At 53.7% G+C, this 70,025-nt stretch overlaps 2 protein-coding genes across 2 annotated transcripts; one reads left to right on the plus strand and one right to left on the minus strand.

The window, feature by feature from the left end:
- Window positions 1-16,054: 16,054 nt before the first annotated feature.
- Window positions 16,055-48,436, minus strand: HS1BP3 (HCLS1 binding protein 3). Its single transcript, XM_039220194.1, has 7 exons — window positions 48,352-48,436; window positions 43,261-43,426; window positions 39,243-39,450; window positions 36,460-36,679; window positions 23,799-23,959; window positions 22,846-22,960; window positions 16,055-18,266 (listed from the first exon to the last, which is right to left on the minus strand). Exons 1-7 carry the CDS (start codon window positions 48,381-48,383, stop codon window positions 17,996-17,998), a joined length of 1,173 nt encoding a protein of 390 aa, XP_039076125.1. The 5' UTR covers window positions 48,384-48,436; the 3' UTR covers window positions 16,055-17,995.
- Window positions 48,437-63,280: 14,844 nt separating this feature from the next.
- On the plus strand, window positions 63,281-67,432 carry GDF7 (growth differentiation factor 7). The gene is made up of 2 exons (XM_039220183.1): window positions 63,281-63,674; window positions 66,471-67,432. The coding sequence occupies exons 1-2, from the start codon at window positions 63,281-63,283 to the stop codon at window positions 67,430-67,432; spliced, it is 1,356 nt and encodes a 451-aa protein (XP_039076114.1).
- The last annotated feature ends 2,593 nt before the right edge of the window (window positions 67,433-70,025 follow it).

Genomic DNA, 70,025 nt, shown 5'->3' on the forward strand with positions numbered 1-70,025 from the left:
TCAGGGAAATGCAAATCAAAACCACAGAGAGATATCACTGCATATTCATGAAGATGGCTATAATGAAAAGACAGATATTTACAAGTGTTGGGGAAGATATAGAAAAATTGGAACTTTCATCCAGCACTGCTGGGAATGTAAAGTGTTGCATTTACTTTACAGTCTGGTAGTTCCTCAAAAAGCTAAACATAGGATTATCGTATAATTAGGCAATTCTACTATAGGTATATACCCAGGAGAAATGAAAACATGTCTACACAAAAACTTGTATGTGAATATTCATAGCAGCATTATTCATAGTAGTCAAAAGGTAGAAACAATGCAAATGTCCATCAACTAATAAATGGATGAACTACTGATACGTGCTACAACAAGAAAAGGTCTTGAATATATTGTGCTAGGTGTAAGAAGCAGGTAACAGGAAGCCATATCTTTGATCATTTCAATTAACATGAAATGTCTGGAATGGGCAATTAGATAGAAAACAGGAAATTGATTGCTCGAAGTTAGTGGGAGTTGGGGAGATTGGTACATGACAGCTGAAAAGTGTGGGGTTTCTTAGGTGATAAATATGGTTGTTTTTTTTTGTTTTTTGTTCTTTTGGTGATTAAAATGTTCTGCAATTGATTGTGGTGGTGGTTGTGTAGCTCTGTGAATAAATAATAAGAACCACTGAATTGTATATTTTCAATGCGAGAATTGTATGGTATGTGAATTACATCTCAACAAAGCTTGTTTTAAAAAACCTGGGAACTCGCCACGCTTGGCCTGCTCCGTAGACTGAGTGTTCTTGGCAAGCCAGGTCTACACAGCAGCAGAGATGGATTTCAAAACCAGTTCATCCACTTCCCAGCTGGGTAACCTTCTCCCACAAGGAACTTCACCTTCCTAAAAAGGAGACAGTGTTATCTGATGCAGGAACTAAGAATGCCAGCACCCAGTAGGGACAGAGCAAGCTGCTTTCCAGAGGACCCTCCAAAGCCGCCCCCTCTCCCCACCTTCCTAAATGATTGGAACTCACAGATTCTTCCTATGGGAATTGACTGTCATTGGCCTTGTTAATATTTAAATATCTAAGTAACAATTCACCAGACTTTACAGGTCTGAAAAACTCAGAGAAGGTGCTAGAAGGCAGGGGTATAGCGGAGGCCACCTTTTCCATCCATTCCTGTTTCCCAGGAAGCCTGGTCCAGGGTGGGACTGGGATGGTCTGTGGGACGGCTGTCTGCCCTTCAGTGGTCATTTAATTGCTTGACCCTTAGCTGAGGAATGAAGAGGTTTTCAGTCTACACCTTGTGTCTCTCAGGCCCTATATAAGCTGCACTACTTTTTTTTTTTTTAAAGTTTGTTTGTTTATTTATTTAGAGGGAGGAGCAGAGAGAGAGAGAGAGAGAGGGAGAGAGAATCTTAAGCAAGCTCTACACTGTCAACGCAGAGCCCGATGCAAGGCTCAAACCCATGAACCATGGAATAGCCTGGGCATAGAGTTCTGAGTCATAAAATTACAGAAAGTGGGAGGTCCCCTGGTGTTCCAGATGAGGAGACTGAGGCACAAGAAACAGAAATGGGCAGGCCCGGCCACAGGGGACTCCCCAGCCCAGTTCTCTGGAGGATTCGTATGTATTCAGTGACCCCCCTCTATGTGCTAAATTTGGCTCACAGTTCAAGTGCATTCCCACACTTAGTCCTACCAACAAATGTAGGAGGTAGATATTATTTCCCCTTCCAGAGACCAGAGCACAGAGACCTGCCCAAGGTTACTCAGAGAGTAAGCAAGCTCCAATTCAAATCCTGCCTTTTTCTTTTTTTTAAAATATTTTTTAAATGTTTTTTTAAATTTATTTCTAGGAGAGAGAAACAGCGTGAGCAGGGGAGGGTCAGAGAGAGAGGGAGTCACAGACTCTGAAACAGGCTCCAGGCTCCGAGCTGGCAGTCAGCACAAAGCCCGACGCGGGGCTTGAACCCACGAACCGCGAGATTGTGACCTAAGCGAAAGTCGGACGCTTAACCAACTAAGCCACCCAGGCGCCCCAAATCCTGCCTTTTTTGATGCCAAACGATGCCAAAACCCATGCTTTTTCTCCTAGACTGGTCCCCCAGCTTTTCCTTTTTAGAAGTCAAGCAGATCACGGGGGAGAGGGGTCTCCTCTGCCCCCAACCACAAGAGGACTTTGCTCCAGACCCAGCATTTCCAGAGTTTGCTTGGGCCTCTCCTGGTTGTTCTTGCTATCCTCCCGTCTTCCTCCCTCCCCACCTCGCTCACTTCTTCTCCCAGGTGCTCCATTCTCCCAGCCCAGTTCTGGCCCTTTCTCAACCTGGGAGCCTCGGTTTAGATTCTCATGGGAGAGAGAAGAAAGCATTGTGAACATCTCCAATCTAAGCTCAAGTCTGTCTCTCAGGATGCCTTTTGTTGCCAAGAAAAATGAAACAGATGTCTGGCAATAACTTCACAAGTTTCTTGCCAAACCAGAGGAGAGCTTGTCTTTGGTTTGGAAGCAGCCAAGAAAGACAAGTCCCAGCCCATATCATTCCCAGGAAACACGCACACACAGACGGACTTCTCAAACCCGGGAGGCCTGCATTCCAACGCATTCTCTGGGCAAGACTTCTCTATCAGCTGTAGAAACAGGCTGCCCCCTTCCTCCACCTGCCTCACACCATCCAGCCTCCACGCGCCCCCCACCGAGTTTCCCCACCACCCCCTGTTCCTCACTGTCTAGGGACTCTGTGGCCTCCTGGCCTGGCAGGCAAGGCTAGCTTCCTTGCTGGGCTTGTTTCCCGGCATGCCCTAGGCACATTTTTGTGTGTGTGAAAACACACTATATGTAAAATTGACCATTTTAACCATTTTAAAGTACACAACCCAGTGGTTTAGTACACTTACAATGTTGTACGCTCATCACAACTATCTGCCTCTGAACATTTCATGACCCCAAAAGGAAAGCCCATAGTCCTTAAAGAGTCACTCCTCATTTCCCCAGCCCCCAGCCCCTGGCAGCCACTAATCTGCTTTCTGTCTCTGTGGATTTCCTATTCTGGACATTTCATATAAACGGCATAACGTGTTTTTTTTTTTTTGTTTTTTTGTTTTTTTTTGCCCAGCTTGATGTTTTTTCAAGGTTCATACATGTTGGAGCACAGATCAGTACTTCCTGTGTGGACGCTTTCTGGCTCAATGATATTCCACATTTTGTTTATTCATTCATCAGTTGATGGACATTTCAGTTGTTTCTGTCTGTGAGCTATTTTATGAATGGTGCTACCATGAATATTCCTGTGCAAGTTTCGTGTGGACACCTGTTTTGAATTCTTTGGGGCATAAGCCTACAACTGGAATTGCTGGATCATATGATAATTTTTTAACTTTTAGAGGAACCACCAATTTTTTTCATTTTACATTTCCAGCAGCAGTGTGAGAGTTCCAATTTCTCCATATCTTCACACACTTGTTATTTTTCCAGTTTAAAAAAAATAATAAAGCCATCCCAGTGAGGGTGAAGTGGCATCTCATTGTGGAATGGATTTGCATTTTCCTAATGACTACTGGTGTTGAGCACATTTTCATGTTCCTTTGGCCATTTGTGTATCTTCTCTGGAGAAAACCTGTTAATGTCTTCTGGGCATTTTAAAATTATTTGTTTTATTTCATTGTTAAGTTGTTAAGAGCTCATTATGTATTCTGGATACTAGCCCATTATCAGATACATGTTTGGCAAATACTTTCTCCCATTTTCCAAGTTGACGTTACAGTCTCTTGATGGTGTCCTTTGAAGCATGAATGCTTTGGGGTGCCTGAGTGGCTCAGTTAGTTAAGTGCCCAACTTCGGCTCACGTCATGATCTCACGGTTTGTGGGTTCGAGCCCCGCGTTGGGCTCTGTGCTGACAGCTAGCTCAGAGCCTGGAGCCTGCTTCAGATTCTGTATCTCCCTCTCTCTCTGACCCTTCCCTGCTCATGCTGTCTCTTTCTCTCTCAGAAATAAATAAAAACATTAAAATTAAAAAAAATTGAAGCACAAATGCCTTTAGTTTTGATAAAATTCAATTTATTTTTTCTTTTGCTATTTGTGCTTTTGGGGGCACATCTAAGAATCCGTTGGCAAATACAAGGTCATGAAAATCTACCCCTATGGTTTTTTTCTAAGGGTTTTACATATTTAGCTTCTATATTTATTTAGGTCTTTGGTCCATTTTGAGATGATTTGTGTACTTGATGTGAGGTAGGGTCCAGGTGCGTTCATTCACGTGTGTATAACCCCTTTGACACCATTTGTTGAAGAGACTATTCTTTCTGTATTAAATGCTCCTGACACCTATGTCAAAAATTAATTGACCATAGATGAATGGGTTTATTTCTGGATTCTCAGTCCATTCATTGATCTACGGGTCTATCCTTGTATTAGCACCACACTATTTTGATAACTGTAGCTTTGTAGAAAGTTTTTAAATCAACAACTGTGAGAAGGACGCCTGGGCGGCTCAGTCAGTTAAGTGTCCAATGCCGGCTCAGGTCATGATCTCACAGTTCACGGGTTTGAGCCCCGCGATAGGCTCTGTGCTGACAGCTCAGAGCCTGGGGCCTGCTTCAGATTCTGTGTCTCCCTCGCTCTCTGCCCCTCCTCCACTCACACTGTCTCTGTCTCTCAAAAATGAATAAATCCTCAAAAAAAAAAAAAAAAAAAAGGAAGTGTGAGTCTTCCAATGTTGCTCTTCTTTTGCAAAATTGTTTTAGCTTTTCAGGATTCCTTGCAATTTGATATGAATTTTATGGTTAGTTTTTTCACGTCTGTAAAAAAGACCATTGGGATTTTGATAAGAATTATACTGAATCAGTTGATCAATTTGGGGAATATTGCCATCTTAACATTGTTAAGTCTTCTGGTCGATAAACATGGAATTTTTTCCATTTATTATTTTCCTCTTTTTTGTCTCTTTCAGCAATGTTTTATAATTTTCAGTGTACAGGTTTTTCACTTTCTTGATTTAGTCCATTCCTAGGTATCTTATTGTTTTTGATGGCATTATTTATGGAATTGTTTTTAATTCCCTTTTTTAGATTGTGTATGGAAATAACACTGATTTTATGTGTTCACCTTGTATCCTTCAACTTTGCTGAATTCATTTATTAGCTGTATTTTTTTTTTTTTTTTTGGTGTGTGAATTCTTTAGGATTTCTTATATGTAAGATCATGTCATCCAGAAATAGATAGTTTTACTGCTTTTTTTCCCCAGCTTGGATGCCCTTAGTTTTTCTTGCCTAATTGTTCTGGCTAGAACTTCCAATACAAGTGTGAATAGAAGTAGTAAAGCAGGTATCCTGTTTGCTCCCGATCTCTGGGAAATGCTCTTGATTCTTGTTGGCTTATCTCCTCACTCTCTCCAGGGTGTCTGGTTGCTGGCTCTGCTGCCCCAAGGAAACCCACTCTCCGGCCTTTGCCATATCCTCTGGTCCCCACCTCTGCCACCTTGCTCCCTGTTGAGTTCCCTGTCCTTCAAACTAAGTTTTTGGATGAGCTCCCCATGCCTCAGTCATGTGGCCCCCACTAGTCAGGTAGCATCTTCCTGGCCCTCTCCCTCAGTCCTGAACATGAAGGGGATAGGGACACACCTCATAAACATTGAGGTTTGGAAAAAACACCTGTTTTTCAGGAGCCTGAGGGGTCAGGCTTGCTGCAAAGAGCTATGTTTGGGCCTGCGGGGCCAGAAGGAAAACAAATCACCAATTCCTGCTGGTCTGATTGGCAGGTGCCCAGAGAGACCTGAGGGCCATCCATGAGATGCAGGTGTTCTCGGGCACCTGGCTCTGTGGTAGACAGAGCCAGCTGACTTGGCATGGAAATCTGTGTTGGGGGGCAGGAACTATTGCCACCTTCCCTCTTAGCCAGAAGGGAGTCCTGTAAGTGCCCACAGTGATGCCTATGCCCCTGAGGCTAGGCACCTCTGTCAAGACAATGGCTTAAGCCACAAAAAAGACGGGCTTGGAGCCTAAGTCCAGAAACAGAAGCCAGATACATCCAAAACCGTGCGTTCCTTTGGCCTTTCTCACAGGGGCCCTCAGCCCCTCTCTGAGACCAAGCCGGAGTCTGGTGGGGACCCTCAGCCAGGACTGGCACCAGACAGCTCGCAGGAGAATTGCACAGAACCGTCATGACAGTGGTATGCCCCTTCAGAAATGATGGGTCAAGCGGACCCAGAGTAAATAAGAATATAGAATTCTGAGAAACATAATTAATAATTTAAAAATTATGTATATTCTATAAGCAGAATGAATATTTTAAAACATCCATTGAATATTTATAAAAGTTGGGTATGTGCTAGGCTGTAAAGAAAGATTTTTAAATTACACAAAGGGAAATCATACAGATTCCCATTCTCAGACATAATGCAGTAAGATTAGAAATGAATCACAGAGGGATATTAATAATAATAGTGATAAAACCTTGGAAGCAAAAGCACCAACATATCAACACTATCAGTATTTAGAATAGCTCTTCACTTTTAAACAGGAAATAAAAACTATGAATTTAGACTTCTAAAAAATTACTGAAAATGAGAACATTTTGAAATCTGTGGGAGGTGACCCAAACTGTGCCAGAGAAAATTCTGTGGCCTTACGTGTTTTTAAAAGTAACAACAAAAAAGGGAAAGTAAATTAAAAATGTAATAAAAAAAGAAGAACTTAAAAAGAAAAGGAGAAATGGATACAGTTAAAGTGGAAGTTAATGAATTAGGTGGAAAAGAAGTAGGGAAGCCTGGTTAGTTGGGCATCCAACTCTTGATTTTGGCTCAAGTCATTGATCCTAGGGTTGTGGTGGGATCAAGTCCCGTGTCGGGCTCCATGTTGAGCCTGGAGCCTGTTTGGGATTCTCTCTCTCCTTCTCTCTCTGCCCTTCTCCTCACTCCCCTGCTCTCTCTCTCACACACACACAAAGATGAAAAATAAGTAAAATAGATCTTTAAAACCAAAAACTGGTTCTTCATAACGATGAATAGAATAAATTTCTGACAAAGATAACCAATTAAGAAAAGAGAATTTAAAAAGCCCTAGAAGTGAAAATTGCACTATTAACCACCAATATGAAGACAGATTTTAAAGTAATAAAAGAACATGATATGTATCTGACATCTGGACCATTTTCTATAAAAATACGCATGACCAAAATTAACTTGAAAAGAATTAGAAAAACACGAGCAAATTCATGTTCGTAGAAGAATCAAAATAGTTATGACGAGCTAAGCCCCTCCGGAGAGCAGGCCCAGGACTTTTCACAGGTGAATGACAGGTGGGGATGGGGGCACACCACACCCCTCGAGGAAGGGGAGGGGCAGGCCTGGGGGGCTGGCTGGAGAGCTTGCCCAGGTACTTTGTCATTTTTAAGGTAGGTCTGTCCTGTCTCAGCGTGAGCCTGGGGACCCAGTTCTTGGATTGGGGCTCTGAGCTCCTTCCTCTCCTCTCTCTAAACTTGGGGCCCTGGAGCCTCAGGCTAGGGGCATCTTCCTCAAGCTGACCCCAAAGGCACAAATGCCAAGAGAAAAATTACCTCAGAACAGGCAGGGGCCTCTCACTAATTAGCACTACTAACACCTTAGGCTGACATCAGGGGAAGTGAGGTGCCCTGTGTAAAGCTCCTCGCAGGAGCCGTGTAGTGTGTCCACCTTTAGGTGATCATGGGACAAAACAAAACACCCCTCTGACCAATGCCTGAAGCAGGATGAGACTATCCCAGGAGGCAGAGGCCTGGCCCTGCCCCTGACCAGCACCCTGACCCTCTGTTCTAACAGGGCCTTATGAGCAGTCCTTGGCTCTCTGCCTCTTGAAAGCCACATAACAGGGCTTCCTTGATTTCAGCAAGCAAAGGTCCATGCACTCTCCGACCCAAAGGGAGAGCTGGTGGAGGCCTTCGGTGGGACTGAGACTCCAAAGCCCACTCCCGGGGTCCGGGTGGGCTACCAAGTCTCCCTCCAGGAAGGATCATTCTCTTAAAGGCCAATGGAGCCCGAGCCCCTGGAGCTTGATGAGGCCTTTGGGAGAGTCCCTGGCATGACTTCCTGGTACTGAGCCCCCTCAGCCTCATCCTTTGAGAAGACAGAAGAACAGACAGTGCAGTTCCATAGAGTTGCTCAGGGGATCTCACCCACCTCTGAAAGGGACTGTGCCATCTTGCAATAAATCCTCTCCATCTGCCTGCCCAGGACAACTACGGGGAGGAAGAAGCAAATCATACAGAAAAGAGATAAGCCTTCCAGGAACCAAGGCCAGTCAGTGCTCCAGGCTGATGGGAATTTGACCCGTCATCTTCCCCAGGGAATGCTGGGACAGGTCCCTTCCCTTCACAGGAGGTCTCTAGCTATTTTCCTCAGATTTGTCCATCTGGTGGACCAGGAACCCCTACTGCTATCAACCAAATGTTTGTGAGCCTTGGCTGGAACCCAGGGCTCTCTTGAGGCTGTAGATGACATCACTGAAGATGGGGTGTGGTCTGGGGTAGCAGGCCTGACCTCTTGGAGCAGGAGACATCTTCTGGGTCAGGAGCCTCAACCTGTGGTTCCTCTTTTTTTTTTTTTAAATAGACTTTATATTTTAGAGCAATTTTTAGTTCACAGCAAAATTAAATAGGAAGTACAGAGAGTTCCCATATACCCTCTGCCCACACACACCTCTCCCATTATTAACACCCCCCACCAGAGTGGTACGTTTGCTATAAATGATGAGCCTGCATGGATACATCACATCTCCAAAGCCCGTGGTTTATGTTAGGGCTCACTCTTGGTGTTGAGCATCCTATGGGTTTGGACAAACATATAATGACATGTATCCATCATTATAGTATTACACAGAGTAGTCTTACAGCCCTAAACATCCCTCTACCTATCCATCCGTCTGCCCCCTCAGTCCCTGGTAATCATGGATCCTTTTACTGTTTCCACAGTTTTGCCTGTTGAAGAATGGCAAATAGTTGCAATCATACAGCACATAACCTTTTTTGATTGACTTCTTTTGTGTGCATTTTAGATTCCTCCATGTCTTTTCATACCTTGATAGTTCATTTTTTTAAAATTTCTTATTTTTTTGAGAGTGAGAGACAGAGTGTGAACAGGGAAGGGGGAGAGAGAGAGGGAGACACAGAATCTGAAGCAGGCTCCAGGCTCTGAGCTGTCAGCACAGAGCCCGATGTGGGGTTTGAACCCACGAACCGTGAGATCATGACCTGAGGTGAAGTCAGATGCTTAACCAATTGAGCCCACTCAGGCTCCCCGATAGTTCATTTCTTTTTAGTGCTGAATAATATTCCATTGTCTGGGTAGATCGCTGCTTATTTATCTATTCACCTCTTGAAGGACATCTTGGTTACTTCCAAGCTTTGGAAAATATGAATAAAGCTGCTATACACATTAGCATGCAGGTTTTGGTGTGGATATGTTTTCAACTCATTTGGGTAAATCCCAAGGAACATGATCGCTGGATTAAATGGCAAGACTATGTTTGGTTTTGTACTATGGTTCTGCTTTCAACAGCTTTATGGAAGTATAATTTACGTACAATGAAAATTCCCCTATTTTAAGTACACAGTTTAATGAGTTTTGTTTATAGTCATGCTCAAATTGTAGAATATTTCTGTCACCTCAGAAAGTTTCCTCATGCCCCCTTGTCCAGCCCCAGCCCCTGGCAACCACAGATCTGCTTTCTGTCACCATAGTGTTGCCTTTCCTAGAATTTCATGTAGAGGGAACCACACAGTATGCTGTTTTGGGGGTCTTGTTTTTTTCACTTGGCCTGTTTCTCAGAGATCCACCATGTCGTCATATCTATGAGTATTTTCCTTTTCTTTGCTGAGCAGTATTGCACTGTAGGTATGTACTTGTTGGTTTATCTGTTGACAAGCTCACAGATACTTGGGTTCTTCCCTTCGGTTGGGTCTCTTATGAATAATAGCACTATGAACATTTGCATGTATCTTTGTGGTTGTGGCTTCTTTCCAAAAGAGAATGCAGGAGCCCCACCCCCATTCCTGCCCAGAGCAAGCAGGGAGATGAGGAGGTTGGAGGAGGCCCGAGGCAGCCAGAGGAAGGGGACTCACATCCAGGCCCCCCTCACAGGCCAGTGGGCCACGCTGCCAGAATTGCCAGAAAACGTCTCTCCACTGGACTTTCCCTTCCCAGCCCCACCTACCCAGTTGCTCTGAACAAAAGGTCAGGGGCCGGGAGGGGGAAGTGATGTGTTTATTTCCTTGTCTCCATGGTGCTGGGGAAGCTGTACTTGGTCTGGGGTGCAGGGTGCACTGGGATGAGGTCTCTGCTGCCACAGCCCTGCAGATGTTATTAGTAATCCTCAGCAGAATGACGTCTTCTCCAGAGGCTTATTTTCAGCATGTTCTATCTACCCTCCCTGTGGTTGCTCTCCATGGTGCATCCAGATCTAGGACCTGGTCACATCCCCAAACCCCCATCCACCAGGCCCCTTTGTGGATCTCAGAGAGCACATCTGCCACATAGGCCATCTCCCATGGCCCCCACTCCACGTGACGTGGCAGAGCAGGCTGCCCACATGGGAGAGGGGCAGACCATGGCTCAGATAAGCCAAGAGGCTGGCATAAAACGACACAGCCTCTCACCTACGGCCACCTTCCTACAGCAAGCCCCATGGCTTCCCTTTACCCGAAGGTCTGTCTCTCACTCTCAGATGAAGAGAAGGAGCCCTTGAACCCCAGAATTACTTGTAGTGCAATAAAAACTGAGTGACAGTGCAATGGAATTTTAATTATTCACATAGAATGTGCATCAGACACTGATCAAAGAACTTCACAAATAGTAACTCATCTTCTTATAACTACCCTAAGGAAGCAGGTGTGATTATTATCCCCATTTTACAGGTGAGGAAACTGAGGCCCAGAGGGAGTAGGTAATTGGCCCAGGGCCACACAGCCAGTAGGCCGGAGAGCAAAGAGTTGACCCACACTTTCAGCCACTGCACTCTGCTGCCCGTAGGGTGGTTTGCTTGTTTCATGTGCCAGTCATAAATTTCTAAAACCGTTTTATTGAGGTATAATTTAATATAAATTCATCCTTTTTATGTGTGCCATAAAATAATTTCAGTGGATTTATAGACCAGTGCACTCATTACAACAAACCAATTTTAGAACATTTCCATCACCCCCCAGAAAGATCCTTTGTGTCTGTTTGCAGTCTGTATTTGTTTTGACCTCCAGCCTGAGGCAAATACTAATCTACTTTCTGTTTCTGGGGGTTGATTTGCTTCTTCTGGAAATTTCTTAGAGATAGAATCATACACTTTGTGATTTTTTTTTAATTTAAAAAAAATGTTTATTTATTTTTGAGAGAGTGCAATCAGGGGAGGGGCAGAGAGAGAGGGAGACACAGAATCCAAAGCAGGCTCCAGGCTCTGAGCTGTCAGCACAGAGCCTCGTGTGGGGTTTGAACCCATGAACCGCGTTATCATGACCTGAGCTGAAGTTGGACGCTTAGTAGACTGAGCCGCCCAGGCGCCTCCACCCTGGGATCTCTGACACCTTTCACTCAGCATGTGTTTGAGACTGAGTCACACTGTAGCAGGTTGCAGTACTTTGTTACTTACCACTGGGTGATATTCCATTGTGTGTCTGCCCCACCCAGACGCACGTTTTTCTTATCCCTTCACCAGCTCATGGGCTTGTCGGTTGTTTCCACAGTTTGGCTGCGATGAATCAAGCTGCTGTTGTTTACAAGTCTTTGTGGGGCCATATAGTTCCCTTTCTCTTTGCGTATATTCATAGAAGCAGAATTGCTGGGTCATTGTCGTAAATTCATAGTCAAGTTTGAAAAACCTGCCAAGCTTTCACCAAGGTGCTGCAGAATTTTCCATTCTCGTGCTGGTGGATTTTATAGTCTGCGAGGCTGGGGTTCCAATCCCAGGGCCGCTTATAAAACCAGACGAGCCTGATGAGAATCCCAGACCATCTGGCAATAAAACGAGGCCCTTGGGCCACCAGTGGGTCATGCAGAGCCTTTCTGCTGCTCCTGATGGTCAGAGAAACCATGGGGGAAAGGGGGATCATCGGGGGAAAAGAAGTCAGCCGTTCTGCTGTCTAATCTGAAAGAATCACCTTCCCGGACCCACAGCACTTGCTGGGGGGAAATCAGCAAAGTGGCTGTTAAGCCAAAAGGAAAAGCAGAAACACACATGTGGAGAAGTCGAGAGAGATCTCGCAAAGGAAGAAAACCAACTGAAGAAAGCCCCCTGGGCGCCCAGGGAGCCGGCCTGCAGCTCTCACCCTCTGGAGGCCTGTCTCCCCGCCCCCAGCTTTGTCAGAGCCTTTTCCAGCTTCCTCAGAGGCCCAGTGAGAAGATGATAGATGGGGTGACCGCAGGAGGGCAGCCCTGGCAGCCAGCTGGGAGAGCCAGCAGGCCATCCAGAGCCAGGGCGCTGAGCGGGAAGGGCTCTGGACCCTCCAAGCGACCCTCTAGGAAGGTAGACACAGCCCCCTGTTCACCAGGACTGCTCTGAGCACTGCTGACTCTTCATTTTGTGCCACAGGTTGCTCCAGAGAGTCATTGTTTAGTAGGTGCTGACGTTTCCCTATTTAATAAAGAGATGCAACTTTTGATCAGGAAGTTTGGGCATTTCTGGTGGCAGCTGTGAATGAGAGTGCCCCGCCCCTGGCGCGTGGTGAGTGTCCAAGAAAGACCCTTCCCTCCCTGCTCCCTCCCCGACACAGACAGGAAGGAGATGATAGGGTACTGCTGAAATACAGAGGCCATGGCTTGGCCAGGACAGGATGGGACGCCGCCTGCCTCACCTTACCCCTAACACCCAACAGCTTAGAACGGGAAGTAATTTAGACTCTTCTGGGGCTGTCACTGCCCCGGGGAGGAGGAGGAGGCACGATGGCCCCTGGGGTGGGGGTGGGGCAGGGCCAGGCCACACCTTGGCCACGTGGGGAAGGACCTAGAGCTACACATGTCACACGCCTGGTGTGTCCTGCTCCCACCTCTGGTCACGAGCGATGTACAAAGGCTGGGACTCCTATCAGGCTGGTGGATTCCAGTGTCTCCCAAACCTTCTATGATAAGTACCAAGTAGCCCCCAACAGGCCTTCAGAGAAGGTCTCTGTCAGGCCCCAATGATGCAGAAATCATCGCTTCTGCTATTAAGTAAGTCAGCCTGCTTTGAAGGTCCCAGGCCCTTAGTGACCGTACTGGGTGGAACAGCATCCTCCCCAAATTCACATCCACCTGGAACCCGTGAATGGGACCTTATTTGGAAATCAGGTCTTTGCGGATGTGATTAAGGTAACATGAGATCTTACTGGGTTTTCCATCCCATACTGGGTCCTAATCCAGTGACTGGTCCTTACAAGACACAGAGAAGACACAGAAGAGATGGCCACGTGAAGACAGAGATGGGAGGGATGCAGTGACAAGCCAAGAACTCCAAGGAGTGCCAGCAACCCCCAGAATCTGGAAGAAGCGGGGAAGGATTCTCCCTAGAGCCTTCGGAGAGTGCGGCCCTGTCGACACCTTGATTTCGGATTTCTGGCCTCCAGAACTGGGAAAGAGTAAGTTCTTGTTTAGAGCCACTGGATTTGTGATACTTTGTTACAGTAGCAGTAGCAGGGAGAGCTGGGCTCAGGTTCGGAGCCGGGCTCAGGTTACACCACTGCTGGCACTGCTGGCGGGGGGGGGGAGTTGGGGGGGGGCGCTGTCAGAGGGGAGAGAAGAGAGGGAGGAGCAGAACCCATAGCAGGCGCTCAGCATGGCTCATGGCAGATCCACCTTTACCAACTCATGATTTTCCGCCTTCACGACCTTCATTGTGCCTGGGAAGGCTACTGCCCCCTGGAGGTGCTCAGGAGAAGAAGTTGGTGGGGTCTTTCACTCCCTGTGTCCCCTGAGCACCGGGCTGTGCCTCCTGCTTAGCCCCGGCCGCCCTCTCGTTCGCACTGATTGATGGCGTGACTGGCCAGGTGGGCTGTAGCGAGCTAGCTCAGCTTTACTACAAAACCAATTTAGAGGCTGCAGCTATTTGCTGAGTTGGCAGAGAGGCGTCAGCGCCTCTGAAGGTTGTCAGTCGGGATTCCCGCTTACTGAGGCCAGGCGCTCAGCCCATAAGCCCCACCCCAGAAGCCGTGGTTTTACGCTGAATGCCACCTGAGAACTGGAATCCCTCAGCTCTCTCCGGTGGCGGAGCCCTGGAAACCAAGAGCCCGAGGTCAGCCACGAGATGGATGAACACTAGGACTCCAGGCTACCCTCACCACGTTGTTCCATTCACCATGTTGTCTGTAGCGCAGCAGCTGGACATCAGTGCCGGGCTGGGCGCTGGGCTGAGCTGAGGTTGCCGAGGCCTTCTGACCACCCATCCAACAGCCTGCCCCTTCCTATTAGCATCCAGCTTGTCCTGGGCAGAGGTCCCGCCGCGATGAGCTGGAGTGACCGGCCTATGGAATCTCCTGCAGCACGAAGAAGTCAGTCTACCTGGTCTCTTCACTCGGCACTGTGGGCTGTGGGGTAAGAGAGCATCACACGCTGAGCTAGACTGAAACCTAGATCCTTCCATGCCCAGAGCCAGATAGCTGATTCCCCTAAGGGTTCTTCAGTCAATTATCCCCACCGCGAGGCCTCAGGACACTGACAGGGAATGGTTTGGAGTGGTCAGAGTTTGCATCCAAAACTGGCCACTGAAATGTCAGCCCCTCAAAAAGCCTCTGAGTGTTGACTATGCCCGCTCTGGGCAGCCATCCACCTATGCAAGGACCCAGCAGCACTGGGACGTGCCTGCTGCCTGGTGGGGGCCATCTTGCTGGGGATGAGAACACCACTGCCCTTCTCTCTTCCCCAGGATTTGCTCAGCTGGACACTCGGGGAGCCGGAGAACTGCGCATGCTTTTCCTCACCAGGCCTCCCTGCAAATTCCAGGGGTGGAGACTAACCAAAGCCTAATGCTGGGTGTTTGAGCACCACACAGAGTTAATCAGGTGTCATTAGGTGGCAGCTGGGCATTAAGCCTGAGGGCCCTGAAGGGAGGCTGGACTTATGCTGTCTTGATGCATCCAGTGTGAGGACTTGAGCTTGGGGCAGCCCCTGGTGCACAGGAGGCCAGGTGAGTTGCAGACAGTTGCAGGGACATGATCATGGGATACCAGAGCCCAGAAGGTGGGCACTTTCCAGCGAGCCTCACCGCACGCCCTGGTCAGGGAAGGAGCTAGAACTGGGACTTTCCAGAAGAATGGGGTTCTTCAGGAGCAATGCTGGAAGGGAGTGGGGCCCCTGCCATAGACGGCGCATCCTGTCCACGGGGCTCACAGGGGCTTCCTAACAAAGGCTGTTGCCCCAAATTCAACCTCTCTGTTTTCTCTGTATGGTGAGCTCTCGGCTGCAGGCTCTTGGCTGTGGGCTCCTTCTCAGAAGACCCCAACTGTTTGTCCCTGGGAGCCAAGACCCCAATTTAAGCTTAGCTATGAGATCCAAAACCAAGTGGTGGGTGGAGGCCAGTGTCGGCCCATAGCATGTCCCCGCTCGGGGCCTTCCTGGCTCCTGGGGACCCGTTTCTTGTTCTCCAGCAGCTGTCAGTGTCACGGGGCCAGCTGCCCAGGACCTCTGGGGCCCAGGCACAAAGCAGTATCTCAGAATCTGAGCTCAGACAGGAGTGTAGGGGCCAGGATGTGTTTGTGTATAGATGGATAGGTTTGTAATGTCAGAGTGTAAAGGGCCTAAAGACCAGTACAAGCCTAGGCCAGTCCCCACTCTAAGGAGACGGTGAGCCTGGAGAAGGGAAGGGTCTTCTTTCCAAACTGTTTCCAAGGGTCCTGGCTGGCCAGTTACTGACCCAATGACCCCTGCTGGGCTGGTCCTCTAGTCCCTCTGCCTCAATCTACACAGTGGAATCTTCCCTCTGGCCTCAACTCACCCTACCAAGCAGTAGCCTGGAAGGCTAGGTGGAGCTGTGGCAGACCCCAGGGTCCGTCAAGGGCAGCTTCCCTTGACCTCACTGTTAACAAGATACCCTCCCCCACACTTTTCCCCATCAGCCCAGGCACAGAAAAAAACACCACTAACAGATGTTGGAATGAATCACTGACATGTACTTTATTGGATCACTGGGTGTCATCAATTCACCAGTAGGTACAGACCCGTGGTGGAGAATCAGCCGCAGTCTGAGGATGATTATTTGGGGATGTGCACATCTTCATGAGGTATCTAGGCAGCGCCAGACACAGTGGATGAACCCACACTACCCACGCCCCCATGGCAGCCTCCGTCTACGACCTCTTCCAGTGGGCCAGTCCCCAAGGGCGCCAGGCACCTGTCTGCTGAGCCCTCTGCACCTGCGCCACGGCAGGTGGTAGGTGGCCGCTGGGGAGCAGGCCCAGGAGAGGGAACAGAGAGGCAGCCCTCAGGTGGGCACGCGCCCCTCCCAAGGCCTTCCGGGGTGGGGAAGTGGAGGTCTGGCAGTGGAGCTCTGGGGAGAGCGGCCTTGGAGCTGGAGGCCGGGTAAGGCAGAGAAGAAGGCATTCAGCTCTAAGACCTCACAACTGCCGATATCCTATTGCTTTGGTCCCGGGTGGGGGAGGGCAGTCTTCTCAGACTGGACAGCTGATGAGGGTGCCAGGGTGCATGAGATAGACAAAAGCACAGAGGGGGCATTCCCCGCCCCCCACCCCCCGCAGGACCAGCGCAGGAGCAGGGTTCTAGAAACTGAAGGCAGCAAGCAACCAACTTGGTCGGGGGGCCTCCCTCAGAGCTGGCTGTTGGCCCCGATCGGGAAAGCGTCTGGGGGCCTACCCCCAAACCCCCTTCCAAAGTCTCTGTCAAGCAGGAGAAGGCAAGGGACAATGGTGGTTGTGTTTCATTAAAAACCGTGTCTCATTAAAAACTGGTTTTGAAGACGAAGAATATATCAAAAAAGAGATTCGTTGCTCTATTAAACGTCATTCGCGGAGAATTTCCTGAGCGCTGTGCCGTGCGCAGACCCGCGTGCCGGGGCGTGGGGGGTCCAGGAGAAGTCTAAGGCACTGGCCCTGATCCTGCACAGGGCTGCTTCCCCCTGCAGAGGTGGCCCCGAATGCCGCAAGGCTGGTGAGCATGTCCAGATCTGGGGGACAAGGGAGGCCTGGCTGCATCCACCACTGGACAGAGTGCTCGAAGTCGCAGCCAAGGGCGTCCTGCCGAGGCCCTCTGGGGCTCGGGGGGCCACCCCAGCTGCAGGCACAGGCAGAGCGCTAGAGGATGCTATGATCATTCTGCTCAAAGCTGCAAAGGTGGGCGCTGACCATGGGGGCAGAGGCCCCAAAAGGCCAACGTGTGGCCAGGCCTCCCCTGGGAAAGGAGGAGGGGGAAGACCAGGGGCTTGTCAGGGCTTGAGAGGCAGGGCTAGGCCTCAGGTCTCCCTCAGTTGGACACATGGGAAAGCACCCTGCTTATTAGCACCTGGTGACCAGAGCCAGGGACACCTGCCCGACCAAGAACCCTCCCAGGCACCCACTCAGCACCCATCTCCTGGAGACCTTCTCAGAGCAGGTCCCCGGAGCCATACTGCCCAGGGATCCATCTCGCCCAGTGACCCACCGCTTCCCCCCAGGCCGGGCAGACCCCCCCTACTGTAGAGTTGGTGTAAGTGGACTCAGTTTCCCTGCCAGGATGGCCTCCTAGAGCCCCTCCGGTCTCCCTTCATCCTGGGGGCCGAGCTGGTTAGCAAGGCAACCCGCCCCCCTGCCCCGCCACGCTCTCCCCTCCACAGCCACAGGGCTGAGACAATTTGGGCTCCAATTCCTATGGTGACCTCTCTCTCTGTGCCCTGCAGGGTTCTCTGACACCCCACCCCCCCAGACAAAACAAAAAAAGAAAGGAACAAGGTAGTACTACAGGGACCCTGTGACTCGGGCGTCCACCCCTTCCCTTGGGGACAGAGGTCCTGGCCCAGCAGGGCACATGCCCACCTCACCATGCATCCCTCTGGGGGAGAGGCTCTCCCAATCTAGAGCCAGCACAGGGGTGGGGGTGTCAGAAGAGGCTGGGGGCGGTCTGGCCAGGCGCATCATGGTCCTGGATATACTGCAAGATGTCCATCTCGTCCATGGCTTGAATCTGCTGCTGCTGCTTCCGCTGCTCCACCGCAACCTCAGGCAGGCCCGCTTTAGGGGGGACGGCTGGCTTTCTGGGTAGCGCTGGCTTAGCTGCCAATGGTGGTTTGGGCTTAGGCTGGGGCTTGGGTGGTGGCTGGGGCTTGGGCTCGGCTCCCAGGTTCAGAATCTGGTCCAAGTCTTCTTCAACTCTAGGGCAACAGAGGCGGAAGCCCTGAATATAATCTCCTGCAAAGAGAGCAAGGTCCCAAGGCACCCCTGGGGACTGTGACCAGGCCCCGCCCCAACCTGGCCTTCCCCCATCCTGCCCCTGGGGGAGGATGTGAGGGGAGGCTTCTCATTCCCTGCTCCTGCCCAGCACAGTGGGAGCAGAGCCAGCCCGTCTACAGCCTCTAGGCCTCCTTTTCAGGTGGTCCCCCTCTAGACGATGGCCCTATAGGTGATTGATTTGTCCTTCAACCTCTCAAGAAGTAACAGCAACAGCTGCCAAATACAGAGCGGCTGCTCTGTGCCAAGCACCTCGGGCATGCCATCTTGTGTTATCCTCAAACCCTTTGGGGGTACGGCTGATCTCTACCCTGCAGATGTGGATGCTCAGGCCCGAGGAGGCCAACCTACCCGCCTGCAATGACAGCGTGAGACAGTGCCTGAGTCAGAACCAGGGTGTCAGACTTCAGAAGCTGAGCCCTCATCTAGGCCAAGTTCAGCCAGGGAAAGAATAAATGAGGGGATCTGAGCACTGTGGGGTGGGGCTGCCCATCTATGGTGCCCACTGTGGGCCACACCGGTGCCAGACAGAGCCCGCCGAGGGCTGGTGCCACCAGGGCCCTGGACCTGACAGCCATCATTGGGTGGGACGAGAGCCCAGAGCAGTGTGACAGTCACACAGGACCAGCCCCAGGTACCAGATGGCGTGAAAAGCACGCCACAACCTGGTTCTGTCCTCTTTGCCTGAGGGGGCTCCTGCTGCCAGCTCCTGCAGAACTCATTTTCTGGAGACCAGATGCACAACGAAAGACCCATTCAATCCTTCCCACCACCCACCCATGCATTCAATTGACATCGTGCTGAATACCTACTGTGGCCAGGCATTTCCACATTCATCAACTCACTGAATAATCACAAGACACTGTAGCAGATATTAGCCCCATTTTCCATATATGAAAGCTGAGGTACAAAGAGATAGAGGCCTTTGCTTGCGGCCCATGGCCAGCTCATGAAGGAACAGGACTTGGCCTGGGGGTGGCTGGGTCTCTTGGGTGTGTCTGTCTTCCTGGGGCACCAATGCAATGAAGCCCTCGCAGGTTAGGGTTTCTCCTGGGTGGAGGATCCCTCCTTATGCTGCAGCCACAGGCCCCCCGAGGCCCTTCAGGTGACACTTGCTGGACCTGTTGCCTCTAAGGACCCGACCCAGAGCCCTGTTGCCTTCTCTTGGGACTCTGTGATAACCTCCACACGCCTGTGTCCCCCGGGCATTCTCCCTGGCTGAGGCTCCAGGACGCTTGCTGTCCACTCTCCTGTCCCTTGACAGATGACAGTCCCATCTGAGATGCAGTGATTCAGAGAAGACCCAAAGCAAGAACTGCAAAATAAGTGACTGACAGGTCTCTTCCCCTCCCTGAGCCTCAGTTTCCCTGCTGGTGAGGGGCTGGATGAGGTCATTTCGAGGGTACTCTCGCTTCCACAGGATGCTAAGGAGGAATGGCCTGACCGGTGCTTTCATGCTCTTCTTTGGGCCGGGTGGAGGGTGGACAGCACGCTCTCCCCCTGGTCCCAGGGAGCACAGCAGCCTCTAGCCTGCTCTCGGGGGTTAGCTGTGCACGGATCAGTCTGGTCTGGAGCCAGGAGACCCAGGGCTGGCGGGAAGGGTCTGGGAACACTATCCTGGGGGCTTTCATGAAGTTACATGGAAAATTCCCATGGAAATACAAGGGCTAGTGTGTGAATTCCTCAATGAGGGTTCCTGGCCCTTTATGTGCTTCCTCAACCAGTGACCAGCAGAACTATCCAGACAGGTGCTGCCCACACCCGGGCCAAGTGTCTCAGGCTATCTCAACAGGCCTCATTCAGCCAGGCTGGGGTCGGGGAGGGAGGGCACGGGTGCCGGAGGCAGAAGGCCAGTGGGGGGTGGGCTTGTACAGGCCCCTCGGCTTCTCCAAGCTTCGGTGTGCTCATCTGTAGGACGGTGACGGCAGCGTCGCCCAGCAGGCCTGCAGAGCCACCGCGTGCCCAGAAGCACAGTTCCATTCCGCTCCCGCTATTCCTCCATCAGGGGCCTCCGGTCGGCTTCCTCACCTCCACTTCCCAGGTCCTCAGTCTCCCCATCTGTCAATGGGATCCAGCTCAGACATCAGCAGGATCAGGAAGAGGCCTGAGCGTGGGGCGCCCAGCACAACCATGCCCTGGAGGGGCTGCCCGCCAAGTACCAGCTGCCAAAGTTGCCCTGGGTCACCCTGCCTGCTTCCCGGGCCAGCCTCCTGTGGTGGGAACAGACCACAAAGGGGGAGCTTGTAGCTTCTGTGGATGGCGCCAGGCCGAGCAAAAGGTGTCCTTCCAGTCTAGACCCAGAGGGACCCCGAGCCAGGCCTTCAAACAGAGGCAGCCGTTCTGGGTTCGAGGCGACGCCAAGGAGTGTAACGCAGGGTAGCTCACAGGTGCCCTGGCCCCCTGCACCGGCACCTTCCTGGTGCTGGCTCCTCCTCCTGCATCTTCCACAGGAGGCTGGGGCCCAGGAAACGCTCAGAGGGACTCAATCATCTACACCCTTGGAACTAATCAGAAGCTGCTCTGAGGTGGCAAGTGAGGCAGTCACAGTCGGGGTACAGGTGGCTGCAAGGGCACCCCTTTCCATGTGGGCTCCCTGAGTCATGGCTAGAATAGGTCCCACTAAGGCACAGTTAGCTTTCTTCTCCTCCAGGCTCTGCTAGTACAAGGTCAACCCTTGAGAGGCTGTGGGGAGCTCTGAAGACCCCAGTGCCACCCCTCCTCCCCAGGTCCCTTGGTTAAAGACCACACCTGGAAGCCTTCCACTGGTGTGGCTGCACCGGAAGAGGGAACTGAGGCTTATCTGCATCCTGCTGGGCACGCCACTCCGTGCCACTTCGTGCTAGCTGACGGCCGTGATGGAATGAATGGAGGGGTGACGGCATCAGTGAATGAATGAGGGTTAAGAAGGTTTTTGCTATAAGGAACCCCGATCACTGCCTGGATAGTCACAGAGGCAGCACAAAGGAGAAGAAAACATGGCTCCAGCTCTCAGGGAGTGACTTCTCTGTCACCAGACGTCTGGCAGAGTGAAGGCGGGGCTGCAGGGCTCACATTCTCTAAAGCAGTGGCTCCCAGAGTGCTCTGCGGGACGCCAAGAGATGTCACAAAGGAAAAGGTCGCAGGGACCAGTGAGAATGTGAAATGCTACACGATGTTTCCCACTCAGGCCCACAGAGTCCTGCTTCACACCAGTATCACCCCAGCCGTCTGGCCACAGAGCCCCTTTGAAGGGAGCGTGACATTCTGAAGAACACGGGTCCAGAAGTGCTGGTGTTGTGGATTTACAATAAACTGTGCCAGGAAAGTCGCCCTGGAACGGCCTCCCTGGGACACGCGGCGTCCTGGAGATAGGAGAGCCTCCCTGGGCAGGGCACACTCAGGAGAGCCTCCCTGGGGCTCACTCTAGTGCTCTGTTTCCCTGTGCCTGTTTCTCCTCTAAAGTTGTAACAACCCCAGCTTCTCCCAGCCTGTCAGGGGTGAGGACACAGGATGACAGTGAACAGATGCCAGGGGCCATGGGGAGATGTAAAGACAGGAAGCCTTTGCTATGACTCAGGCTTGGTGGGCATTTACAGGGCTAATAGCCCGAGACCGCTAACGAGGGTGCAGATGACAGCCTCCCAGACCACATGCCCCGGCTCCACGTAACCGTTCTGGGAAGGAGACGGCTCGGCTTCCTGTAAACCACCGAGCACAGCTGCGTTCTGGGGGGCACAGATGATGCCACGGAGACGCACAATACCAGGCATGCTGGGAACGCAGGCGGCACACACAGAAGCCCAGAGAAAGCTGCTGGCAGAGGGCGGGAGGCAGATCTCCCAGCCTCTGCTCTAAGTCCTCGGAAGGAGCAGGGAGGAGAGGACAGCGGCGGTGCCCTGGACTCCGATCCTGGCTCTGTCCCTTGGGAGCTGTGGCCTTGGGCCAGTCACCTTTCCCACACTATTGTCTAAAACAGAGATAAGAGCACCTCCGTGGGGGGCTGGAGGACTGAACGAGGCAGCGTGCAGAGTCCAGCACAGTGAGGCACTGCACGCACTCTGGAAGGAGCCCCCTCTGAGGCCTGCCGGGCCCAGCCACTGTCCGACATATCTGCGCTCCACTCCCTCTGCGAGAGCTGCGAGCTACCAAGAATCCATTTGATTTGTTCCCAAACCTGTTCAGGCCAGTTACACTTGCTCTTGCGATTCCCTAATTTGATTATTCCTCACATCAACTTTTAAAGTAGGAGTGTGAAAAGGAAAAGAAAAAGACTTGCATTCATGAAGTCCTTTCTGGAACTCGCTGAGCTGCCCCGGGCTGCTGACCACCCCCACTCCCACCCCCCACCCCGGTCCCTGGCACCGCCCCCTGGCCAGCGCCCACCCACAGGCTCCTGCCTCTGAAGGGCCAAGACTGCTGCCCCTGGAGGCTGAAGCTGGTGAGATGCTCCCACACTGAGACGGGGCCCTGGCTCTGTCTGGGCACTCTCAGGGCAGGGGGAACACCGCTGGGGGCACGTGGTACCTGAACAGCTCCGAGTGGGACGTGGGCCCTCCACTCGCATGCGCGGCAGGCAGCAGTAAGGGGTCACCCAGGGGGACGGCACCGCCGAGATCAGGATCTTCAAACAACTTCAGGGCTGTGGGGAAGGCAGGAGCAGAGAGGTCAGAGGAAGTCCTGGCCCGTCCTCAGCTGCCGGAGGGGGACAGGGTGGAGGTGGCCTGGTCCAGCCAGGAGACAGTGAGCCGGGGACAAGACAGAGCACAGAAGAATCAGAGGAATGGGCCCACGTGGGGGCAGGAAAGAAGCAATGGACAGGGCCTCAGAGGCTACCCTGCAATTGTCAGATGTCTGGTCTCCCGAGGAGCCCCGAGGCTAGGACAGTGCCTTTCTCATCATGTGCTCTCAGGCTCAGCAGAGCCGGGCCCTCCGCGGGTGGTCACCAAGTGCTGGCTGCATCAACTCTCCACCCTGAATGAGGAGCCAGGTGGGATGAGGACAAATACAGAAGTCCCCTTTCCAGCTCTGCACGGGACCCTCCTGTGGGGTCTGTGCAGGCAACGCAAAATCTCTCATCACAATCCAAATCGTACAGCATAGCCAGCCGGGGTGCCGGAGTCTACTTTCCAGCCGGTGGCCACACCCGGTCCTGGAATGACAAAGATGCTTTGGCACCAATCACAACCCATACTTCTCAAGTGATCAAGACGACCACCCTCCTCTTCCACAGGATGAGCAGAATAAATATATAGCCCTGGGATGTTCCAGGCTATGGGGACACAAAGTGCAATACTAGATTTCTGCAGCACAAAATCTCCGTAAGCTGAGTCTGTATCATGTTGAAACAGGACAAGGGGGAGATTTCTAGGCTCTTGTATGGCAGGTCCAAAGTCACTGACAGAGGCTGGCGGGGGGGGGGGGGGGGGGTCGCTGGGCAGACACCAAGAGGAATGGCAACACCTGGAGGCTCTACTTACGGTCCTTGAGGGGCACGTCCTCTGCGGGGCCCTTGGGGGAGATCTTTGTGCCTGGGCCAAAGAGCCCCTCATCGGGGTCCACCTCCTCATCAAAGATGGTGAGTCGGGGTGAGGGTTTGGGCTTCACGGCCACTTCGGGGCGTTTCTTAGGCTTCTTGGAGCTAGGGAATCAGACACAGCTCAAGGTTAGGACTTCTCATGAGAGCCCCCACAGTCACCAGGTGGCCTGGTCAGAGGCTGGGCGAGCTGGAGCTGGTGTCAAGGAACTTTCCAGTGCCTTGACAGTGGAGCCATGAGGCCCTGCTACTGGAAGCGGCCGAGCCCAGTGCCCCAGGAACCACTGACGTCTGGACGCGTGGGAGGAGCAGGTGAGTGTCTGAATGAGCCAGCAGACTGCCAGACAACTCCCAGCCCTGAAGGGCCACCCAGGACTCAGGCCTGCCTGCACGGTCGCAGGTCAGAGAGGCTGTTCTCCTTCGAAAGCTGTGGGGTCCAACTTCCTGTAATGCTCCCAAGGGCCTGGCTCAGTCACTGCACAGCCTCTTGGAAAGGGGGCTGGTTACAGACCTCAGTGCCTTGACCCAGGGAGCAGCAGAAAGCAGCCTTGGTAAATGCTTCCTTGTCCCTCACCCTGCCCCTACACACACACACACCACTGGGTGTTGGAGGGCAGGGCACTCAGAGGCAACCATCCACACGCTCTGGATTTGGACTTCTGGTGGAATCTCAGGCTCCAGCCGAGATGGGAGAAGCTATGACAGCTGGAAACGCACCTGGTGGAGGCCCCCACGCCCAGCACGGAGCACACGTATGCACTCAGCGCTGAAGCCCCGCTCACAGTCCTGTGCTCTCTTCCCCTCGATGTGTCAGGATCAGGAGGGAGACCTGGGCTGGGGTGAGGATAATGGGTTCGGTCCTGCTGCTCTCTGGGAGAAAGTGACACACATCGAGGACATGTGTGCCCCATGGGCCCCAGTCCCTGCTCTCTCTCCATCCTGGGCACATCCAGACAGACTCATGCCACAGACCACCAGGGACTCGCCTCTGCTCTGGCACCACCCCCAGGCTCTGCTTGTGGTGCTGGGCAAGGTGAAAGGAGCCTGGCCTCCTCCCTCCTCACAGGAAATGCTTTCCAGAAACTTCAGGTGTGCCATGGCACACACCTTGAAGGGCCAGTTCAGCTTTAATGACCCCTGGGAAGTGGGCACCAAAGAGGCCATGCCCCTCGAGGCAGGCCAGCCAGAGACGGCTTGAGCTGAGACCTGCTGAGTCAGAGCGCCGGGGGCGGCCCAGGAAGCTGTGTTGGACTATCTCCGTGGAATCTCATGATCAGTCAGGTCTGGAGTCACCGGACCAGCCTGGGGCCTGTGGGCTCTACCCTAATGCTTCCCTCAGTCACCCACCAGCCACCCCTGAGCTGGCCCTGCTCCTGGATCCCATGCTCCACCCTGCACCTGACTAAGGAGGGCAGGGCTGAGGCCTTGCTGTCTGCAGCACTGCCCGCAGGTCCGCCCTGCACAGACACTAGCAGGCCCTGAAACAGCTCCTTAGGAAAGCAAGCCCATATCCTCCTCCAGCACAGAGTTCCCCAGCAGCACAGGGGAAAGAGGCTTCCCATGGACCAGAAACCAGAGGGAACATGGAAAGAAGGGAACCTTGTAGAACAATGGAAGTGAGAGAGATCATGACTGATTACATTTGGAGAAGCCATGCAGACTCCAATGATTTCCCTCCTTACACCTACTTCTGGTCCTGAGAGCACAAATTTGGCCTGATTTCCTTGCTACATCAGTTTTCCTCTCAAATTGAATGAATGTTCTTGTTTTTTCTTCCTGAAGATATTTCTGATCCTTCATTGCCTTGAACTGAAATAAACTGAATCTATGGCGCATCGAGGTGTTCAGCTGGGCACCATCTGTACTCTACCCCATTATTCCATGCAGGCCATCCTCTGTCTCCCCAACTCTCCCCGACCGTCTCCAAGGGAGACAATGAACGAGGAGGAAATATGGAGGAAATACGGAGTTTCAGGAAACAGCTGAAAGCCCCACGGTCCCTTGCTGGACCCCAGACTTTAGTCTCTGGGACCCAGCAGTGTGCCTGGTCCAGAGCAGATGCTCAATAAATACTGGATATACTGGATGAAAGAATGGAAGGATGAGTGGATGGCTGGAGGGATGGATGGATGGAAGGAAGGAAGGAAAGAGGAAAGGAGGGGTAAAAAGAAGGACAGACGAATAGATTGATGGACACACAAGTGATAATATATCTCTTTTAAATAACTTTTTAAAAAAGTGTTTTTACTTCTGAGAGAGAGAGAGAGAGAGAGTATGAGCAGGGGAGGGTCAGAGAGAGAGGGAGACACAGAATCTGAAGCAAGCTTCAGGCTCTGAGCTGTCAGCACAGAGCCCGACACGGGGCTTGAACCCACGAACTGTGAGATCATGACCTGAGCAGAAGTTGGACGCTCAACTGACTGAGCCACCCAGGTGCCCCAATATGTCTCTCTCTCTTTTTTTTTTACAAGTAGTTTATTGTCAAATTAGTTTCCACATAACACCCAGTGCTCATCCCCACAAGTGCCCTTCTCCATGCCCACCCCCCCTCCCCCCCACATCCATCAGTCCTCAGTTTTTGTCAGCATTCAAGAGTCTCTCATGGTTTGCCTCTCTCCCTTTCCCCAACATTTCCTCCCTTCTTCTCCCCCTTTTTCCTCAGTTAAGTTCCTCCTAATCCTCCTATACATGCAAACATATGATATTTGTCCTTCTCTGCCTGACTTATTTCGCTCAGCATAACACCCTCAAGGTCCATCCACGTTGCTACACATGGCCAGATTTCATTCTTTCTCATTGCCATGTAGTATTCCATGGTATAGATAAACCACATCTTCTTGATCCATTCGTCTGTTGATGGACACTTAGGCTCTTTCCATGTTTTAGCTATTGTTGAGAGTGCTGCTATGAACGCTCCAATATGTCTCTTATCCAGACTTACTTCTACCTACTCCCCCAGGAGAAGCAGAAAGAGAATGAAGAGAGGTGGGATCCCAGCACTGGTCTGAGACACAGATGGAGGCTTCACTCTTCCAGAGCTGGAAGCCATGTCAGCCGGTTTCCTCACCTGCCCTCAGCCACCCTGTAAGCAGCTCATGCATTCACTCTGAGTGCCCTCTGTGACCCAGCGCTGGCTAGATACCTCCCTCATATAAGATCCTGGGCAGCGCAGTTAGACCCGCTACTGTCCCCAGAAACTCACAGCTGAAAATCAGAGACACATAAACCGATCACGACCACATAGAGTGGCAGTTCCAGAACATGCAGAGCACAGAGGGAGCCCACCCAGTTCAGGGGGCTCCCAGAGGAGGTGAGGCCATGTAGATGGGTACTCAGGCAGAGGAAATGAGCCCCCACCTGCAGGCAGTCTGCCAGGGGCATGACTCGGGCAGGACCATGACCCAGGTCTCCACGGCAGCTTGGCTCGTGGTCCATGAAATGACCAGAGCCTGGCCTGGGGGAGCACCGCAGTGTGACAAGGGCACGGGGTCGGGGAGAACATCAGAAGGCAAAAGTGCTCCTAGAAAATGTGGACTGTGAGGTGATCAGTGGGCAGAAGGGGCGCAGCTAGAATGATGCCAGATTTCTGGCCTCAGGGACAGGGTCAGGCACGTCATGTCTGAGGGGAGTCTCCAGGCCCGGTTTCTTCCCTTGTTCACAAATTGCGTGGGCACAGACTCAAGCCGCACACACCACCATGGCCCCCATCCCTGCTCTGCCCCTGCTCTGCCTGCATCTGCCCGGCTGTCTGCGGGATGCACTGCCCCGCTCTGCGGTGCCTGCCCACCAGCCTTGCCTCTGCACCAACACAGTAAAGGGCACCCCTCTTGTCCCTTCACCAGAGGAGGGCTGATATGATTAGTTTCTTGTCACCAAGGATGTGGCACCTGGGCCCTGAGCAGAGAGGTGTGAAACGGACACACCTGCTGCTGTCTTCCTGGTGGCACAAAGGGGGTCACCTGCACTCGTGCAGGCTCTGATGCACACTGGTGGTGGGAGGTGGGGAGGGGGGGCTCCCTGGATGGGTGCAGCATGTGGAAGCACGTTCCTGTAGCATGAAGGTGTGTGTGTGGACGGACATCAGCTCTCCTGCTTTGCGTCCCCGATGGAAGACAGATGTCCAGACCAGGCCGCATTCTGCAGGCGGACAAGGTGCAAACGTGAGACGGAGGCGGCAGACGCTGAGGCTGACAGCCCTGCCCATGTGGCTCAGGCAGTTCTGGTGACAGTGACAGACATGTGATAGCAGCCTCCCCTCTGGCCACCCAGGGGCCCGCGTCCATGGTCCCGGATGCACCTGTCCCCCTGGCAGACCACTGATGGGCACCAGCTGCCCAGGACCTGCATCACCCGAGTTACAGGTGCATCTCCTGGACTAGACAGAAGGTGGCAGATCCTTCTGAAGCCAAGGCTCACAGACAACATGACTTAGCGTCAAAGCCAGAGTGATACGTATCCTCTCCAATCATACAATCTTCCTGCTTTCAAATAAAGCATTTTTCATTGTTTAATTTTAAATTCAGTTTCTTTTGCATTGAGAGAAAATTCTGAGTGCCAGTAAATACACTTTTGTGAAACTTATTCCGGGACAGTGCTATTTGCAGCAGCACCAGGCCTGGGGCTTCCACAGTGGCCCGGTCACCAGGGCGGTGCAGGTCACCGAGGAAAGGCCGTCACTGCACGAGCCAGGCCGGCCTCCCCCCGGACGGGAGCTTCAGGCAGGCACTAGATGGGCTATGAGCAGAGTCGGGGAAGCTGTGCTCCAGGCAGAGAACAGCCCTGTGAAAATGCCACGGTGAAGGAGAAGAGTCTGAGGGAAAGTTAGGGCCACGGTCAAAAGGGTCTGGGGAAGATTCTGGCCTTTCTGCTCCTGGGGAGGGGCACTGGAGGTGGGGGAAATGCAAGGGAATCCATGTTTGGCCTCGGGCCAGTCATTTCACTTCCCTGGGTCTGTTTCCTTGTCTGTGAAATGGGAATGAGGAATGCTCTGGAAGATGTGCATGGAGCCCGCACACAGGCTGGCCCAGGGCACAGCAGAGGCCTGTGATCCAAGGCTCACCTGATGCCGTCTAGGGTCACATCACATTTCAGCCCAACAGACTTCATTCTGGGCCTAAAAAGCAAATAGGGCCTGTGTGGTAAACACCCATCATTTGCTGTAACTCCAGAGTTAACCTCAAGGATCTGTTTCTCAAGAGCCATAGCCTGACTCTCCAGGCTACTGGGCCCTACCTGGGGGACCAGGACTTCAGCGAGTCCCCCTCCTTTCTGGGCTTGTGCATGATGACATTCTTCCTTTATGCACTGGGGCCAAACACTGCCCCGCACCCACCACAGCACCCACACCACCGGCTGTGCCTCCCCTCCACCCCTCTGGAAAGCAAGGACCCAGTTCTGGCCATGCCCAAAACAGCCCTGTGGGATGGAATATACAAACGGGCAGCTGGCAAAACACACGGAAGATGGAACTTTGTCCCGTGACCTGCATAGACCAGCCCAGGAGACCAAACCACAGTTGTGTGGCCATGGCCCCAACAGCCAGGACTTAACCAATAACTGCCAGCCACCCTAATCTTTCCCCATTTTCCCCTTAACAGCACTGGCCAAAGAAAGCCAAGTATGCCCCCCAACCAGCCACGCAGTGTGCAGGACGCCCCTTTCCCAGTTAGCAGCCTCCCTGGCCGACAGCGTCCAGTCGGGACACACTCGTGCTTTCTCTTTTCCTACCAAGAATCGCTCCTACTCCCTGCGTGCCTTTGAGCCTCTGCTAAATGCAGTCCTGGGGGTGGATCCCTCCCTTGCCTGGTCTCACCTGGGTGGCCTGGGTTTATTCCCCCCCCACCCCGACAATACCCCAAATGCTGACGTGACCAGTGGGACCTGGCAGTCCCTGCACCTGAACAACCCCATCACCCCCACCACCTAACAAGGAGAATGCGTGGACGAGGGCCATGAGGCTGGCGCCCTGGCACAGACCGGGTCTCAGTCTGGGGGTAACGGGCAAGGTCCTGGGCCAACGGTCAGGAGGCTGGAGCTCCCATTGGGAAGATACGTGGCTGTGTGATCTCAGCTCCTCAGTAATACTCATGAATAAACACTGGATTTGCCTTCAAGTCCCTCACAGTTTAAAGGCTCTTTTTTTTTTTTTTAAGGTTTTATTTATTTTGAGAGACTGAGCAAGTAGGGGAGGGGCAGAGAGGAGAAAGAGAATCCCGAGCAGGCTCTGCACTGTCAGCACGAAGCCTGATGTGGGGCTCGAACCCACAAACCGCGAGATCATGACCTGAGCTGAAACCAAGAGTCAGATGCTTAACCGACTAAGCCACCCAGCACCCCAAAGCTCTGTCATTTTAATGCTCTTACTTGGGAGCAGCCTGAGGCAGAGGAATGACAGGCATGAGCTCTCAAGGCTCCATCCCCAGCGAGTCAAGCAACCATTCAATTCCATCAAGGACAGCCGATCAACCCCCTGACTGGAGACCGAGGCTGTGGGAGGCATCCCTCTAACCTGCAGCAAGTCTCACAGACTGTACTGGGTGACCTGGCAACGAGGTAAGCACGCTGATGTTTGCATAACACACCAGGAAGTGGAAAGACTGCCTTTAGTTCCATTCAAACACACCAGGCCAAAGCAAATCTGAAATAATGATAACATTGTACCAAGGAAATTTCTTATACCCCATCTCACTTTATTCTTCCTATCACTGGGACTTTGTCTGTAATTTAAAAAAGAGAAACTGCCCAGTGCCCTCCAGCTGGTAAAGGGCACCTCTGGGATTTGAACCTGGGACTGTTTGCCTCTAATTCTGCTCTGGGGTATCTGCACATCCAGCTTTCCCAGTGGCTTTCACACCACGCTCTAAGGGGTCTGGACCTTCCACAGAGCCACTCAGGGCCACGTGAGAGGTGAGCTGAGGCTGCGGGTGCAGAGATCCAGTCTCTCCAGTCCTGTTCCAACCAGGCCAACTCTACCTCCCTCTGTTTTATATGTGTCGGGGCTCTGTAGGAGATTTCTCTTGAACTGAAATTCTTGCTACTGAAGAGAAAAAGGAAAGCACGGTCACATGGTGCATTCAGGCCAGACTGCACACGGACGTGGATGGGGAGATGGACGCGGCACTGCTCTCACGGGGGACGTGGCCGCAATCGATCAGTGGGACAGCTCCAGGGTGCAGCCGGGCGTGGCTGTCACTGTGCTCCTCGGTGATTTGGGTCCCAGGCCAGGTGGCAGCTGAATGCAATCTGCAGAGGTACAGGACAAGGCCCCGCTGTGACCAGGAACAACTGCTCTCCAGCAGGTGGCAGGGAGCAGGAGGGAGGAGAGAAAGTCTGCGAGCTGGAAAGGGATGCGGACCGAGAGCAGCAGGGAGGACCCCTGAGCTCACCCCCCTGGAAGCCCTGTGGGCGGCTGAGCTGTTGCCAGATGGCCTGCTGCTCCTGGGTCATTTCTCTCCTGCCATCTCCGAGACCAACTTTGTTTCTGGGGCCTCTTAAACGTGAACTTCCCTGGGAATCACCTAAGGGGCATCTTAAAGCCCAGGTCTGAGGGCGCTGGCAAGCTCCAGGGCGGTGCAGGTTGCCCAGCGGGGGTCTGCCGTCTAGGCGGGGCCCAGAACGTTACAGGGATCCCAAGCCCCCGAGCGAGGTGGCCGAGGAGAAGCAGCTTCTGAGGCACCTCACCAGGTACGGCCGGGGCCATCTGCACAGCCCCTCCACAGCCCACCTTGGGGGATCTCTCGCTTCCAAATCCCAGAACTAGTTTTGTGAGGTGATGGAGGTGTCTGCTAACCTTACTGTGGTCCCTGTTTCGTAATTTATACGTTCACTGAATCATCACATTGCACGTCTTAGGCTCATACAATGTTATGTGCTGATTAGTTCTCAATACAGCTGGGGCAAAAATAAGTAAATCCCCGGGGTGCCTGGGTGGCTTAGTTGGTTAAGCGTCCGACTTTCGCTTAGGTCATGATCTCGCGGTTCGTGGGTTCGAACCCCGCGTCGGGCTCTGTGCTGACTGCCAGCTCAGAGCCTGGAGCCTATTTCAGAGTCTGTATCTCCCTCTCTCTCTGACCCTCCCCTGCTCACGCTGTCTCTCTCTCTCTCTCTCTCTCCTAGGAAAAAAATAATAAGTAAATCCCCACTGGAGCAAATCTGGGGGTACCGGGAAGTGTGCTAGGAGGTTTTCAAAGCCAGAGGGTCACCCCAGAGCAGTGACTTCATCCAAGTATAGGGATTAAGACATTTTTATACTAAAATACATAGGACTCTTTTATGAAGATATGGCAAAATTTGTATAAATAATTGTGACAAAATACATGATTCACTCCAAAAAAAATGTCCAGCTTCCCCGTTTGAGGCCATGCCCGGGGCAGTGGGGGCTGGCCCCCCCCTCCTGTGAGCAGAGAGCGGGAAGCCTGGCCTTAAGGGAAGGCATGTTCATGCAGGAACCAGCCTGTCCCTTGGGGATCTGAGGGTCCTCGGTGACCCGGGGCTGGAAGAGGGCTTGCTGGGCACTGGCGCAGAGGTGGGAGGCAGTGGACTTCTCGGATGAGCAGGGTTTGGAAAAGCAAAAACACCTTCCCGAAAGAGAGGGACAAACTCACTGAAGAGTAATCCTACACAAGTGAGTGGCACAACCAAGGCCCCTGGGCAGAACCTTCCAGAACCTTCTTATCTAGAAGGAAAGGCTCTACACATAAGTTCCTCACTGCCAGTAACACCAAAAACCTATGGAAAACACCACAAAGCCCCCAGGCAGGCACCTGCCAAAGGCATCAACCCAATGGACTAACACAGGATTAAGAATGTAGAAGCCTATTTGCTGATCTGGAAAGACCCAGTATGTAAGCTGGAAAAAAAAGCAAATTATAGATTAAAAAATGTACATCCAAAAGCCTTACCTCTGTGGCAAAAGGTTTTTTTACTGTATTTTCAATTTTTCTGTACTAATCTGTATTATTCAAGTTACTATTAAAAGTGTTTTTAATGGAGGGGCACCTGGGTGGCTCAGTCACTTAAGTGTCCGACTTCGGCTCAGGTCATGATGTCATGGTTTGTGAGTTTGAACCCCGCGTTGGGCTCTGTGCTGACAGCTGGGAGCCTGGAGCCTGCTTCAGATTCTGTGTCTCCTTCTCTCTCTGTTCCTCCCCTACTCACATTCTGTCTCTCTCTGTCACAAAGATAAAGATTAAAAAAAAATTTTTTTTAAATGTTTTTAACAGAGTGTTTCTAGCAGAAGGCAGAACCATTACGGCAGAACTCCGTCTTTCGCAGACGTGCGAAGTCTCTACAATAGAGAGATAAACACGAAAACAACGCAGGACACGGAAAGCGACCGTGAGAATCCACAGTGAACAGCACAGCATTAAAGGCACGGACGCTGTGTATGTAGTCACGCGGGTTACACGGGGACACAGATGCCCAGAACCCTGTGAGCAGAAGAGCAGCAGAGCCGTGATGGGCTGAGTGAAAGCTCTTTCTATCTTTGAGCACTTTCTACTGGTGTAGCAACTCGTCTTTTCCCTAATCAAAACCAGGTTTAAGAGACAAAGAAAAGCCGGCCAGTCCCTGCACGGGGCTTTGTGCTGGCGACCTCCCCCCCTTCCGGCAGGCTGCCGTGGAGCGACAGCGCCCCGCCGGGTCCAAGGCAGGAAGGACCGACGCCTGTCACCTGCAAACGTGGCTACCCTGGAGAGCCAGGCCCAGATGGACCCTTGGGGGTTGGGGGTGGCACTCATCTGGGACAGCGGGGGGGTGGCGCATCTGCAGAGGAACTGAGGGCGGGGTAGGAGATGTTTGTACAAAGCATAAGCTCATGCAAAAACCAGAATGTTCCCCACTAAAGGGCAGGGCAGGCAGCACTGTGCAAGAGTCAACAGATCCACCTGGGTCCCTGGGTGGAGGCCAAGGGGGAAGCCTGAGGTCAAGCTGGGGCTCTGCCACATACACATGGGGCTCAAGTCCCTGCTCAACTGTCCCCAGTTTTCCCATCTGTGGATAATCCCCGGCCCTGCCCACCCACACAAAAAGCAGTGCCTGCATGAATTTGGAATCAGCTACTTGTCTCCAAACTTCAGCTTACACACACACACACACACACACACACACACACACACACACACACACACACACTGAGCCTGATGCCACTACTGGCTTCCTAGAGTACCATTTGGAATCAGCTACTTGTCTCCAAACTTCAGCTTACACACACACACACACACACACACACACACACAGACACACACACAGACACACACACACACACACACTGAGCCTGATGCCACTACTGGCTTCCTAGAGTACCATTTCCCAAACCAGACCCACACAGGTCCCGAGAGCAAGGTGGTGTGTCATGATCTTTAAAAAAAAAAAAAAAAAAAAAAACAGAAAAAGAAGAGAAATACCTATTCATGAGAGTAGGAATCAGTTTCTCACATTTACCAAGCTCTCAAAAAATGTTATTCTTTACTTTTTCTAACAGAAGCAACATTGCTGACTACTGTCCCCCAGTCATTAATGGAAAAATTAGCAGAAGGTCTTATTAGGCCTCTGGGATCCCTTTTAGGTGCTAAGCTGTCCCAGGATTCAGGAATAAGCCCCCCTTCTCCCCCCAGAGCTGGGGACAGTGCTGGGGGGCGGGGGGGGGCAGGTGGTCCCAGATGGCTGACACATCTCCCGACAATCTGCTACTGAAATAAGTAGGAAATTCAGGGCGGCCTTTGCCAACCCCAAAGAGCATTTTCCTACCCAAAAAAGGAGCCGCTTTGCTAAGCATGACCCTCAGCCAAAGGCTGGCGCAGACCGCTGGACTCCTCAGTCTGGCTTTACGTGTGGTTACTCAAAACAGCAGAGAGCGTGAGTTCAAACAAAGCCTTATCCTTCCCAAAACAAAGGCCGATAAGGAGTGCCGATTACGAACTGCTCCCCAAATAACCTCGCTGCCTCCTCCGCAGAGCTGCTGACCCCTCTTCCAGGTCAAGGCGGCCATGGAGGGCCAGGGGGAGCTGACTCCCGGGCCCCAAGGTGCTGCCCAACTTCTGGCTCTGGTCCCGTGTCTCCCAGAGCACCAGACCTTTCCTGAGAGTGAACCCTTGTCCCCTGTAGGCTGGTCTCACGGGGGGCCCTGCGGCCACCCCTCCTGTGTGTGCCCAGACCCACACCCCCTCCGGGAGAGGAAAGCTGGTGGATGGAGGGCAGTTTTCTGGGCTGGTGATTTTCATGACATTTAAGTGGAACTGGCCCCTCCCCGATTTCTGGAACAGGACCTGCGAGACAGGCCTCCCTTGCCTGTTGGCTGAACTTCAATCTCTCATCGGGGCAGAGGGAGCGTCGCTGCGGGTCTGCGGCTGGCTCTGCGGAAGTGTCGGGCTGCAAGCTGGCACCATGAGAAGGGCGGTCACCACCAGAGCCCTAAAGAGAGCTGCTGGCAGCACCCTATTTTCACTGCAGGAGACTGACGGGGGTAAACTGCCAGGGACACACGCTAGTAAGTGCAGAGCCAGGATTCAAGCCCAAGCAGTCTAGTCCGCACCACAGCCCAGGACCCTGAACTGGATTTGTACCATTATTTACCAGCCATCTGACCCTGTGCACAGTACTCGGCCTCCGCAGGCTTCAGTTTCTTTAATCTGTAAAATGGGATAACAGCATCTGCTTGCAGGCAGGACATCAATGAGACACAGTACGTGAAGTGCAAAGTACAAAGCCCAGTGTGTAGTGGGTGCTAAGAAACACCTACCAGTTCCCATCTGTTTCTCGCAGATTTGGGCCAAGCAGCAGTGAGGGCCCTGGAGTGGCTGAGTCTGTCTGCTTGGGAGGGTCCCCGTCCCCACCCCCCCGCCCCCCCAGCCTGTGCCCATCAGGCAGGCCTTGGGAACAGAGGTCTCTCTCGTCTCATCCTGCCTGTGGCCCCCTACCCCCAGCACAGGGGACGTCACACAGTGGGGGCTTGAGCGCAGCTCGGTGACTGGTAAAGCAGTCAGAGGGCCAGGAAAGGAGAAGGAATCAGGACGCCAGGGACCACTGAGACGGCACCTGGCTTCCCTCTTCTCCAGGCAGCATACGTGTGTGTGCGCCTGTGTGCGTGCACGGGCATGGAGAGGGGACCCCAGGGCTCACTCTACCTTCTTCGTCACACACAGTCGGCACCTTGAGGGTATTCAGTCTCCTCCACTATGTAATTCACGGGCCTTAGAACCGTCTTGTGGGGAGACAGGGCCAAGGCAAACACCCCTCTTTAACAACAGTGAAACGTGGCCCAGGGAGCTCCAGTCACATGCCACAAGTCACAGGCTATCAGTGGTCAGCTGGGTGGAGACCCCGGCGCTCTTGGGCTGCTGAGGTGGGGTGTCAGGGGTGGGGGCAGCGAGGACTCAGGGCGGAGCTGGAGATCAGGGGCCCACCCGGGGGCCAGGGAGAAGGCAATGCCTGAGCCCAGTTCTCAGAGTAGGCATGTCGAGGGTGAGCAGAGAGGCAGTTCCCTGAGCACACCAGGTACACGGGGTGACGACCCAGAGAGACAGGCTTTCTCAGACTCTCGGGACGGAGGGCGAGAAGAGCCATCACCGGGAGCAAGCCAGGAGGGCATCTGGGATGGGGAGACCTACCGCATGATGCCCAGAGGGTCCAGCACCTCTTCCTCTTCCTCCTCAGAGGATTTCCCCGCATCGTCACCCTGCAGGCCTGGGATGGGTACACCCTCACCCTCTGCTTGGTCCTGCTGCTCGAAGAAGTCGAAAGCCTCCCCGTCGTCCCGGGCCTGGCTGTGTGCCTCCAGGACAGAGACATCTCGGCTGCTGAGGTCCGCAGCCCCTGGGGATCTGGTGCCTGAGGGAGGAGACAGAAGAGGGGACTGACACTCGCCGCAGGGAATGAGGCACCACACCCAGCCTCCTGTGCCAGGACCTGAGCTGGGGACTTCCTGCAGCATCCTGGGACCAGGGTGGTGGGTCTGGGAGGACAAGGGGCAGCCTCGGCTCAAAGCACCTGCTGCAGCCTGTCGAGGGGTGATGGGCACCAGCGAGCCCTAGAGCGGAGTGGTTATAGGCGAGAGCTGTGAACAGGCTGGTGTCACAGCAGCAGAAGAGCCTGCATGCATGAAAAGCCAGCCAGTGCGCATTTGCCGGGCACACCAGGGAGCTCTGTGATCCGGTGAAGACCTGCTCCAAGGGTCTGGACCCTTAGACGAGTCCAGTGAGTGCACGGTGAGCTTGTGGAAGATTCAGAACAAACTGTAATGGTTCCATTACGAACCAGCTTACATCAGCACTTCTCAAAGCATGGTCCGTTGACGGATGTCCACGACATGGGAACACGGAAAGGGAGAGCAAGCATCCGGAAACTTCCATAGCAGCTTGACACTGTCACGACGTCCAGGCATGGGATTTTTGTATTTGTGAAAATATCTGTCTGTGACAGATTGGGAATACAAAAGCTAGTTCTTCCCCACAGATGGAATGAAAAACGGGCTTAGTACTTGTTCCTCTCTACCTAAATAGTCATTGAGTGGTAGATCTTTGAAAGCAGTTCCTTTTTAAAAAAAAAAAATATCATCCTGAGATAAAGAACTTACAGAATGCCTGGCATGTAGGGTATTAACACGTTTACGAAAACAACGTGTTAGTATAATAAGTAAAACTAAGCAGTAATGATACTCTGCCTTATGTTATCCTTTGTTATTTTATTAGGACAGATGTGAAAATACCATTCAAAATGTCATAAAATTTCATGTAACAGGCACCATGTAAGAAGCATTTTACAGGTAGGGGCACCTGGGTGGCTCAGTTGGTTAAACATCTGACTTTGGCTCTGGTCATGATCTCACAGTTCGTGGATTCAAGCCCTGCATCAGGCTCTGTGCTAACATCTTGGTGCCTGGAGCCTGCTTCGGACTCTGTGTCTCCCTCTCTCTCTGCCCCTCCCTTGCTTGTGTGCTGTCTCTCTCTCTCTCTAAAAAAATAAAGAAAAAATTTTTAAAGAGTATTTTTCAGGTATAGATTTATTTGAATGTAAAAATCCCATGTGAGAGATCCTGTTTGCACCTTCACTTTACAGATGAGGAAACTGAGGCACAGAAAAGCTAGGAAAGTCAGACCACCTTATCCTTTTCTCCATAACAGAGGGGGCCCCCCAATTATGGATCAGCTGGAGTCCCCATCTCACAGTCAACACAGCCCCCTGGGAGGCAAACAGGTTGTGATGTCAGAGCAAACAACCCGGGGCCCACAGGCCCAAGGTGGGGGGGATGGGAAAGGAGAGGAGAAACCTGGGCTCTGCAACCTTACCCAGTCCCAGCCTTCTGTGCATTCACTGGTTTTGTTTTATTCCTCACTCGTTATAATTATTTTATATATATGTATGTATAATTGTACATACTTATATTTATAAATTTATATATATAAGTTATATAATTATATATATTTATATATAATTATATAAATATATAAAAATATATATGATATAAATTAAATATATATTTATATATTATATAAATATATACAACATAAATTAAATATATATATTTATATACAAATTATATATAAACATATATTTATATATAAATAAATTTATATATGTATATAAATATATATATACACACACACACACATATATGTTTTTTGGTGTATTTGCTGTTTGTTAATTGTCTTCTGAAAAGCTCCCATCTTGTGAAGATTAGAGACCACGGTCATTAGGAAGAAGAGTTAAACAGAATGGTCCAAAGAGGGGAGAAAGTCAGGGGGAGAGTCCAGCACCTCCTGACGGGACCCCTCCCCACCCAGGGGCGCACAGGCACTGCATCTGCCCTGGATGTGCAAGCCTGGATGGCGCCTGGGTGTGCCGAGTGGGGGGTAAAATGTCAGCCATCCTTGTACAGCAGGCTCTGTTCTACGTGCTTTGCACGTGTCAGCTCACTGGATTCTCATGCCCCTTGGCAGCCAGGCATCGTCCCATCTGACAGTTAAGGAAACTCAGAAGGGAAGGAGGTGGCAGATGACACCATACCCCATGTCTGTGGGGGACAAGCTGAGGGAGGTGTCCCCAGGGACCAGGTCCCCAGGGCTGGCTGGCAGGAGACAAAATGGAATGTGTGTGTGGGGTGGGGGGGGGAGCTCTGGGGATGCCAGGAGGGGAATGGGTGGAGTCAGACTACAGAGAAGACCCATATGAGCCCCGTCTGGCACCCGGGCAGTCAGTCCTCAAAGACAGGTGCCAGCCTCCCCCTGCACACAACCCTGGCTGGGCAGGGGTAAGGCCCACCTGCTTCAACAGCCTGACTGAAGCTTCCTGGCTGCACGCAGCAGCCGTGGACCCACACTGGCCCAGCCAGGGGAGTGAGGCCTAGTTCTGGGCCAGGGGACACCTCAGGGCTTTGGGACAGAGCCTCAGGTACCTAAGAACTCTAGCAGCTCTGGGCTTCCTGCCAACTCGGCATCCTTTGAGACACAGCGCAGAATCTCATTGAACAGGACTCTCCTTTCCCGGATGTCAGACTCCCCAACGAACAGGACCTTCCTGGGGAGCGGGGGAAGGCTGGCTGTGGGGTAACGGCTGCTCAGTTTCTGGTAGAACTCCTCGATCTCGCTGTACTTTTTGGAGACCTGGAATGAGAGGAGCGTGTGGTTTCCTGAGTACTCTCCCCCTCGCCCCGACCGGACACCCAGAGGCCGGGCTGGAGAGCCTGTTCCCAGGACGGATGCCCTGGGGCACCTCCGGCCCTCCCCACCTCATCATGCCTCAGGCTCCATTCCCGACACCCCCTGATCAGTGCTAGGCTCAATTATGAAAGTCTGAGTAGCCAGAGAGAAGATAAGGCCGTGGTGGGTTCTAGGCAGTACCACAGGTCCAGGAAGAGACATCTGACACAGGGACCCCGGCCTGGCCTACAAGTGACCAAGGAGGCCAGCTGCCTCCATTCTGGGCCTTCGGCATATCAGCAGGGTGACCTCATGGTTTGGCCGGCTGTTAGGTCATCTTCCGACAACGACATGAGTCACCTTTTCTCAGCACGGATCTCTGGATCATTCTCCCGCGTGCAAGCAGTAGCCTTCTATCTGGGATCATCCCTACAGTGCTCCAGTGGAGAAGAACTGGATATTGCAAACTTGTTTTTCAGCACTGCTGTCAGTCAGGACCCCACTGCACCCTGGGGCCTCGGGGAAGCAGGCCGGCAGGTGATCCCAGGCCACTGAATTCACCCTGAGACTCAGTTTCCAGCTGAGCTCACACTGCATGAGGCCACCCCTGCCTGCATGGTCTCTGCCCCTATAAGGCTCAGGCCCTGCACATGGGGAGGTGTTGGGGAGTAGTTGCAGCACGGAGGGTCAGAGGCATTGCTGCAGTCTGCAACCCAGTGTGGACGCTCAAAGAGCACCTGCTCTGAGCCACACACCCACCCACCAACAGCCAGCATCATCCCTTATCTTGGACTCTGTGCTCCCCTCCGTATGCTGGGCCTGGCTCCCCAGCTCCTCTGAGGGAGCACTGAGTATAAAACCAGAGACAGTGCTGCCTCTGCTCCCGGGCCAGGGCCAAGCCCACAGCACAGCACTGATGCTGGTGTGGCTGAGGACTCTGGGGTGTCTGGAGGTGCTGAGTGGAAACTTGGCGATCCGGGGGCACAGGAGCATGCAGCCCCGGCCAACTCCGCCTTTCACCAGAACCCCCAGCCTGTGAGGGTTTCAGCCGCCCAGCAGGGGCACTGGGGGGATTTAAACCCTGAGCCCCCTTCTCTGCCCACCCCCCTCCCCGCACCAATGGGGAGTTCCCTGGGCCAGGCTGCTGCAGCCTGCAGGTCCCAACACAAGAGGCTGGCTCTGGAGCTGTCCTGAGAACAGTCCTCAAGCAAAGAAGTAAAAGGATCCTTTAAGGGAAGAGATGCAGGCTCCAGCCCCTGGGTCCTGAGAACAGTGACTCCCGCCAGGCAGCAACTCGGCCCAATAAGGGAAGCTGTGACCCTGAGGGTTGAGCGCCCTCTGCTGGCCCGACAGGCCCACGCGATCCATCACTCAGACCCACCAGGGGTAGGGTCTCCAGAGCTCCGATAGTGTAGGAGGCCAGGAAGTTTTAAGTCAGGGGTGCCCACCCCCCACCCCCATCCAGGACCCACATTCATCAGTGCTCCAATGCAAGGGCTTCTCAAGCAGCTACCTGAACAGCTGGGAGAGGAGGCTCAGGGGAGGCTGTGAGTGCAGAGGATAGGAGCTGCTGTGGATCTGGAGCCCCCAGGTGAGCCTCTCCGGGGGAGATGTGTGTGTGTCTGTAACACCAGCACACGCCAGGCCGAGAAACGGCAAGCACACCCCGTGCCCCTTTCTGGAGGCCGCTTTTACTTTCTCATGAGCAGTTAAATTCATGTTTATATTGAAATATGTATCCTTTTCAGGAGTAGAATGCAAAATGCCCCCACCTCCCCTTTTTAAAAGCTAAATCATGAAACTTCAGAGATCTGAGGCTCTGGGTTGTGTCCTCAGATTTCCTGGAGGATAAATGTATTCCTCCTCTGCCCTCACAGGTGGTTCGAAATGTCTGAGAAGCACCTGCACGAATGGCCACCCATGCATGCACTTACACCCTTCGCAGCTCTTGCTGGTCAGAAAAGAGTGGCACCGGTGTGATGCATGGGGTGTGAAGATGCCTTCACGCACAGCCTCGCACATAAGGCTGACCTTCACACAGGACCCGGCAGACCTGCCTGGATGGCCTCACCAGGGCTCACTGAATGTTGCTTCTCTGTTATGCCCAAAGACAATGACCTCAGACACTCCTTTTGCTCCCAGCCATGAAACCGTGTGTGTTCAGCTCCACGGTGGGTCAAATCAGATGATCAGGAGTTGCAAAACCCCAGCACTCAGAGCCAAGCAGAACCAGATCCAGCACCTAACATTAGACCTTAATTCTTCCCAAACATCATCGATTTAAGTGGGCGCCTGGCTGGCTCAGGTCAAGTGTCCAACTCTTGGTTTCGGCTCAGATCACGATCTCACAGTTCGTGAGTTCGAGCTCTGTATTGGGCTCTGCGCTGACAGTGCAGAGCCCGCTTGGGATTCTCTCTCCCTCCCTCTCTGCCCTTCCCCTTGCTTGCTCTCTCTCTCTCTCTCTCTCTCTCAAAATAAAGTTTAAAAAAGGTCAAGTTAAGTAGCAAATGAAAGACCTCATGCTCTTTTAGATGCTTCCCATCTAAATACCCCTTGAAGACCTGTGTCTTTACATTTTTCTCTCTTAGAAGGTGGTGTCTCTTCTAATAGGTCACCAGAGCTAGGTAATTCACTCTTTTCCTTTCTGTCCTGGTGGCCAGGACAGTCAGAACCAACCATGTGCAGACCTGTAGCTATTGATCCTGTCTATACCACAGGACTCTGGTATATACCACAGGACTCTCTCTTCCCTGAGCTCCTGCGACTCCACGATGTCCCCTTCTCTTCCCTTGGCCTCAGGGGCTCCTCCTTCTCTGTGACTGTCCCTGAGTTGCCTGTGTGTCTGGGGTTTCCTCCTAAGTCCTTCCCTCTGCCTTTCATATCTACTCTTTCCAGGCAACCTCATCCACTCCAGACTTTCAACATCACCTCCAAGCTGGCCTCCAATGGGCCTCCTAGGCCTGATCAGTCCCTCACTGCAGCCTCGTGTGTCCATCAGGTAGATGCTTCACACTCCATACATCCCCCAGGACCTGCCCCTCAGCCGGTGCTTTGCAGTTGGTGCAGTCAGTCAGCAAATGATATGCATGTTACTTTGGAAACACTAGTATTTTACAACCAACTCCTGCTGGCCTGTCTCCAGCACTCCCCTGGGGCATCACTGGGCTCATACCTGGGCTCCCTGCCTTCTGGCCAGTTCTTTCCAACCCAACCCTACTTCCCACCAGATGGGCCAGTGAGTCACTCCCCTACTTCAAGGTCCTCTGTGGCTGCAAGCCAAGTCAGGCTCCCTACACGCCCCCCGTGACCTGGATCCCGCCGTCATCACCCTCATTTTCTCCCACTTCATCCAGGATGACACTCAACGGCACACAGCTCCTCACAAACAACACCCTTCTGTAGCCTCCATGCCTTTGCTTACACTGTCCCCTCTGCCTGGGACTCCCTTCTCCTGCTGTACAGCTCTACGGGCTCGGTCCTCACCTCCAGAAATCCTCCAGAACGTCTCCCAAGGGTGGGTCAGGTGCTGCTTCTCTGCACCCCCACAGCCCTGTGCACTCCTGTCACGGCCTCTCTCTGTCTCCCTACCGACCATAAGCTCCTGAAACGCTCCTGTGCCCTTAGGCCCAGCACGCTCGGCACCCTCGGGCCCGGAGCGAGTGCTGGCTAGAGAAGTGCCCTCTCCCTGGTGCTGCTCACACCCTGGTGTAGATGTGTCTGTGCACCCAGTCCCCTGGTCCCCTCAGGAGCACCCTGGGAGGGCCCCCAGCTCACCAAGAACTGCACGACATCCTCGGGCCTGTGCTTAGCCGACTTGAACGCAGCCAGCCGGGTTACCACCAGGATCTGGTACTCCACGTGGCCCGACATCATCCTGCCCCGCACCTCCTGGTGCTGGGGCACGGTCAGGTCGAGGCCCGTGTGGACATTCTGAACTCGCCTGCCAAAGGGAAAGAAGGCAAAGGAAGCTCAGGTTCAAGTCAGCAGGCTCTGGAGCGAAACGCAGACGGGACCTTAGGGCGGACCTGCGGGCCTGGGGTACGAGCCTCCTCTGCTGGCTGTCCTAGGCGGTCACCGCTTGAGGCCACCTGCCCCACTGCACACCGGCCCCTCCCAGGGCCTGGCTTCCCGAGCCCTAGGCCTGGGCCGTGCCCTTGGGCTGCTCCCTGACCAGGGGCCGTCCCCAGCAGGGAAACGAGTGGGAGCAGAGATGGGGCTCATGGAAAATCACCAATGGGAAGGTGTGTTAACACTCAGCGCACGCGCCCCTGAAGGATGGAGGGGAGGCATGTGGGGGTGTTATTCCCACCAAGGAAAGGGCATGGCTTCCTGCACCAGTGCAAGAATGACATACCTCCAGGAACCTGGGCAGACACACAGCTCTTCTACCTGGGGGGCGACCCAGCTACTACAGAACCTGTCCAGCAGGGGAGGATGGAGAGGACACTGAGTGTAGGGCACACGGCACTGAGAAGGCTGCCGTACGAGGCTGCGAGAGGGTGTGCTCGGCAAAACATGCTGCAGAACCTGTTAATGCTGCAGAAACATGCTGAACTGTATGGGGGGCCGCCAAGTCATGAGACATTTCCTCTGAAGTGATAAAAAATGGTAAGAGCGTCCTTGTCCTCTGTATGTGTGTGATGCAGGCAAATACACATCACACAAACACCTACGACGGGGCCCCTCCTCATCAAGGTTGAGACCTACTATGTGCTGGGCAGGACCTCCAGAGCACGAGCAAAGGGATGCACTGAGGAGGAGGGCGCTTCTGGGCTAACACTGTACCAGAGCAAGGCCCTTTCCCTCTCAGACTAAGGTCCAAATGCATCGAAGACACTCTGTCCCCCAGGACTCCTTCCACGTGGATTCCTCCCACCTCCACGCTGGCACATGACACTGTCACGGTGGTGATGCTGTTTGTCACCCAGCAGCGAGGACAAGTGCATACGAAGAGTATACACACGCACTGGCCACACATACCTGCGCACACAAGAACATTTTCACGTGACACGAGCACGCCGGAATGAGCACAGATCAAATAGGAAGGCCCAGGCGAGCCCAAACGTACCCCTGCAAGGTGGGAAAACACACCTTTGCGCACGGTGTACACGGTGCGGGAGTGCAGAGCGGACTAAATGTGCGCCTGGTAGCAGCCGGCACTACTGCAGGCTCTGCGGACCTGACATAAGTCGCTCCCGCTCTGGCAGCTCTACAAAGGGGGACAACCGCTTAGACCCATTTCCCAGGAGGGAACCAGGCACCACAAGGGAGCGGGCTGCCCAGCTGCCCGGGTCTCAGCAGGTCAGAGGTGGAGGCAGAGTGCACACCCAGGTAGTTGCCCCAGAGCCCAGTGGAGTGGGTAGGAATTAGGATCATTATCCTACAAAGCACAAGTGGGAGTGTAGCGGGGGGGCCTTGGCGGAGGAAAGCAGGTGTGAAGGACCCCTGCCTTCCCTGCTGAGAGGCACCTCCTTTGAGCTGGCTGCCAGGCTGGCTCTCTGCCTCTTAGTTCTGTCCCTGCAGTCCAGGGTCCCCCCACCTTCCCCTGTTCCTTCCGTCACACCTCCTCAGCTGGGAGGTCCTGGTGAGCCACAGCTTCTGGCCTCAGCTCCCCTGCCCCCTCCAGAATTCTCCAGCTCTCTGCCTCTGGCTGATGGGACTGGGAGACACACACAGACGTGCCTCCTGGCCCCACCTGAAATTCACAGTCACAACCTGCAAGCCGCAGCCCAGGCCTGGCACCCCTTCCTTCGTCTAGACCCAGGCTTCTCAAAGTGTGGTCCCTGCAACATCTGTGTCACCTGGAAAATTAGGCCTCTGATCACAGAGGAAGGGAAGGGGGAAAAAATAGTTAAGGAGAGGGAGGGGGACAAACCACAGGAGACTCTTAAATACTGAGAACAAACTGAGGACTGATGGCTGTGGGGGGGAGGGGGGTGATGTGCATGGAGGAGGGCACTTGTGGGGATGAGCACTGGGTGTTAAATGGAAACCAACTTGACAATAAGTATATTTAAAAAAAAAAAAAGAAAGTAGGCCTCTGAATCAGAGGCCNTGGGTGTTATATGGAAACCAACTTTACAATAAACTATTTAAGAAAAAAATAAATAAAATGTATTGTGCCTTGATTGAGTTAAGCATAACTCTAGAGATGATCTATCAGTTTTGTCTTCTTGAGCATGTTTCTCTCAGAGCTTTTGGACTTGCTTCAGTCTGGACTGTTTTTCCTTAGTCCTCCTGTGCAACAGAGGCCCGGGGCGGGGGGGGGGGGGGTACCTGCAAACTGCATGTTGAGAACAACTGCAGGTAACTCTGATGCCCCTGAGCCTGACTCACTCACTCTCTCACCCCCCAGACCCCAGGCAAACTTTTGCCATAAAGGGCCATAAACATTTTTGGCTTTGCAGGACATACAATCTCTGTCACAACTACTCAACTCAGCCACATGGTGTGACAGCAGCCACAGACAACACGTAAACTTTATTACAAAGGCAAGAGGTGGGCATGATTTGGCTCACGGGTACCGTCTGCCCACCTGCGCCTTAGACCAAGCTTCTCGAACCGCAAGTGCATCCAGGTCAACCAGGGAAGCAGTCAGTGTGCACATCGGGTCTGGGGTGGGACCTGGGAGTCTGCATTTCCAGCCAGCTCCCAGGTGATGCTGCAGCTTCTCAGCTGCTCCTGGGACCCGCTGAGAAGACACAGGGTCTAAGCCGCCTCTCTCCACAAGCTCCCAGTAACCGCCAGTACCTGTTCTCCCCTGACAGCCCTGCTTCTTAGTTCACTGAGAAGGGCAGCAATCGCAGGAACCTGCAAGCTCCCCTTCACAACGGGCCTGCGTGCCACGGGCACAAACTGGCTGCCTCCTACCTGAGGCCATCACCTACTGGAGGCAGGCTTCTGCAAGTCTTCCCTGTCCCCCATCCTTCTCCTTCTCCCTTCCCCCTCCCTTTCCTCTCTCTCTCTCCTGTGAGCCCCTTTGCTCCTAAGACTGGTGCCTTAGTGCCTTACCCAACACTCCCCCAGGCCCACGCCACTCCAGCCATGCCGGCCTCCTCGCTGGTACCCAAGCAGCCCCCTGCCCCAGGACATTGGCTCTGCTGTCCTCCCTGCTTGGTACAGTCTTGCTCAAGAAAGCATCATGGCTCTCTCCCTCAAGCAGCTTGTCAGGCTCTGCCCAACTTCCATTCTATCAGAACAACACTCCTGGACGAAAGAGCACACCAACAAAACCGCACTCACTCCTTCTTTCCCCCTTACCGTTGTATTTTCCTTTGTACCATTTATCATTCCTGACACATCATCCATTTACGGCTTGTGCAACTGTCCCCACTAAAGCTCCATGAGATGGGCTTCATTTGGGTGACTGCCGTACCCTAGACTCTGAACCAGTATTGGCACAGAGTAGGCACTCGGTAAGTCACTGGTGGATGAATGCCAGTGTGAACGCTTGGGGGGGTGGGTGTGAGCACTGCACCAGAAAGCTGAGCTGGGGCCCAACCATGAAGAGCCTACCTGGGGCTGGTCTGGAGCCTTCGGAATTACCCTGTGGACAGCCCCTCGGGTTTGCCAGTGCCTGCCAGCAGAGCGGAGTGCGCATGCCCGCTTGGCTGTCATCACCAGCACACGGCACTAGGAGCAAGCCCTGTCCAGGCTGGGGCAGGGAGGGAAGCCACCCCACCTTCCCAAGCACCCAGCACCAAAGTCACACCCCATCTGCGTGTGGCGGAGCAGGGCGTCCGCTGCCAGCCCTACTCATACTTGCTAATCTCAGACCTCCTTTTCGCAGAAAAGACTCAGGGAGAGGTGACTTAAACGCAGTATCAGGTAAACCTCTTCTGCCAATGAAGACACAACCTGTGACATCACTGCGTCATGCACAGGACACCATGCAGGCTCTGGCATCAGGGTTTACTTACGGAATTACATTTTTCGAGACCTGAAGTCACAGGGAAATTCAGATTACGGCTGGAAAAAATAACAGCTGCGCTGGGCAATATGTTTATTTATGCAATAAACTGGCATCTTAGACCAAGACTTTGCGTAGGGGGAACAAGAGTGGCGTGTAAGGGAGTCACCCTGCAGAAGAGTAAACGCGTGTCCATCCCGGGCTTTCCAGGACCCACCCGCACTGGGTCCTCCCGGTCTGGGTCAGGGCGGCCCACACCGCACCTTCTGCCTCCGAGGCCTTTGCGTCACTTGCTCTTCTCCTGAGCTACCTCGTGAGCCTCTCCCCTCCACCTGCTTACCTCCCACTCTCCCTGCGGGACAGGACGCGGCCTCCGTCACCCACCCCGGAGAAGTCTGGGTTCAGCCCTTGCACTGTGTTCCTACGGCGACCAGAACCTACTCCCCACACCGCGCTGGCGTCCCGGCTTCGTCCCTGCTTCGCATCTGGCCCCGCAGCTCGGTGTTCGTTCCCCCGCCGGGCCGGGCCCTTTTTCTAGTTCACCCGCATCCCCGGTGCCGCGCACCGCGCCTGGCACAGCGCGAGCCCCGACAGATGTATCAACTATGTTTTCGGGCGAAAAAGAACGCACGTCAGCAGAGAAGGGCAGAGACCCCTCTCTGTGCCTCCCTGCGGGACTAGCCACTCCCGGCCTTCCACTGGGTCTTGGGCGAGTTCGTCACCCTTTTAAGGGCCTCAGTTTTCCCCATCTGTAAAACGGGGGTACTCGATGCGTCCACCGCTCCTGCAGGACCGTGGAGCGGTCGACCCCAGAAAAACCGCAGGGGCGCAGGGAAGGCCGGGCCGCGGGCCCACGGAGTCGGCCGCCTCCGCCTGCTCCGCCGACCGGGGCGCGTCGGGCTCGTTCGCGCGCACCCGGAGTCCACGCTGCGGCGTGGGCAGGGGGTCTGGCTCACCTGGAGGTGACGAGCACCGCCGGGGACTGCATGACCGCGGCGGCTCCGGGCGGGGCGCACGGTCACGGGACCCGCAGGCGCCGGCGTCGCCGCGTCCCCGCCCCGCGCGCTCGGCCCGCCCCGGCTCCGGCCCCGGCTCCGGCCCGCCCCCTGCTGGCCGCCGAGCACTTCTGGCCTTTCTGGAACTTTGCGCGCTGACTCAGCACTGACTGTCGGAGGCCCTGGTCTACCTGGGTCACGCCCCCTGCTCCCCCGCCCCGTGCCCCCCACGTCCCCCGCACCCCGTGCCCGAACCAGCGTCCTGAGACACCCAGTAGCCAGGAGGCACCCAGGAAAAACGGAGGAGGCCAGTCGGTAACCCCAAAGCGCCCGTTTCACCCTTAGGAATGCCCAGAGGGTCCAGGTTCAGAAGGTAAATAACTTGGCTCCCTTGCCTTGGGGAGGGTGTTGGGAAACAGGGCGGCCGGTCATGGCCCCGGGGATGCTCAGAGGAGGGTTAGATGAGGAAACTTACGACCCAGCGAACAAGGTCCATTAGACCGGGTTGTGGGGTGTTATCTAAGGAAGCAGCGGCTGACTCCGAGGCCTTCCCAGCAAGAGCGTCTCAGAGCTGCCTTCCCTGTCTTTCAGCTGTCCCCTGCTAAAGAGGTGTTGTGACCTTGTCAACCCCATCCCCTCCCCTCATGGAAGGCTCCGCGAGACCCCTGCAAATAGGCTCTGGGCTATCACAACAGGGGCATGAGGCCCGGCCCAGGGCAGCCAGGACGAGGCTGGGGTGGGTGGGTGGCCGAGGGTCTGCGGGAGGGTCAGGGATGGAAAGTCACTGGAGGAGATTGCAAGGGTGGGGGGTTTCTTGCTAAACCGGGATTCTTGCTGAAGGCAGGCCAAGGCCTAGACATCAGGCGGAGGTGGGAGATGTGATCAGAGATGGAGGGTGGTCCGAATTCCCCGTGGGGATTGTCTGTCAACTGACTGAACGGGATTCTTGCTAAGACTGGGCCATCCACGCAGGCTGAAGGAGGAGAGTGGGGTCAAGGGCAAGGCCAATTGGAGGAGAACGATCAGAGGAGCCTGAGGTTTGGCCAAGGAGCAAGTCTTTGTCACCCCAAAGGTTCCCTCTCACAGAGCTGGGTGCGGGTGCAGACCCCTCTCTCCAGGTACCCTCCCTGCCTAATGACACCCCCCTCCCACGATGCTTCCATCCTCTGGGAAGAGGAGGGGAGGCTTTTGCTTGACTGCATTTTCTCAAAGAACCAGCCTTCCTTCCCCACCCCCACCCCCCAGTTCTCCTATGGACAAACTCCAGCTCTGTGGACACCTGTAAAGCTCGGAGGCCAGGGTGGGCACAGAGTGACATTAGTCAATGTGTGGGTGCTGCTCTGATGTCGAGAAACTAAAAAGACAGGATTCTGCTTGGTTTCTGCCGGTAGCCACACTCCATCACAAAACTACTCTCTGCTTCTCTCGTGACCTTTTCATGGATTCATTCATTCATTTTTTCTTTCTCTCTCTCTCTTTTTCTTCCTTCCTTCCTCTTCCTCTTTCCTTCCTCCTTCCCTTTCTCCTATCCCTCTTTCTTCCTCCCTTTTCTTTCTTTTTATGTCTTTTCTTTCTTCTTTCTCTCTTCCTTCCTTTCTCTGCCTCCCTCCCTTCTTTCCTCTTTCTCTCCTTTTTTCTTCTTCTTTCTTTCTTTCTTTCTTTCTCTCTTTACCTTCCTTCCTTTTTCTTCCCTCCTTCTTTCCTCCCTCCCTTTCTCCTTTTCCCTCTCTTTCTTTCTCTCTTCCTTTCTTCCTTTTTTTTTTTGCCTCCCTCCTTCCCTCTCTCTCTTCTTTTCTTTTTTCTCCTTCCTTCCTTCCTTCCTTCCTTCCTTCCTTTCTTTCTTTCTTTCTTTCTTTCTTTCTTTCTTTCTTTCTTTCTTTCTTCTCTCTCTCCCCCCATCTCTCTCTCTCTCTCCTGAGCTGGACCTCTGTTCTGGGTCCTGCAAGCTGCTCAGTGGACAGGAAGCTCAGCCCCATGGGGTTGGAGCCCTTGATATTGGGGTCGTAGATAGAAGCTGCTGAAGCCGCCTGGGGCTGAGCCTGCACTGAGCCTGTGGAGAAGACAGCCCAGGAAGATCTAGGGAAGCACATACTTCCCAAGCACAGGTGGGGGTGTGTGTGTGAAGAAGGGGACTCCCCTGTTGTCACTACAGCTGGCAGCTTGCCAGTCACCAGTGCCTTGCAGAGAGTGAAACTCAGCCCTGGCCCAGGGTTCCTGAGTGCACACTCCGGGGGGGACACGGCGCTCCTGGTGCTTGCCAAGAATATGACTGGTTCCCCCACCATAGAGTGACCCCGTCCCTGAGAGCAACTCCATTTTCTGTCTCTGTGGGTCCTGCTTGCCCCTGTGCAGCTCTAGTGGATAATTGTATACAATGCACGGAATGTGGGATCTAAATCTGATATTTTCTGCTTCCTGCCCGACTCAAGGAGCCCCCTCCATGGCTGAAGCTGCAGTAATGCAAACCACATTGCAGAGGATCTTACAATTTCCCTTCGCACTGCCCTAGGGGAATGCTCTGGGCGCCAGCCTCCCCCCCACCCCAGGGCCTCAGGGGCGGTGCAGTCCACAGCTCACAGGGAGTCTGAGCTGGGCTCTGGCCGCACTGTGCACGGATGTTGCCCTTGTTTCTGGTGGGGCAGGTCTTCGGGCGGTCTGACTTGCCTCTGTCCTCTGAAGCAGTGCTTCAGCACCCTAGGGGGCTAGGCCTCCCAAGTGGAGCAGGTCACCACTGCCCTGGGTATTCAGCAGCCGCTCCCAGGCACAGGCTGTGACCTTGCCAGGCTCTGAGGGTGCAAGAGACACAGGCTTCCTTGGTGGGGCTCACAATCACTCAGGAACAGTGAGGGGTCAACATGGATGCAGGCCCAAGATGCAAGAGGAAGGGCATATAGGTAACTCCACCTGGGGCTGGGGCAGACAAGGAATTCTTCCAAGAGGAGGTCATGCCACACCTGGGTCATGAAAAGGTTATCTCTGAGCCTGGGGTGTTCTCATTGGCGAAATGTGCATAATGGGAACCTTTCATTCAAAGTACTGCTGTGAAGGAATTGAGATTAAATATGACTGGAACGGCTGGAAGTGTATGAGAAGCACTGTAGATTAGCTACAAAAGCCATCCATAATGCCTTCCTCTTAACTTTTACTGCCATGGAAGCTGGAAAGGTAAAACACTCATGGCCCCAGCCTCTCTTGCAGTTAGAAGGACACATGTGACAATTCTGGCTGTATATACAGAAGTCCCTGCGGACGATTTACCTTGCTAGGAGAAATCTCTTTGTTTCTTTCCTGTCTTCTGCCTGGGAGGGATATGTAATGCTGGAGAGGCAGCAGCCATCTTGTGACTGTGAGGCACAAGCATGAATTTAGAGCCTACACATTAAGGATGGAAGAGGCTGGGGACCCGATGGCTTCTGAGCTCTCATACAAGCCCTATACTCTTTCTTGAGATTCATAAAGACTTCTCCTTGCACAACGCTTAGACCAGTCTAAGTGGGGTTTTCTGCAATGGATTCCTTGTTGGTACAGGTGTAAAGTACTTACATAAGGCCTGAAATCAAAACTGCTCAATATGGGAGGGATGGTAAGGAGGCTTGAAGAGGAGGAGGAAGAGAAGACATAAAATGTGTCTTAGGCAGGGGTGCAAAGCCAGGGTGCCTGCAGACAGCACAGTGTGCTCAGAGCTGGGGAGAAGAGCGTGCAGAGCCGGTCTGGGGGGCCTTGTGCCACGCAGAAGCATTTACATTTATCCCAAAGAAGTGAGTGGACTCCCACGATGAACAGAGGGAAAGAGTATTTCAGGATGGGGTTGGGGGTGCTGATGCACAGCGCCTTTCTAGGAAGAAAGTTATCATCCGTCTTCATTGCAGAAAAAATACAGAAAACATGGATAGCACGAATAGGAAATAAAATAAAATTCATTCATTATATACCAGGCATAACAACTATTCCCCTCTTGACATTTATTCTCTATCTACGTACAGCTTTTAAACAATACAAAATCTTACTGGATGTCCTGTTTTGTAACTTGCCTTTTCATTTCCTACCCTGTAAATATCTTTCCATAGTAAATTACCTTCCAAGCCATCATTTGAAATCTTTTACTTAGGATGAGGCTTCGTGTGGACACACTGTAACTGACCTGCTCAGTCCTTATGCTATGGATGTGTAATGGAAGTGTGCTGTGTGTGCCCTGCGAGATGGGTGGGTGGGATCTTTTGAATGCTAGCTAGCGGTTTGAGCCAGATACACCAGGAGGCAGCTTGTGTTAGTGTGTCAGAAAACGCTTTGGTGAGTCTCTGTACTCTGTTGAGTAAGGGAGGGTCTCAGATTATTGGGAGAAGAGCAGTTAGACCAAAAGCTTAATATCTTTGCATCAAAAAGTAATCAACATTTGGGAGGAGTTGATTGCTGGCAACTTCTGAGCTGGTGGAGAAATGGGTGGACATGAGCCAGGCAGGGAAGGACCCTGTGACATGGTGGCATTCAATGGCAGCTTTGATCCTGTTCTGTCTGTGAGGCTCCTCCTGGGGCGCAGAAGATCCAGCCTTTCCATCTGGATGGTAAAGGAAAGGCACTTCCAAAGTCTGAAGAACCCGGGAGCACACACAGGGACACAAACCTCTCCGTGGCTTTGATAATTGCCACCAGACATTCCTCAGGGGGGGCTGGGCGAAGACCTCCTCCCAAACCCACACCAGCCCTGGATTCATTTTCTCAAATCCTCTCAAATTTGTTAAGTGAAAAGTGGTATTTCTTGTTTTAGGAGTGCATTTATTTGACTCCTAGTGAGGTTAAACCTGTTTCCACCAGTTTTTTGGTCTCAGGATGTTTCTTTGTAACGCTCTTGTTTATTTCTTTTGTGTGTGTTTAAAGATTGGGCTGTTGTGGACGTCTGGGTGGCTCAGGCAGTTAAGGATCCCACTCTTTATTTCAGCTTAGGTCATGATCTCAGGGTTGTGGGATCGAGCCCCGTGTCAGGCTCTGCACTGACAGCGTGGAGCCTGCTTGGGATTCTCTCTCTCTCTCTCTCTCTCTCTCTCTCTCTCTGCTCCTCCCCTGTTTGCATGCATGCACTCTCTCTCAAAGTACATAAATAAACGTTTTTAAAAGATTGGGATGTTTGTCTTTTTCTCATTGATATGTAAGAATGCATTATAAAGATACTAACCTTTTCTGATATGTATTATCCCTATGTGTCTTTAACTGATTTTTCCCTTAAGTTTTAATTTTGAAAAAGTTTCAGACTCACAGAAAAAAGGAAGGGTTCATGCCACATCGGCTCCCTCTTCACCTAGACTCACGCTGGGTTCCTGAGTTAGAACTAGCAGATTACCCAGGGAGGAAGCGGGGCTGGGCAGAGGGGGCTCAGCCCACAGTCACAACAGAAGGCCAGCCTGTGGCAGGAGGAGCTCAGGTACCCGTCCTCCCCAAGTCCTCCTGAACTGAGATGAGGAGGCAGGACTTTACCCCCACATTGACTAGGCCAGGCCTCAGCTGTGAGCTGCCCCAGGAGGGGCCTGACCTTGGTGAGGCAGCGCCCTTCAGTCCCCCTGAATCCCAGCAAGGACTGAGCAGAGACTCAGTACTCCCAACAGAGAGAGCACTTAAGCCCTGGAGAGGGGAGTGGGGCAGCCGAGGAGCTGTACAGGTGCTTTATTCTTTCTCACTCTGCATTTTTCCTGAAACACTGAGTAGTTGCAGACACCATGACACTTCACTCTAAATACTTTGGCTCGTCCTTTCTTAGAAGGACAGTGTTCTCCTTCGTAACCACAAGGCAGTGGTCATACTCAGGAAATGTGACATGGATACATTACTGTTACCTAACATACAATCATATTCCAGTGTGCCCAGTCGTCTCCATAATGGTTTTTATGGACCCTCAGAATTGAATTGAGGGTCATGCATTGTGTTTAACATTGTATTTAATTTCATGTGCATTTAGGCTCCATTCTACGGTTCTCAGGCTTTTCCATCTTCTGTGACGCTGTCATCTTTGAGGGGTCCACACCAATCATGCAGGCTGCTCCTCAGCTGGTATTTGTCTAATGATTTCTCGTGGTTTGATGCACGTCATTGTTTGGCACATAATCACATCAGGGGACACGTGATGCCAGTGTCTCCCGTGATTGGTGATGTTGAGTTGTTTTTTTTTTTTTTTTAAGTTTATTTATTTATTTGGTGGGGAGTGGGGAGAGGACAGAGGGGAGAAAGGGGAGAGAAAGAGAGAGAGAGACAGAGAGAGAGACAGAGAGACAGAGAGATTCCCGAGAGAGAGAGAGAGAGACAGAGACAGACAGAGACAGAGAGACAGAGAGAATCCCAAGCAGGCTCTGCACTGTCAGCGCAGAGCCCAACCAGGGGCTAGATCTCACAAACTGTGAGATCATGACATGAATCCAGATCAAGAGTTGGATGCTAACCCGACTTAGCCACCCAGGTGCCCTGAGCTGGATTGTTTTCTTAAGGTCAGTTCTGTTTTTAAAAATTTTTTGCATGTAAGTTTTAAGATTTTCATGTAGTTCCAACCCTGGACATTCCTGTTAGTAGTTTTTACAATAAAATTATACTTAGATAAGTTTTCCTTACCCCAGACTATGTAAATATTCACAACTTTTCTCCAAATGTATTTTCTACAATTGATTCTTTGATTCACTAGGAATTCATTTTGGTTTATGTCATGAAATAAGGATCAGTTTTTTTCTCCCTAAATACTTAGCCAAGTATCCAGTACCATTCATTGGTAAGTTTTATTGAATAATTTGTCCTTTCTCACTGGAATTGTCACCATTTTATATGCTAAATACTCACAAACACTGTTATCTGGACTCCCTATTCTGTTGTGTTGATCTGTCAGTTCAGCCTCCAGTGCTACGGGAGTAGCTGATATCTAATAGTGAAGCTCTCCGAGGAAGATTTATTGTTTTATAATATAAAAAAGACGTGCATCTGATTTCAGATGGAGGAGAGAGAAGTGAGAGGGACCCCGCGGAGAGAAGAGGTCTGGGATACGGAGGAGGGGTGTGAGGACAGCATAGCCACACACCTTTGCTGTGGATGCTCCTTCTTCTTCCTCTACTCTGTCCACCTGGTCTTTCGCCTGATACATTGAGGGCATTTTTCATGCCACACACCAAAATCTAACTCATTCTTTTTTTTTTTTTAAGTTTATTTATTTTGAGGGGGGGGGGACAGCATCAGCAGGGGAGGGCAGAGGGAGATGAAGAGAGAGAATTATAAGCAGATTTTGCACTGTTAGCATAGAGCCCAATGTGGGGCTCAAATCATGAACTGTAAGATCATGACCTGAGCCGAAATCAAGAGCCAGATGCTTAACCGCCTGAGCCATTCAAGTTCCCCTTAACTCATTCTCATAATAGAGGAAGAGCAATCCATGTGAGGGTGTGTCATAATTTATTTTATTATAGCCCTATTAAAAGCTCTTTTGGTAATATCCAGTTTCCGTGATTTCTTCAATTTTAAAAATCCTTGTATACTCATCTTTGCCTGTGTGGGTCGACTCATAACAAATTAAATTCCTACAGTGAAAATGCTGAGTTAAAGGATTTCCTTCTTTAAAATGTTGGTGCTGTCATGGGGTGCTTGGGTGGCTCTGTCAGTTAAGTGTCCCACTTCAGCTCTGGTCATGATCTTGTAGTTCGTGGGTTCTAGCCCCGTGTTGGGCTCTGTGCTGACAGCTCGGAGCCTGGAGCCTGCTTCAGATTCTCTGTCTCCCTCTCTCTTTGTCCCTTCCCCCCACTTGCATTCTCTCTCTCTCTCTCAAAAATAAACATTAAAAAATTAATAAAGTAAATAAACATTGGTGCTGTCACATTGCTTTTGGAAAATCTATGAACTTACATTTCTGCCAAGGGTATATAGAATGTCCACTTGTCCATTGCTCACCAATAATCGGTTTCACTAACCTGAAAGGTAAAGAAAAAATGGCATCTCCCTGTTCTTTTAATTTGCAATGATTTACTGGTGGCTTTGGGGATTTTGATTCTGTCTCCCCATGTTTTACTAACTCTCACAGATTTGTGTCCCCAACATCATGATAAGCATTTTGATTAGAGTCTTCTAACTTTTTCTCCAACCCAGGAAGGTAGTCTGGGAGGACAGAACCGAGCTAGGGCGTTGTCTTAAATTAAGGTATTATTTAGACGTGAATCAGCTTCCTAGGAAAGTGTGGAGCCTGTAGTGGAGACCATGGCCTAGGGCCAAGTTTTATAGGCATCTTCCTCCTCTGAGGGCAGCCTCAGAGACTGTCTCTTGCAGACAAATCTCACAGATGCCTTTATCACACGGACTAGAAGACCTGAGAGAGGCTACCCAACATTGGACACCGGGTCCCCAGGTTAGCCCCACGATGCTTCCCCACTGGACACTCTGCTGTGGAAACCACAACACATTTTGGTCCCAATGTCCTCATCATTGGGAGCAGCTGCGAGGTCTCACATCCCAGATTGGGGGACACAACTGGTTCCTCCAAATGCTGCTCCTGACCCATGCCCAGCTCCCGTCTGCCCAGACGAAGTCTATGGTCCCCTATTCATTGTGTGCCTAGAACAGAAACCCTGGGCTCCTATTTGACCAAGATTAAAGGACGAGGCATTACCAATCATTGAACATTCTAAGAGTACCTGTTTTTTATTCCAGGAGGAGTTTTGTTTTTTTAATCTTATTTTTCCATAGAGGTGTCCAAGAAAATCTCCAGGACATTCAGACCACTGATATTCACAAGATGGCAAGCTGATAGAAGGGAAAACTCTCAAAGACAGAGGCCCTACAGAGAATACTGGATGCACAGGTTAGAGTTACTAGCCTTCCGAAGGTTAAACCAAGACTTGCCCAGAAAACAATAAAAGCCACCACTATTGAGCCAGGCACTGTGGTAACGACTTTACCTACTTTATTTCCTTTACCCTTTGGCACACTCTGACAGATAGGATCCGTATCACGAGGAGGTGGAGGATGGCAAGTTACTTAACCAAGGCCACAAAGCTAGTGCACTGCAAAGTGCACTCTAGTTTGGAAGCCAGGTCTTTATCATGACCCCATACTGTAGTCTCTTTCCTGACTTCAGTGGAGGCCTGTGGTCCTTGTCCCCTCATCTCCCAGATACTTCACAGATTCAGGTAACCTGGTTCAACCGCAGGGGTCCTGGAGCAAGGCTCCTTAGTCTTCCCCTAGACTGGCAAGGTGGGCCTGGGCTTTGTAGATCTGAGTGGGCGCGGTTCTGCTCTACTGCGGTGCTGTTATAACTAGTGACCAGCAGATGGCAGTGTCCACCAGCCCTTCACCATTTGTTCCTAAGGGAAGGAAGGGCTCTGAGAGGTCCCCTGTGGAACTTCCAGGAATGAGGCCACCCACTCCCTTCTTCTCTGTCCCCTCCCCTCCCCCACCTAACAGCCCAGGGCCCAGGGGCCAGGCAGAGCAGGTGGCCCCAGGGCCAGGCTGCAGCCGACCTGCTGTGGATGCCAGAGCTGTTGCCCGGCAACTTTGGGAGAGGCAGCATGGGAAATTCCTGGGAGCCTGAGGAAGGCCAGTCCAGGCATCAGACAGAGGGCGGAGCCAGAGCCCTGCTGGAATATTCCCGCACACACCTGCAGCCCAGGCTGCCCCATCCCAGCTCTTTCTGGGGGAAAGGACTGCAGTACGTCTCCAACTGAGGGGAGCCTGGCTGCACCAGATGCAGCCGTAGGCGGCTCCCTCTGTGTCACTGTCTTCCCTTCACACCCTCCCAGGGAGACCTTCTCCAGGGGCAGAGCCCCGGGCTCACCCAGGGCCCTGCCTCCTCACCCCCAAACACTCTCTCCAGCTGAGTCCCAAAGAGCAGAGGCGTGGAAGGTCCAGACTGAGGGGGGCTCCTGGCTGGGTCTCGGGCGGGGCTGCCCACCCTCACATGCTCTCCACCTCTCGCAGCTTGACCCATGGTGGCCCTTTGATTGTTAACCTCACTGTGCACTTGCCTGAAAGAGCTGAGGGACACGCAGCCCAAGGTTAGGAGCTGGAGTTGGATTTCAGTCTTTAGACTCTCAGGAGCATCAACCAATCAGTCAGGGGGCATCTGGTTTATTCTCCAATATAATGCTTGGTGGGTGGACAGGCAGAGCCTGAGATCTCATCTGCCTCACCTACAGGGCGCCTGCGGCACAGCTGGGATGACACCTGCTGAGCTGCATGGACAGCAAAGGCGCAGGATCACAGGAGGGACCCGCCATCCCAGATGGCTCGATGCTGGTCACTTCCTTTCCCAGAGACTTGGCCTCCTTGTAGACGATGGAGCCCTGGAGCAGGCCATCTCTAAGGGACCTGTCATCAGACATGGAGGCCCGGTGTCTGGTGTGGCAGGAGTCACTTGCTCCAGGCTGAGCAGGCTGCCTCTGGGGCTGGTGCAATTTCTGGTCCCTGAGGGTGACTATAAGGTGGAGCTAGCTGGCAGAATCCAGGACAATGGCTGGCCCTTGCGCAACAAGAGGTTGAGCTGCATGAGTCCACTTATACATGGATTTCTTTTGATAAATACAGGACAGTGCTGTAAATATGTTCTCTTTCCCTTATAATTTTCTTAATAACATTTCGTTTTTTTCCAGTTTACTAGAATACAGGTTATAATACATATAACATACAAAATGTGTGTTAATTGACGGTTTCTGTTATCCACGAGGCTTCTGGTCCACAGTATACTATTAGTTAAGTTTTGGGGGAGTCAAAAGCGATATTCAGATTTTTGACTGTTCAGGGGGTGGAGGATGGGCACCTAACCCCTGCCTTGTTCAAGGGTCAAATGTAACTTCCCAAGTGGCATCAGCCCAGTGAGCCAGGCTCATGCTCCAGATGACAAGTAAAGGTGCCTTTGGGAGACACTCTGGCTCTCTCAGGTGCATATGAAGAACTTCTTCATGTTCAGAGCTATCAGAACGCTGTGTGGGATACGGGGATCCCCATCTCTACAGGTACACAAGCACAGCTGGGTAGCAGTTTGTCACACTTCAGGCATGCTGTGCAAAACTGGCCCAAATGTTCCTTTAGATCCTGGGATTCTATGACCTGGTCAGAATCCTGGTGCTCTGAGTGAGCAGACAGCTTCTGCAGAGAATGGATGAGCAGCAAAGTGTTCTCCAAGGGAAGGGTCTGGAGGTCTGAATGTGGGGACCATTCCTCTCCACCCGAGTCAATAAACCACCACCAGGCTGCTTTTACCCTATCTCCCCACCACTCCCTTGGAGCCAGTCTCAGCCCCTCTCTCTGAGGTGGTAACTGCTGGAGTCTGGAGTGCTGGGGGCTTGGAGGGTGGTCATCAGACTGATGGACAGTGAAAAGGTTTTCTGCCAGCCCTCTCTGAACTTCCTGCACTGGTGTCAGGGTCTTGTCAGCAGCTTCCCAGTGACGTCTGGGGTGAACACAGATGACAGAGGAACTCCCTTCAAAAGCAGCATGAAGAACACAACTTCCAGGCCTCTCGCCTGGCACACCTACCAAAGGCCCCCTGCATGCCCCAGGAGGAAGCCCCAGGCAAGCCTGGGCCCACCTGGCATCGCAGGCCCAGCAAAGGCCACCTGCTCCCCAGAGGCCTCAGCTTTGTGGAGCCAGGAATGGAGGACCAGGAACTCCTGGCCTCACATTTCTCCATCCTCAGGGGGGGCACCATCTTCACTCCAGACGGATACCAATTTATGGGTCCAGGGCATCCAGAGACGTGGATCAAGTCAGGCCCTGGATATGGGCCTGACTCGGGAAGCCTTCGGGTCACATCATGGAAACTTAGCCGTTGGACCACATGTTCCTGGTAGCCGGTCCTGCTCTGAGCCCCGGGGCTTCTGGCCCTGCTGCTGCTGACAGAACATGCCCAATAGCAGATGTCGTGAGCTCCAGCCTGGCAGCAGGGGCAGGAAGGAGTCCCCAGGGGGGTGCTTTCATGGTTTTCACCTAAACCTGATCTGAGAGTTCATTCTCTGCCAAGAATTTTCCAGCCAAGGGTTGGGCAAAAATAGCTGGTGACTCCAGGCTCTGTCACTCACCAGGTGAGTGCGTGTGCACGGTGTGGAATTTCTTTGTAACTCAACTTTCTTTGTCTATAAAATGGGAACAATAATACCTACCTCACAGGGTATAGGTGGTGGGAATGAAGTAACAGGAGGTGTGTTAAGCAGTTGGCATGATGCCCAGTATTCAGAGAACAAATGGTTACTGTCACTATTTCAGGGGAAGGGGACTGAGCCAGACATCCAGATGTGGCTCAAGCGTCCCAGTGCCTGCCTCCTCTCTGGGCTCAGCTCTAGAGTGTCCCTCGCTGACCCAAAAGCTCCCCCGCCGCCAGCTTTCCATGTGTCTGTCCTGTGCATTGCTGAATCCACAACACATAGAAGGCAACTGGCAGTTAAGTATTTACTGGGAAGAAGGAATGAATTGGGGGATGGATAAATGATGAATGAATGAATGATTAGCTCACTTCACAGACAAGAAATGCAGGTAAGAGTGGTTAAGTCCTGGCTCAAGCACAAACAGCTGGTGGGCAGTCTTTTCCCAGGGCGTTCCAGTGCCTATGAGCTGATTCTCTGTGAGCCATCATCACCCTTGGGCCCCAGAGCAGACCCCGGGCAGCGTGGGGTGGGGGGCAAGGCTTCCGAGCCTCATCTGTGTCAGCCTTTTATCCTGGCCACACACACACTCCTGGCGGTCAGAATCCTTCCATTTTACAGATGAGGAAATGTGGCCTTAAAGCAGCTAAGTGGCCTGCTTCCACGGAGACATCAAGAATTCAGGAATACTGATTCTGATGCCCAAAGGCAGCTGCAGGGCAGAAGAATCCTATAATCAACACGTGTTCATTCAGCACGGGCTCTGCCAAGTCTGTGCCAGCACCTTCCCATTCTCTCCTTGCTCCTAAGAGGTCAAGGCCAGGGCTAGAACTTGCACTACTGACCCCGGCCCAGGGTTCCCAAGGTATTTGTACAAGTCATAATCAAAGATTGCTCACATGTAGGGGGAAAGGAGCTAGAAAGACAGCAGGGCCCAGCACTGGCAAGGACCTAGCGGCCCCTGGCTGGGCTGAAAGAGCCTCCCCAGTGTCTCCAGGGGAAGACCCTGCCAGACAGCCTGCCTGGGTTTCTGCAGAGCCACCTTGTACCAACACCGCCCAGAGAGGGAGACCTGTGGCCAAGGCCTTGTTTGTTGCTGGCACTCCATCCACAGTCCCCAAAGCAGGGTGGATTAATGCAACCCGTCCAGATCCCTGCCCATCTCAACCACACCTTACCACACTAATCTCTGGCCTTCCTCCTCCATCCACCTGGTGGGCCTGGGGTCAGGGAGCAGTGGCCCTTCGCCAGACCTCCGGGGGTGATGAGTGGACCAAAGTGCCGGGATGAGGAGGCGCCGCATCTCCGCGGTGGCCAGCATGATCACTGAGGAGCTCGCTTGGGACCAAACAGCTTGCGCAGGGGAACTCCCCGGGCCGGGCCTCGACCCTGGGTCAGTGATGCGCAACCGGGAGAGACTTGGGACTCACTTGGCTTTGGGTCCCGTGGGGTCGTGTTGACGCCGATCAACTCAAAGTGACCATGACGCACCGACCCCGTCTAGATTTCAAGTTTGGTAGCAAATGAAAATTTAGAGGAGAAAGCACGCATCTGCTCTGCTTTGAGGGTCCGTCCGGCTCAGGTTCTCCATCTGCCTTCCCAGAAGACCTCGTCCATCCGCGGGACGTGTCCGCACTGGGGCACGTCGGGGCTGCCGGTGGAGCTGAGCTGATCAACAGCCATCGACGAGCTCCTGACCCCGCCCGAGTGAGCTCAGGGTGCCGCGCCCTGGCCTCCGGCCGTCCCCTCCACCCATCACCCACAACCGCTGCCAGAGAAGTACAGAGGCGCCAGCCTGGGGCTCTCTGCTCCCCGCCCTCCCGGCTTCTGGCCGCGCCCCAACATACCCGGTAGCCGTTTCCGTTGGCCGGCCCCCCAAGAAGGCCGGCGGAAGGTCATCACTTTCGTTGCACAAATGAACTCGGGGCGCTGCTCCTGCGCAGGACTCCCCACATCACCCCCGGGGCTGCCTCCGTAATTCCTGCGCTCCTTCGAGGTCTTGGCTCCGGCTTAAGCGCACGTTCTGAGCGCAAACCGTTGCTTTCCAAGTGTCGGTCCACGTCCGTCTGTCTTCCGGCCTGCTCTTCCAGCTGCTAACCCTCTTTTCCCTAGGGGTCCCCTCCCCTGCTCCGGCAGCGCGCTCCGATCTTTGGAGGCTGTGTCAGGCTGGGCAACCTTGGAACCGGTGCTGGAAAACGCACCTTTGTGGCAGCCCTGCCCGCGCGCCCTGGTGGCCTCTCCGTGCGCCCTGGCCCCGAGGTCGCGGCACTGCCCCGCGGGGATGAGCCGGTCGGCGGCCCCACCTCTAGCGTCTCCGGCACTCTAGGAATTGCGGCGGGCGGGGGAGGGTGCTCCCCCGCAGGGCAGCGGGGACGAAGCTGGGCGGGTACGCGCGGCGCCTCGGAGCCTCTAACTCCCGAGGGCTCATTGGGCTCGGGGGCGGCGTGGGCGGCGGGGGGGTCGCACCTTCTTGGGGAAGGGAGGCGGGGCCCCGGTTTGTGGCGGGAGCCTCGGGCGGGTAGCACTCGCCAGGCGAGAGTGGGGGCGAAGCGCTACGGCGCCGGGAGGAGGCTCCTGTCCTGGACTCCGCGTTAGGCCGGAGTGGGGGGCGCGGCGCTGCCACTCCAGCGTTCAGCAGGGGGCGCTGCTCCGGGAGTTAGGCGGGGGTGGGGTGGGAGAGGAGGGGGGGGCCGCGACTTGCTGCGCACACTTCCCCCATTATTAAACACTATGTTCAAAAGGCGCCGGGGGACTTCCCGGAGCCACGGAGCCCGCGCCGCCCGCCCGCCCGGCCCACGGAGCCCATGGACCTGAGCGCGGCCGCCGCGCTGTGCCTCTGGCTGCTGAGCGCCTGCCGCCCCCGCGACGGGCTCGAAGCGGCCGCCGTGCTGCGAGCGGCGGGGGCAGGGCCGGTCGGGAGACCGGGGGGCGAGGGCGGCAGCGGCGGGCGGACCCTCGCCCCAGCTGCGGGCGGCTCCGCTGCCCCGGCCGCCGCGGCTCCCGGAGTCCGCGCCGCGCGCCGCGCCTCCGGCTCCGGCTTCAGGAACGGCTCGGTGGTGCCGCACCAGTTCATGATGTCGCTTTACCGGAACCTGGCCGGGAGGGCTCCGGCCGGGGCAGCCGCCGCCTCCACCTCGGGCTCTGGCCGCCACGGCCGCGCGGACACGATCACCGGCTTCGCAGACCAGGCGAACCAAGGTACTCACGCCTCTTCTGCGCCCGTCCATCCAGTCGGCTCCTAGGCTGAGGCCACCGCCAGCGCCGAGCCCCCGCCCCAGACCCTCGGGGCGCGGCCTCCTCACGTCCCGGCCTCAGGTGTTAGAAACCCCGCCGAGGCCCACGCACCCGAACCCGCTGGACTGTGGCGAGAGGCGCGGCAACTCCCGGGGCCCGGTCCCCCCGCCGGTTTGTCCTGGCCCTGCTGGCCGGCGGGTCCCCTCGAGGAGGCAGGCTGAGTCCAAGATCCGAAGCAAGACGGGGCCCGGGCCGAGAGGAACTGCGCAGTGACGGTGGTGGCCGCAGCGGCTGTTCCAGTGCAGCTGTAGTCTCTTGGGGGGGGGGGCACACAAATTGGGGGGAATTCAGGGGAATGAGGGGAAGAGGCAGGCATTAGACTGAAATCAGCGGCCCGGACAGGCTGGTGGCATCAGCAGGTACACGGCGGTCCCTTCTCGGCGTGCTGTGTCAGGGTGGAGCTGTGTGGCTGAGTGCCTGCGCCCGGTGCTGGCCCCTGGGACAGCTAGAGGTGGGGACCCCAGTCCTACGAGGAGGTGAGGGTGGTCACTGAAATCGTGCAGGAATGCAGGCCTCTCTGGGCACCCAGCAGCCCACCTTACTCTGCCCCGGGTCCCTCAAAAGTAGGACGTGGGTGAGATTGTGGTGGTGGCTGTGTGTCATCTGGATTTTATTAATCTCTATTGAAGTCATTAAAGCAGACAGATAGGGAAAATTTAACTAATTTCAGGCGGAAATGCAAGTAATGTTGGCCTTAATTCTATCCAGCCAAAGATCCAGCGTGGAAGGCAGGAGGGGAAGAAAGGCGGGTGGGAGAGAAGGGCTGGAAAGGAAGCGGTCTGCCGAGCCCGGGAGTGTCTGCTGGCTGTACATCCCAGACCCTAGCCTGGGAACGCAGGTAGATATGACCAAGGCGTCCACCCCCTGCAACACACACACGTCTACCCACAGACTGCTTTATTTTGAGTGTGGGACTTCCTGGGCCCAGACGGCTCTCTGGGTCAGTGGCAAGTATCTAGCATTCTGTGTGCCTCCCTGGACTGGATGCTGGAGGACTCCTACAGAGGTGTCCAGGGCCAGGGAAGGTTCCAGACCTAAGCCTGCTGTGTGGGCTCTCAGGATGCAGGAGAGGTGGGTGTGCAGGGCTCTAAGCCGGCAGATGCACCAGCTGCTCTCTCTTAGTTGGGGCTAGGCCTCCCATTGGCCTCCGCCTGAGCGAAATCTTTTCCTGGGGAGCTTCGCTTGGCTGGCCAGGCTCTCAAGGCAGCTCTCCTTCCTGCCTCTGTAAGGAGGGGGTGCAGCGGTAGCCCATTCAAGTGGGGAGACGCTGGGGTGGGAGTGGGGGAGAAGCTCAGAAAAAGTGCCACAGGGAGCCCGGGGAGAAAGCAGTGGTAGGGAGGAGGAAGCGCCGCTAGCCTAGCGGTTCGAGCCTCCCTGGCTCTCCACCGTGCGGTTCAACTTGGAGCAGGGCTACTTGAGGTCCCCAGAAGCCACCGGCAGAGCCCAGACTTGGGACCTAGGGAGGTGAGGGCCTGGCGGTGGTGGTCCGGGAGCAGATCTCCAGAGGTGGGGGCCGTCTGCACAGTCTCACCGAGTTTGGGGCAAAACGAAACCATATGACCTCTTCAAAGGGAACTCCTTATCTGCTGCTCGGTGGAATTTCAACTTTTTCCCCCCTGAGCCCAAAAAGGAAAAAAAAAAAAAAAGTGTCCACGACCAGAAATAAAACCCCCCAAACCCTGAGAGAGAAGTCATAACGGAGGGAAAGAATACGTTTGCGGAGGGATCGGTGGGTCCTGGAGGCGAGAGTTCTTTGAACCACTGCCTTCACTGCAGCGAGAAAGGCAGCCCCCCCCCTCCCCCCCCATTGCTCCAAACCCTTTGGAGAAGGTTCCTTGCGCTCCTTTACTGCCTTCCCTCCTCCATCGGAGTTCGCAGAAAGCTGGGAGCAGCTTAGCCGGGAGTTTCCCAATGCAACCAGCTGCGCTCCACGCTCTGAGACCTTGGGCCGAGCCGGGGCCCTCCCGAAACGGGCCTAGTTCCCCTTCAGCACGGCCGGGAGGCTGGACGCACCAGAGGGTTTGTTCAGCCCCGCTGATGGGTTTTCCTCCGGACGACTTGCACGGAGGGCCGGGCCAGCAGGGCAGATCGTGGTCAGCGAGGATGTCCAGGCTGAGCTGGGGAAGAGAGGTAGAGGAAGAAGCAGAGTTTTCAGGGACAAGATTTTTCCGTTGTCGCACAGCCGGGGCTCAGCGGGGCAATACTGAGCAGTCCCGGTAGAGCGCGGGACCTCTGTCTGGCCTCCAGACCTCGGAAAGGGCGCAAGGCCTCCGACACGCCCCGCGGAGCCTTCTGGCCGCCTCGGGCCCGAACGTCTGGCTTCCGCTACGTAGGCCCCGCACACACCCAGGGCTCTGGGTCAGTCCGCGGACCTGCCGAGGCATCGGGTGCAGGTGTATGGTCCTGGCCCCGAGGCTCAGCGGTAAGTCAGGGCCCGTGGGTTGTCGAGGTGGCGGAACTTTGGCTCGATGAGCCGAAGCCCCGGTCCCTATAGCCGATAGGGCGACGGCCCCCTTCACCTGGGCCAGGCTGGCAGGTGTACGGCTGGGCCGAGACGAGAGGCGCGCGCCAGCTCCAGCCGGCTCGCTCCCGCCTCCGGGGCAGTTGGGCTGCACGCGGTTAAGAGGCCCCGCGGCCAGGAGCGCGGGCTTCGCTCTCCGCTCTCACCGCGCTCTTTCTGTCTCTGCTCGACTTCTGCAGACGAATCCGCAGCCGAGACCGGCCAGAGCTTCCTGTTCGACGTGTCCAGCCTTCCCGACGCCGACGAGGTGGTGGGAGCCGAGCTGCGCGTTCTGCGCCGCGCGTCCCCGGAGCTGGGCCCCGGCGGCGCGACCCCCCCGCCGCTCCTCCTGCTGTCCACGTGCCCCGGCGCCGCCCGAGCGCCGCGCCTGCTGCACTCGCGGGCCGCGGAGCCCCTGGCCGCGGCGCGCTGGGAGGTGTTCGACGTGGCGGACGCTGTGCGGCGCCACCGCCAGGAGCCGCGCGCCGCCCGCGCGCTCTGCCTCTTGCTGCGCTCCGTGGCCGGCCCCTCGCAGGGCCCGCTGGCACTGCGGTTGCTGGGCTTTGGCTCCTGGGGCAGCGGCGGCGCGGCGACAGAAGAGCGCGCCCTGCTCGTGGTTTCCTCCCGCACGCAGAGGAAAGGGAGCCTGTTCCGGGAGATCCGTGCTCAGGCGCGCGCGCTCGGGGCCGCGCTCGCGGCAGAGCCGCCGCCCGACCCGGGACCCGGCACCCGGTCGCCGACAGCGGTCATCGGCGGTCGCAGGAGGCGGCGGACGGCGCTGGCCGGGGCGCGGGCGGCGCAGGGCAGCGGCGGGGGCGCGGGCCGGGGCCATGGGCGAAGGGGCCGGAGCCGCTGTAGCCGCAGGCCGCTGCACGTGGACTTTAAGGAGCTGGGCTGGGACGACTGGATCATCGCGCCGCTGGACTACGAGGCGTACCACTGCGAGGGCGTTTGCGACTTCCCGCTGCGCTCTCACCTAGAGCCCACCAACCACGCCATCATTCAGACGCTGCTCAACTCTATGGCGCCCGACGCGGCGCCGGCCTCCTGCTGCGTGCCCGCGCGCCTCAGCCCCATCAGCATCCTCTACATCGACGCCGCCAACAACGTGGTCTACAAGCAGTACGAGGACATGGTGGTGGAGGCGTGCGGCTGCAGGTAGCGTGCGGGCCCGGCCCGGCCAGGGAGGGGGCGGCCGCGCCACCGAGGACCCCCTGCTGAAAAGCAGCTGCGGCCGGGGCCTGTCGCAGAGCGTAGGTGCGCGTCCAACTCCGGCCCCGCGCATGCATGGAGGGAGAGCGCACGTTCACACTCACACAACACTCGCATCCGCACACTCGGTCACTCGTGCACACCTTCACCGTGGGCAGCGTCCGCCAGCCCTGGGAAGAGATGATCTGACGCTCCCGAATGTGTACTCTGCAAACACATCACCCTTTTGGAGAGAGGACGGTGTTTGTGTTAATGTTACAGAGGCACTAAATCGGGGAGAAACGGATTAGGGAATTAGGGGCTCCAGAATGGGTGAACTAATGGGATACTGGAGTGCGCTTTATCTGACCCCTTTCTGTTTGTGGCCGAGTGTGGGGGAGCACCCGCGGGTGCTGAGTGTCTGGTTTGCACCCTGGGACCAATTGAACAGCTGTAAGAATGTCCTTTCTGAAGGTTTGCGTTGCACGGAGGCCATTTACTCTGGGAAGGAACCGCTGCAAAAGGCATCTTTTTTCTTTAACTTAAAAAAAAAAAATCTAACATGCCCTGTCAGTTTTGAAAGGGAACATTTGTCTGAAAGAATGCATCGTGAGGAACTACCCACTTCTACGCAAAGGCCAACACTGCCCTTTAAAAAAAGTCAATTCCAATTAAGAATGATCTAGAATGTGGAAAAAAATATTATCTTTTTGGGAGAAGTGAAATGGAGGAGAGTTTTTAAACTGCCAGCCTGATCTGATATGGAATTGGGGGTGGGGTGGCATGTGCCAGGTTCTGAAGCTCCTATGGGCAGTTCATGGAGGTAGCGAGCCTTGGGGGTGCTAAGGAGGAGGCTTGGTGCAGCGACTGGGAACAGGGAAAGGTGGCAGCTCTCCCGATTACTAGAGACCTGCCAGGAGGGTTTGCTAAGGAGCTAGAGGCAGGGAGGCGTCCTGGGGCCGGCTTCTGCTGAAGGCTCAGGCTTGTCTGCCAGGTAGGCACAGCCGTCTCCAAATGGTGTACTCAGAATGGGCCAACATGTGCTTGCGCTTAGCTATCAAGTCTGTGTCGGCTTTTACACGCCATCACAGTGTTGTTGCTGTAGTTTTTGGCAGTGTGATAGTAACGGGAAGTGAAGCTACACAAAAGTGCTTTTGTGAGATTTCAGCTCCCCACAACCCAGTGGTGCAGAGTGGGAGGAAGGCCCCCCTTCCCTGCAGTGCGGAGGGGAATTTTTGGTTTGGCTGCTGTGGCCCCTTGGGAAGGGCAGCGAGGGGCCTTGGTGTGGCCCAGCAGAGGTGGAAGTCTGTCCCCCAGTCCCCATTGTTTTATTTGGTTCATTTCTGCCTGGTAGTCGTTTGTGGCTTTGTGTAAATGGTTGAGGGAGAGAGGAGAAACAATTTGGATTCCACCTGTCTGGGGCTCTGAGGGCTTCTTTGAAAAACTCTGCAGCCCTGCTGGTTCTCCTATTTAAGGCTTTGTTGGGGTTTTTCCTTAAGGTTCCCCAGGAAAGGCATGCGTTCCGTCCTTCTGGTCTCAGATGGTAAGGTCCATAGGTGATTTATTCAAATTTTAATTCTCGGTGATTAAACATGTAAGAGAGAGAGAGAGAGAGATACTAAAGATTTAGACACAACTAATTTACTTAAGGGCCCCGCCTGAGACCCTTTTATTTTGTAAAATTCCCTCAAAGGAAAAATACATTTATAATGTGAATTTATATGCTGTGGCTACGTGAGTAGCTATCAATAATGAGAAAATGCAAGTCTCCTTAGGTTAAAACAAACTTCCCAAAGTGGCAGCTTTGGTATATGCACGGTCTCATTCCGTTTACGGATTTTTGCCAGCAAAGCTTCACTTTTCTAAATTGATTTTAATAATTGCATGGTGATTGCTCTGTCATAATGAAGAATAAAAAATGACACTAAAATATTAAAGTTTGTAGTATTTGACGTTTTAGGAAGGGAGTTAATAAGAAATAGCTATTATTTTGAAGAAATTCTAGGTTATTTAATATCTTGAACAAAAGGAAACATTTTGATTCTTTTTTAGTGACTAGGAAAAACAAGTTTTGGGGAAGACATGTTTTGATTTAGCCTGAGCTCTTTGCGGCAAGAAAAAAATGTCCATTTTCTTTGTTTCTTCCTAATGACCTCCTTCCACCGAGATATGTTGTAAGTGATGTAGGAAGTAGGCATCTTCCTACGTCTTGAGGTCCAGGCTGCCTCTTGTGTCCTTGGGCAGCGACAGTTCCCTCCGGAGTCTCAGATGGCCTCAGGATGTTCTTGTTTACTGAATGGAAGGAATGCCTTCTGGAATTGCTCCGGAACTGTGTGGAGCCACCAGAGACCACCTGTGCCCGCTATAGCTCTGCCCGAGGCCTCGGGCATTTTTGAGTTCAAAGTAGGCAAACAGAGAAGATGTGTCACACCTTGTAAAAGTAGAGCAAAAGGGCCACCGCGTGCAGAGACAGACGGGTTTTTGCTGCTATGATGTGGTTCGACCAGCGTGGCTAGGATTTGGAGAAGAATTCTGCCAGCTTGCTTGGTAGTGCCCTGTACTGT

The sequence above is a fragment of the Hyaena hyaena genome, unplaced genomic scaffold (genome assembly GCF_003009895.1).
Source record: "Hyaena hyaena isolate Hyena2069 unplaced genomic scaffold, ASM300989v1 scaffold_874, whole genome shotgun sequence".
In the NCBI taxonomy this organism is placed as follows: Eukaryota; Metazoa; Chordata; class Mammalia; order Carnivora; family Hyaenidae; genus Hyaena; species Hyaena hyaena.

What these genes read in the sequence shown, in the direction of transcription:
- HS1BP3 (XM_039220194.1), bottom strand. Translation starts at nt 48,383, where the DNA reads ATGCAGTCCCCGGCGGTGCTCGTCACCTCCAG. An exon ending in AGGATGTCGTGCAGTTCTTG is followed by an intron (nt 39,451 to 43,260) that starts GTGAGCTGGGGG and finishes CTCTCATTCCAG; the next exon opens with GTCTCCAAAAAGTACAGCGA. An exon ending in GGACGTGCCCCTCAAGGACC is followed by an intron (nt 22,961 to 23,798) that starts GTAAGTAGAGCC and finishes CCTTCCCCACAG; the next exon opens with CCCTGAAGTTGTTTGAAGAT.
- GDF7 (XM_039220183.1), top strand. Translation starts at nt 63,281, where the DNA reads ATGGACCTGAGCGCGGCCGCCGCGCTGTGCCTCTGGCTGCTGAGCGCC. An exon ending in CGCAGACCAGGCGAACCAAG is followed by an intron (nt 63,675 to 66,470) that starts GTACTCACGCCT and finishes CGACTTCTGCAG; the next exon opens with ACGAATCCGCAGCCGAGACC.